The sequence below is a fragment of the Pongo abelii genome, chromosome 11 (assembly GCF_028885655.2).
Source record: "Pongo abelii isolate AG06213 chromosome 11, NHGRI_mPonAbe1-v2.0_pri, whole genome shotgun sequence".
NCBI classification, from domain to species: Eukaryota; Metazoa; Chordata; class Mammalia; order Primates; family Hominidae; genus Pongo; species Pongo abelii.
In genome coordinates, this window is record NC_071996.2 from 96,900,709 (window position 1) to 96,972,797 (window position 72,089).

Sequence of the window (72,089 nt, forward strand, 5' to 3'; positions counted from 1 at the left end):
TTCATGATTTACAAAAATTGATGCATATTTATTTTACTGTTCTGTTTAAATTAGCACACTGTAAGGTTTACAATGCTTCACTAATATATATTTGAAAGTAGTTGGACAGTTCTAGCCAGGTGAAATTGGTTATACAAGTGTAACAATGCAGAACACTGCTGATAACTGTGCTTTAAAAATCCGTAAGTGTTAGTTGGGTTTATTCAGTTATGAATCAAGCTTTCATTTTTATTTCATGAGAAAATATTTTCATAACTATTTGAGACATATGAACTTAATATGAAATGTATGTATAAGAAAGAAAAGAAAGATGAACTCTCATATTTGTCCTACCTCAGAGTTCAAAGTAATTATTCATCCACACAAAGATGCTTGTTTTTTGCATTTTAGCTTTCGGGTAGCACATTCTATTAGAAGGAGAATAGCATTAATTGGGTTGTAATAGCTGCAACTAATTAAATATATAAATGTCTTTAAGGAGAAGGCTTTTTTGTTTCACTTCTGTCTCACGTGAAAATTAACAAACATAAGGATAATTTTTCCCTCATGACTATTATAATTGGAAATCATTTTGGCTAACAAAATTTACTTTGCTACTTATTAATCATATTAAAATTATTAAATATCTTAAAGAGGGCTACAGACAGAGTGGAAATTATAGAATTATATCTTTCTACTGTTTTTAAACTCTGAATTAATAAATTAAAATTTTGAAATCTCCCGCTGTAGCAAAATTTGTTAGAGGAAAGATTTGATAGAATCTATTGATTTAAATAGCATTTGATGCATATTTTCTCTACAGATATAAATATCCACTTGGGAATTCTAAGACTTTAGGGATTATAGATGAGTGATGAATTAACACTTTTAATGTTTTTCAAAATGTCTAATACTGTATATCAATATGTTAACCTCCATCGTGAATTGAGAGAGAGATTCTAAACTACATATAAATATCAAATTTTCAAGTTCATATTTTAATGAGAATATATTTCACCAGATTTTGGTTATTTTTAAGGACACATGTTGTATGCTAAAGCCCCAAAAAATGTATCAGAATACTTTTAGATGATTCAATATAATCGATCAATTCCATTCTATTCTAATTGTTATATTTATAGTCATTTGATTTTCAAAAAGAATGTTAAGACAATTCAATAGAAAAAGAATAGTATTTTCAACAAATGATGCTTGGACAAGTTGAATTTCACATATATATAATAATGCTGTTGAACTCCATCCGCACACCACACATGAATATTAACTCAGAATTGATCATCATCTAAATGAAAATATGAAACTCCTAGAAGAAAATTTAGGTGTAAATGTCATGACCTTTAGTCAGGCAAGGTATGACATCAAAACCCAATGAACAAAATAAGGAGAGAAAAAGATAAATTGTACTTTATGAAAATGAAAAACAGTTGTGCTTTGAAGGACATTTATCAAGACATAAAAATGTTAACTCACAGAAATGGGGGAAATACTTAGAAATCATATATCTGATAGGACACTGGTATTCAGAAATCACAAAGATTACTTGCAACTCAGTAACAATAAAAAGACAAATAGCTAAATTAAAACAGGTCATATAATTTGAATGTATATTTCTCCAAAGAAGATATACAAATGGCAAACAAGCACTTGGAAAGATTCTCAGCCTTATCAGCCACTGAGGAAATACAAATGCAAATGACAATGAGATCCTACTTCATATCCACCAGGGAGGTTATAATCAAAAAGGCAGACCATTACAAGTGAAGAAATTAGAATCCTACTACATTTATTTGTAAATGTAAATGGTGGAAGCAATTTGGAAAATAATTTGGAAGTTCCTCAAAAAGTTAAACATAGAGTTACAAAGTGCCCAGCAAATTTTCTTCTAAGTACATATCCAAGAGAAATGAAAAAATGTATATATATATGTTATATATATAATGCTGCTATGAACATTCATGTACACGTTTTTGTATGTACATATAATTTTTCATTTCTCTTGGGTATGTACTATATATACACATATATATATCCAAAAACGTGTGCATGAATGTGCATAGCAACATTATTCATAATAGCCAAAAACTAGTGATAACCCTAATGTCCGTCAACTAATGTATAATAAAGAAAATAAAGTATATACATACAATGGGATATAATTTGATGTTAAAGATAAGGTAGTACTAATAATTGCTCAACCTGGAGAAATCTTGAAAACATTATGTGAAATAAAAGAAGCCAGCCATAATAAACCATACATTGTATAATTCCAAACATACAAAAACATATAAAATGCCTGGAATAGAAAAATCTATATATACAGAAAATAAAATAGTAACTAAGCAGTGTGGGAAATGGAGATAATGGAGAATGATTCCTAATGAGTGTAGCAGTCTTGGTGGTGGGGGGTAATGAATATATTTTAAAATTAGAATGTGCTAGTAGATGCACAATTATGTAATATATAAAAATTAATAGTTTATTTTAAATAGGTATTTTTTCATATGAGAATTATATCTCAATAAAGTCATTGAACTATAAGCAAATATAAACACAGATACAGGTAATTGAAATTTGAGGATTTAATTTCACATACAAACCTATATTGCACAGTGTTTATTTAAATCATAAAAAAATTAGTGAAGTAGAAAGTAGACATATAATAGAAAATATTAACAAAGCCCAAAGCTACATGCTTGAAATAATAATTAAATTTTAAAAGAGTAAGACTAGCCAAGAAAAAAAAAAAGCCGAGGAACACTACTCTAGTAAATGTCATGGCATGCACCTACTTGTTATCTAAAATCTGCAGATGTCATAGTGATCCTCTCTCATTCTCTATATCCAATGAATTACAAGAGCTATTAATAGAGTATCAAAACATAAGACTCAGAGTTTGGTATTGAATGAGATCAGGATATGGCATTCCAAACACTTTGTCATAAGAATTATTTTTAGCAAAAGGCATGTAAATTCCTAAAATTCCTTATTTTATAAAAGCAGAGTCTCCCAAAAGAACTCAATTGTCATGAACACCCTCCCCAGGAGTGACTCTCATCTTCTCAGAGGAGTCTGCATCACACTCTCACATAGTCACTGGACTCCCATATTTCCCATCTATTCTCCTAGGAAAATATTTATTTTATCAAAAAGTCATTTGTTTTTGCATAAGTGCCCTTTCTCTTCCCTCCTTTTCTCAGCAAAGTGTCTGGCCTGAGAACTTTGGATGCTAGAGAGAAAAAGCTTTTCCTTCCTTAAAGTACTAAGAAATTAAAACTTTGTGTATAATTCTGAATATATATCACAGCAAAACTCACAATTTTCAAAAATATTCTACATATATTATCTCATCCTCAAAGCTATGGAAAAAGTAGAGAATAATATTAATGATATTATAAATATTATAGTACACTATGCAAAGCTATTTGACCTATCATTTGTGATTTTTTCAACATTATAAAGAAGATACAATTTGACAAGAATACTTAACATTTTAATAAAAATATTTCTTTGACAATAACCAGTCTTTTAATATACTGATGTTATCTCATTGATTTTGAATGCATTAATTGAATTTCTTTCTAAATAACTTCTTGATAAAATAAGCCATATTTTCTTCTTTTTGTTACAAGTCTGATGTTTTCTTTATAAATAGTTGTCCAAATGAATTTAAGAGAGTTGCCTATGCTCTTGAATGTTCAGTTTCCTTTTTCAAATGAAAGCATAAAGAAGAAAAATATATTATTATTTGTATTTTCATATATTTCATTGTAATTTATTTTGGCAACTATAGGAAGTAACTGGCATATGAATAAAAGAGTAATATATATGCATATAAAGAGAGAGGGAGAAGGAAAGAGACCCCACTGTAGTATCCTTATTATCTCAATATTCCTTATGGCACTTGTTTTTGAACATACCTCTTGTAAATAAAATATAACATTTTAATTAATAGATTAGACTTTCATGGATTAAAAGACTTGACATATAATTTTCCTTTTATCTGCTTGGAACAGGCTTGACAAATGATGAATAGTGCTCAGTCTCTATAATTAACTGTCTCTACAGCTATCCATATGGACAAGGAATTCTTAAGTTACCCTTCTTGGTTAAATAAATAAAATGTTAGGAATACTAAAAAATGACATTGATTTGTCATGATTTATTCTCGATTATGAATAACTTTACCTTTCTGGTTCTTTTCATGGTAGAGCATGAATTTCATTAATATTGGGTTTCAAGGAAAGTAAAAATTAGAGTTGTATTCTGTCTTTTTATTGGGAAGGCTTTTAATCTAGTGCCTCTCTCTTTCTCTCCCTGTCTTCCTCTCCTTCTCTCTCCTTCACTTCAAGATACTCAACATCTTTATTTTGCACCCTTATATCATATTCTCATAAACTTTTTGCAAAGTTTCAAAATGTATGATTTTTCTATTCAAGATTTAGTTGGCTATGACTTCTATTTCTCTCATCATCAGCATACACATTTTTATTTTGATTGATAGTGATTGCTAGTCAGTCCTCCAGGAGGACTGTACCTCCCAAAGGTAAATCTGTCAGCTCACATTTCTCTTTGATAATGTCTGATTAGGCTGACAGTTTTGCCCAGTTTTTTTTCTTTCTATTTGATTTCTCATCTTTTTGTTTCAAATTTCTATCTTACTGGCTATTAGAGGCATGCTAAAAGGCATGCCGCTAAGGCCTGTAGTAACATATGCTACTGAATGGCAAAGCAGAGGACAGAGATTTGTGGTTTTCTTTTATTTTCTGCCAACAGCTCACATGTTTGATGGGGGAAATGCTTATGGTTTTATTTTGCCATTATTCTGAATCTGCTGTGAAATGAATTCTGCTGTGAATATATTCAAGGCAATAACACATTCCTGCTACGTTTACACATACATAGATTGAGCTTGGATAAAAATGTATACAGATTTTGTTTTATTTAAATTACTTTTTAACCTATACAATATCCATTTTGTCAGAACAAATAATAATACATACTGCATATTGGCCATACCTGTTAACTCAATGAATGGAACACTAATAGTTGATTTTCCTTTTCTGTGAATAATATGCTTATAGTTTTACGCAATTTTTCAACAAGTATTTAACATTTCTACTACACTCAATTAAAAACAGAAGATACATGCCCACATAGACATTTTATTAGTTGAAAGTAATAATGAGCAACACAAAATAAAGTTGAGAAGGAAATTGTGCAACATATTAGATACCGATTATAATAATAAAAAGAATGATAATATAGTTAACATCTGTCGCTTACTACTTGCCTGGTACTGTACTAGGCATTTTTATATGTCTTTTAATGTTCGTGATAACATTATGGAGAAAGTGTTATTGCTTCTGTTTTATAATGAATAAATTGGTATGCAAAGAGTTACATGAATTCTTCCAAGTTACATGCCAGAAGTGGCAACACTGCAGTTTGAATTTGTCTCCAGCAATGGACTCCAGAGTTTAAGTGCCTAAGAATGAAGGAGAACATTACATCAAACCACAACAATATACAAATAATTTATGTATGATACAAGTATGAAATGTAACTGTGTGTGTGTTGGGTGGGAAAAGGGAGGTCAGAGGCAACAATCATTTATTGATCTCCTGTTATGATACAAATATTATATTCACATTTTAAGGCATAATTAGCTCACATTATTCCTGGATTTTTATGGATTTGAATCAACAAAATGTACATGAAAGTTTTCCTGGCAAACAAACTAGCCCAATTAAAAATAATCACTTTTTAGAGGAAAGTAATGACATTAATTTTTTAAATGTATACAGTAGTAGTGTATATAAGTACAAAAACTTACGCTGAATATAATTTCAAACGCTGTAAAATTTTTTTTGTTGTTACTTATGCAACGGCGTCTAAATGTGTGCCATAGTTGCATTGTTTTCATGTTGTTCATGACTTTACACTCCATAGGTGAATACATTGGGATTTTCTTAAATTTTCCTCTTTTAAAATGTTTATTGTGGTATCATGACTTGTTGACTTTAGCCTTGTTTTCAACTCCCTGTCAAAAGAAAAAAAATCTGATTTAATCTCAAAGTAAATATTATACTACACAGGTTAATTTGAAAGCTCATTCAAATGTGATGTCTTCTAAGTCCACTAAAAATATAAAATTATTTTTCTATTTTTATAAAGGTAATAATGAATTTATTTTCAGTGCTTTGAAACTATTCTTGAGACTTGTCTAAAAAGAATGTTAGACTCTTATGCTTCATAGAATTTGTAATGAATTTAGGTATATTTCACAATTGTTAAACAGCTAATTATTGTTTGAAGACTATTACATGCACTCAAATTTAAAAGAATAAAGGAATATTATATTTTGTGTTTCATAAAAATTAAACCATTGGTAATTGTTGGTTCAATTTTGAAATGTTAATCCAAGAGTCATACTAGGCTCTGATATGTTGATAGTTTGAGTTCTAGGCACAATAGAAAGCATATGACATGTATTTCCCTTTTAATAGTTTTTGTCTCCACAAGCTATTTCCCCCATTAAAACATACTTTTTTATAAATCATCTAATTGTAGAAGACATAACATAGCTAACCTATACATGAAGCTATGATGATATATTAACGAAATAAGAGACCTGCTTATCCTATGATGATATATTAATGAAATAAGAGATCTGCTACAGATCTTCTCAGGCTGTATCTTATTATTTATTTTAAAACACCATATTTTCTTCATTATGAAAGTGATGCATGTTCATAATAAAATACTTATGAAGCACAGAATAACTATAAGAAAAATGTAAATGATGTATAATTCAACCAAGATTTAGTTGGCTATGACTTCTATTTCTCTCATCATCAGCATACACATTTTTATTTATTTGTTATGATAACCTCAGTTGGAGTTAACAATTGAATAATTTTTATATACCTATATAAGGCATATTTTATTCAGAATATCTCCATAGCATGGTATATACTCCTATAAGGCATTGTTTGGATTGGCATGTTTCCGTTTAATATTATTCAATGTTATAATTTTACCATTTGCATGATATTAAATTATATGTCTATTAAAAATTTTACACAGCTAGTAACATGAGGTCACTTCCGTTTTAATGTGGCTAATGTTGAATTTAATATAATCAATTACAGTGATGTTTGTAAATTTCTCAGGAATTAGTGCCTTATGAATTAGCATATATGTTGAATTTCCCAAGAAGTAGAATTTCAAGACTGAATAATCTATATATTTATTTTTATATAAAATTCTACAGTGTATTCTGATATTTACGATTGAGAACATCACATAAGCTCAGCCTCCTGAGTAGCTGGGTTTACAGGTGCCTGCCACCACGCCCAGCTAATATTTTGTATTTTTAGTAGAGTCGGGGTTTCACCATGTTGACCACGCTGGTCTTGCACTCCTGACCTCAGGTGATCAGCCAGCCTCAGCTTCCCAAAGTGCTGGGATTAAAGGCCTGAGCCACCGTGCTTGACCTTCTTGTTTTATTTTCATTGGTTACTTTATTCTGTGAATTCCCTATGCATTTTTGTTGCCTATTTTTTCAATTAAGTGTTGTTATTACTTATTGACCTTGAAAACTTTTATTTTATGTATTAAGATCATGTACATTTCAAATTTCTTCCAAATCCGTCTCTTAGTTCTGTATATGTATTAAACATATCATCGCTACTTTTGAAAAATAATGTATAAAGGAGAGTCAAAAGCATGCCTGATTACAAAACAGTAAACTAGTTGCAGACAAAAATAATACCTGTGTTTTTAGCTATAAATACACCTGAAATGTCTGATTGTTTATCTAGTTATTTATCTACCTATTTATTACCTAAGAAAAGTGATACTGGAAAGCATGGCTACCTAGAGCCAAATAAATGGAAGACAAAAAGTTCTGTTTTCTGTACAGAACCATAATAATAAGAATTCATAATACTTCCTCAGAAAGTTTATAACAATATTAAATCATTTAAAATAAAACTTTTTATTTTATTTTATTTAAAATAAAATAAAAAAGATAATAAAAATCATTTAAAATCAAATCAAATCAAATCAAAAATCATTTATTTAGTGACCTAAATAAATATTTTTAATTGGTCATTAGTCACTTTTACTCTTTGTTTTAATGAAGTAATTTTCATTTTATCAGGTAAATCAATTCATATGGTATATCTCATTGCTTTTTTACCTCAATTGAAATCTTCACTGCATAAAAACTGAAAGAAAATTATTTGCACCCAATTTATTTTAAAAAGAAATCAAATCCTTACCAGAAATGTGTTTGAAAATATGATTTTAATGTTTTCCCTTCTTTTTCACAAAGTAACATTGACTTTTTACCTTTGTTTTGACATTTTTATAAACTAAATTTTTATTTATTTTGGTTACTTGTAATCTGTCACATCCACATATAAAACATAGAAAAATGCATTCACATATTGATTAACTTTGCAAATAAACCATGATATACAATTGCTATATTTAGAAAAAGATTCTCTGGAAAACTACATATTTTATATATAATTTCATTCTTTGAAAAATATGTATATAACTGATGTATATTAATTTTTCTGTTTAATGATCTAGCAGCCTACAATGCCTATTACAATTATTAAGTGTATTATTTGAGAAATATTTACTCCTGAGGTTTTGTTGTGATTTTTTTTTAATTGATAACATTTCTTAGCAAATAGCTCCCAGAATTTTCTTGTCTGGCATCACATTTCAAATTTTAAAAATCAGTTCATGCCACATCTACATTGCTTTTTTAACGTAAAACCTTGCTAAGATCATTACTAATTCACTTACACAATTTTTTAGTTTACCATGGAAATAAGATGTTTGAAGTAAGTTACATTTAAACCAATATGCTTCATAGTAACTTAAATAACAAAACTTAAAATTATTTTATTATAGAACCTGGATGTCAATATTGATATTAAGACAGTGTGTGCCTAACTGTGTGTGTGTATGTGTGTTCTCTGATAAATTATCCTCTGAAATACTCTGCCTTGAGAAATGAAATGATATATTTTAAATGGTACTGTGAAAGTACCAAGCTTGGTGAAAGCATCTATTTATTTGAACATAAAATATGAAATTTCAACAAAGTTGTTCTAGAAGTAATAAAATGTGAATCATATGTTTAGAAATGTCCACATGATATTAAGCCATTGGGTTTATCCAAGAAAATATATTTTTTAAAAATAGCACACTTGTTTGGTCAACATGGAGCAGTAATGGCTTCAATTTCTTCAAATAGTTATCTGTTCAAGGAAGAAAAAAAATCATTAAGCCTTTTTATTTCTCTACAACCTACCACCTAGAACCTCCCAGAATTTAATCTTATAAAGATTAAATTGGAAAAATGTATGTAAAATATTTGGCATACTTCCTGGTATTTGTGATTAATCGGTGTTGTGTTTCAACTTATTATTTGCCTTAGTTTGTGAAATGATGAATTGTCAGCCAAAATCTATGTAGATTTCAACTCCTAAAAATAGTAACAAAATGCTAACTACTACAATATATGGAATTTTAAAGTGAGTTACTATTTAAATTTTGATTTTACTTTTTGGACTTGTCTAATAATAATAATAAATATATCGATGTTGACTTTTTGTTGCCCTTGGGCTGATGACACTTGGGTTATCAGAGATGGATTTGAGTGTACAGGAATACTTACACTTACACTCACATGTATTCTTAGAGTTTTTGTACATACTCAGTATATTATTCATTCATTTGATAAATATTTAATGAGTATTTAAAATCATCAGTTAACTTGTGCACTTCTAGGAATATTGGAGAACAAGGATGAGTTTTTCTACTAATGGAATTTATCTGCCAAAACTGATAGCTATTAGATAATCATGCTAACTAATTTATAGTTGTCATCTGAGATAACTGCTCTGAAGAAAAGAGAGATGATCTTTGTGAGCACACAACAAAGCAGCCTTACTCAAACAGTAGAGTTGCTTTGTATGGGACACAAAGGATGCTGAGCGTTCAGTACCAGCTACTCATATGTGAGCATTATGTTATATTTGTCTTTCTGTCTCCAGTGACAAGCACAGTAACTAGCAAGTAATCAAACTATTTATTCAACTGATTTTATGTGACAAAACTTTTTAAATGACCTTATGTTGTCATCACTGTAAGAAGAATAGATATTATTATTAAAATTAATGAATAAAAGCATGTGATCAGAAGATATGTAAATAATTTTGGAAATATATCTTAGGTTTCATGAAGACAATATTTTTAAATAAAATGTATTGTTTATAAAATATCAAGAAAACACTTGCTCTCATCTAAACCTATACAAGTATTAAATATATGCTTTTAGAAGCATGACCAGAAAGAAATCCTATTTACCATTTGTTTTACACAAACTTAAGTAGCAAAATTAATTGTGCTCACTAGAACACCAATCACCACATATAAAGATTAGAGTCCTGGTCACATGTTATTGGTATATTTAAATGGTTATAGGATAGATTAGTGAATATCAATGAATACCATAAAATATAATAGATAATGGCACTTCATCGCACTCTTTGTTAATATATAATCTTTGGGTCATTATATTGCATTCTGTAAACACTGAGAAAATTGATTATAGCAGAAGATTGTTGTGGACTGAGTTGTTTCTTTTCAAAAATGTTTAATAGATAAGTAGTAAAAACTAAATATTATAGATTAGATAACTAGGAGGTTATGGTAATATCCTACTCCCTCACATCACTTTGCTATTATCACCAGTTATTTAGGGAAATATAGGTACAGCCATAGGAAGTTAGGATCCACTTAGCTTTAATGGAAAGGATACTCCCTTTGGGGAAAGGAGTTATGTGGAGTGGGAGGGAGTGGGCTGGCTCTAAGAGAAGAAAGGTTTCTTTCATGCCTTTAAATTAATGAATATCACCTGCAGATCTCAGCTCTCGGATCAAAAGCTAATGGATTAAAAGTGGGAGTAATTGGTTCAAATGTTAATGAACCTAAAAGATTGTCAGGAACATTCAAGGATAATTTTGTGGTATTTCATGTTGGCCTTTTAAATAATTTAAAAACAACTGTTAGTCGTTGAAATATATACTATCTATACACTTTTAAGGGTTTTACAATTGTTAATATCCCATCAATACATGTTATGACTATTGGAGTGTGTTTGTTCATAGGGCATATTTAAATAATGTTAACAGTTTAATCATCATGGCTTCTTATTTCAAATACTGCTAATAGGGTGTTAATCTACATTGCACAAACTGTATTTAGTGAAGTAAATAAAGCTATTTTAAAATTTAATTGAAAAAAATTCATATAGAACAAAAAGCAATCATAAATTTAAGCAGTGTTTAAATTTTATACTGAGTTTTGAGCCACTGTTGACAATTTTTAATTTTGATTTTTAATTTAGGGTTGCTTTATTTGATATAGAAAATATTAATAATGTGGTAAATATGTAAGTTGTATTAAATAAAAAAATTTTAAATGTCAACAGCTATTTGTACATTTCTATGTAAATGATACAATTTTCTAGTTTGTAAAGATAGCTTTTGGTGGCCCTTTAAATTAAAGACAGTCTTTATTTAAATATATTTATGTTAACTACTAGATTAAGTTTGATAGTAAGTCTCTAAAGGAGGCATTTTATATGCTTTTTGGATATAAACCTGTGAAAAATATTTCTGGAGTTCTAGAAATCAATATTGAAAAGTTCAAGTATCTGAAAGTATATGACAATGTAAATAGAAAAAACTATATAGCTTCAAAAATAGAAACAAACATATAAATATTTATTACAAACGATGTACTACACACATACATCTTTGGTTAATTAAATACACAAATATATATTTTTAGTTAATTAAACCTTCGTGCTGCCGATATGAATTTTCAACATTATTGCTGCTGCATAGGTCACAATAGTCTTTTTTTAACTTATTATTTTTTCAAAACCCCTGTAATAATTTTCATTTACTCCTTTTTGTTGATATGTTTTGTCTTCTTAGTACTTTTACTTAACCTGTTTCTAAATATATGTCAATTTTATTATTTAAAAAAAAAGATTTAGTTTTTTAGATTTCTACTGTATTTTTTCTTGTCTATTTCATTGCTTTCTTCATTTATTTTTGTTTTTTTCTTCCACTTTCTTAATTTTTTTTTTTTTTTTTTAGTTTCTTGAGTTGAAGACAGATGGAAATTCAGATTACAGATAATCAGCCTGTCATTATATATCTGGAGAGAGAAATATTTGAGGATTTTCTTTTTTTATTTAATTTCCAACTTTAAAGTTCAGGGGTACACGTGCAGGATGTAAGATGTGCAGTTTTGTTGCATAGGTAAACGTGTACCATGCTTGTTTGCTGCACAGATCATCCCATCACCCAGGTATTAAGCCCAGCATCCATTAAATATTCTTCCTGATGACCTTCCGCCTCCCATCCCCAACCATCTGACAGGTCCCAGTGTGTGTTGTTTCCCCATGTGTCCATGTGTTCTCATCATTCAGCTCCCACTTGTAAGAACATGCAGTATTTGTCTTTCTGTTCCTGTGTTAGTTTGTAAACCATGATGGCCTCCAGCTACATCCATGTCCCTGCAAAGGACATGATCTCGTTCCTTTTTATGGAGATATAGTATTCCATGGTGTATATGTACCACATTTTCTTTATCCAGCCTATCACTGATGGGCATTTAGGTTGATTCCATGTCTTTGCTATTGTGAATAATGCTACAACGAACATACATGTGAATGTATCTTTATAATAGAACAGTTTATATTCCTTTAGGTATATGCCCAGTAATGGGATTGCTGGTATGATTCTGCTGTGGTCAGAAACATATTTTCTGTATATAATTTTACTAATTTAAATTTTTTCAGACTAAACTTAAGGCCCAGGATATAGTCCATTTTGGTAAGTATTCTTTCTGTACTTGTAAACAATGTGTGTTTTGCAGTTGCTGGATACAAATTACATGTATTTCAATATCTTTACACTTTTTGGTGATTTTATTCAGTTCCTAAAAGTAGGGTGTGTTAAAATATTTAAGTGTGTTGTAGATGTGTCTGTTTCTCATATTAGCTCTGTATCTGCTTTTGAATTATTTGTTATTGATGTTACATTCACATAATATAAAATTAAATCTTTTAAAGTGTACATTTCTATGAGCTTTAATAATATTGTATAGCTACTACCTATGTGAATTCCAAAATATTTTAATCACCCCAAGATAAAGTTATTTCTAACATTTAACTTTTATTTCTGATTCAGTAATTGCTGGATTGCTATAAAAGTTTAATTTTTGAATATAATTTCAACTTTTATTTTACATCTAAGGGAAAGAGGTGCAGGTTTGTTACACAGTTACATTGCATGAAGCTGGGGTTGGGATATGAATGATCTTGTCACCCAGGTAGTGAATATAGTACCCAATAGTTAGTTTTTCCGTCCGTGCCCTACTCCCTGCCGTCTTTATGCCCACGAGTACCAATGTTTAGCTACTACTTGACAACAGCAAAACTAGCAGAATAAGCAGCTCCAGGGGCCTGTTCTTCCACAGTAACACCACTCGCTATTTCTAATAAAATATTCTTCAGTTTTTGTTTTAAAATATTTAAAATTTTATATACTTTCTGAAGAAATATACACTAGTATTATTATTGCCCTGGACAGACAAGAGAGTCTTTTGTCTTCCAATGTATATGGCTTTAGGTAGCCATTCTTTCCAAATATTACCTTTCAAGTTAGATATGTTAGATGATAGATAGATACATAGAGAGAGAGAGAGAAAGAGAGAAATAGATAGGGGTAAGGCATTTTTAGTTATATTTATAGCTATAAAGGCAGATCTTGTTTTTGTCTGGTACTACTTGACTGTTTTGTAACCATGCCTGCCTATGAATTTTCTTTATACTTCGTTTTTCAAAAGCAGTGATGCTATGTTTAATACACATACGAAATTAAGAGACTTTTTAAATTTGGAACACATTTAAAACATGGGTTATCTTGACAAAGTTGATTCTGACAGATTGTGCTAAATTTATTAGTGTTTCTGTGGGGGGATGGGCCCTTAGAATTCCCTGTTCTTCCATTTCTGCTGATGTGTTACTACATGCTTTTGTATTTTCAAGCTGTATTATGAGTTGTATATACATTGAGAGTTGAAATATATTTTTGCCTAATTTAATCTTTTATCATTTAGGAATATCTATCCTCATCACTAGTCGTATTTTATAGCCTAAAATCTAATATGTTTGATATGATATATTAACTCTGTGTATTAAATATCTATCAGTTTTTCCTCGAGCTTAACTTTTTTAGTATATCTTTCCCTTCTTTTACTCTCAAACAGTCATGCTCTTAATCTTTGTATGTCTCTTGTATGCCTCATATTATTTGTAGTGTATCTTATTCAGTCTAAAAATATTTGCTTTGAAAAGAAAGTAGAGGAGACCTATATAAATAGTAGAATTTATTATATTAGTGGTTTGGAAGGCCCAAAATTGTAGTTGTTATATTTTCCCAAATTGATTTACATATTCATTGCTTTTTCAATACAAATTTGAGTATTGGAAAGAAAGGGTACTCACAAGCTGATTTTAAAAATGTAGACTTTTTCCTTGCTGCTTTGGAGTTTTGCTAAGCATTTGTCTAAATGTGATTTCCTTTCTACTTATCTATTTATTCTGCTTGGAGTTCATAGAATGTGATGAATCTTTGGCATTTTGTCCATCAATTTTTCAGTGTATCTTCAACTGTTGCCATTGACACATTCATTCTACTGCCTCTTCTGGTGCTCCCGTAATGTATATGTCAGGCCTTGTCACTGATTCCCATGTGTCTGGTAGAATATTTTTCTGTATTTTATCTTTTTTTTTTCCCTGTATGATTCAGAAAAAATATATTTTCTGTCAACCTGTATTTTAGCTTAAACATCTTTTTTTCCTTTTAATCTACTGTTGAAATACAATACTTTTAACTTCAGTCGATCTTTATAACGTTTAGTATTTCTATTTTATTTCATTTTCCATTTATCGATTGAGAATTTTGATTTAATTTCTTTCCTTAACATGTAAATTATACTTCTTTTTGCCACTTTTTATTTTTATTTATTTATTTAATTTATTTTTTTTGAGACGGAGTCTCGCTCTGTCGCCCAGGCTGGAGTGCATTGGCGCGATCTCGGCTCACTGCAAGCTCTGCCTCCCGGGTTCATGCCATTCTCCTGCCTCAGCCTACCGGTAGCTGGGACTACAGGCGCCCGCCACCATGCCCAGCTAATTTTTTGTATTTTTAGTAGAGACAGGGTTTCACCGTGTTAGCCAGGATAGTCTCGATATCCTGACCTCGTGATCTGCCCATCTCAGCCTCCCAAAGTGCTGGGATTACAGGCGTGAGCCACCACGCCCGGCCCTTTTTGCCACTTTTTAAAATGTTTGTCCTAGAGTTTGCAATATACATTTACAACTACTCCAAGTCTATTTTTAAATAGCAATGTACAACTTCATGGATAACACAAGTACCCTATAATACAGGTAACAATATATTTCCAGTTCCTTCTTCTATACTTTATATTATTCCTGTCATTCATTTCACTTATCCATAAGCTATAAAGCTATAATCACAGAATACATTGTTTTATTATTTTGAACCAAACATTATTTGGTAGATCAATTACTAATAAAAATAATAGTTTTTCGGCCGGGCACGGTGGCTCACGCCTGTAATCCCAGCACTTTGGGAGGCCGAGACGGGTGGATCACGAGGTCAGGAGATCGAGACCATCCTGGCTAACACGGTGAAACACCGTCTCTATTAAAAATACAAAAAAATAGCCGGGCACGGTAGTGGGCGCCTGTAGTCCCAGCTACTCGGGAGGCTGAGGCAGGAGAATGGCGTGAACCCGGAAGGCGGAGCTTGCAGGGAGCGGAGCTCGGGCCACTGCACTCCAGCCTGGGCGACAGCCTGCACTCCCAGCTGGGCGACTCCAGCTGGGAGACAGTTGTCTGTCTCTCTGACACCTTCTAGTCAACCTGCCCATAGACAAATTTTCATAAGTTGAAAGCTAAAATGATACATAATTCCGCTGTGTATATATATTATTTTTTGATAATTTTGTCTTCAAAATATTGAAAACTGATTTACTTCCCTCTACTAAGTTACCTGTAAGAAAGTGAACATAATTCTTCATTGTAATAGTCTTTTTAAATACAGAATATGGCCACTGTACAGGAAAGGGTTTGGCCAGATTCTGTTTTGATTACTTTCAGGGTCTGTAATATCAATATAATGAATTTCATATTTTCTTTGTGTCTAAGTTCAAATAGAGGCACTTACTGACAAGCTCTGCATATTTCAGTAATTACAATGCCTCTCTAAAACTATTTTCTACTCTATAAAAAGAATAATAATATTATATAACTCACTCGCTTTTTGTTAGTATTTAACTTATACCATATACTGTATTTAGTTACTGCTTGACTGTACTTAGCATACTTCTTGACAAGTATTACTCAATAACTAGCCAATTTATGAATATTACTATAATTATATTCATTGCTAATTGCAGAAAATTTTTAGGATCTTTTAAATTGCATGGCATCATTAGTGTTGATGAGCCAATTTTACTAACTTAAAATAAGAGCTGCCACCTATTTATTAAATTATTGCTAAAATTACTCTGAGATAGTTCTGCATCTGACATCAGGGATTTTACTATTATAACTTGTGTTTGTGTCACCTTGGACTATTATAAATAGGAGGTGACAAATATATAAACTATATATTATGTTTTATGCTTGTTCTTTTCAGTTTCTTTAACATTTCATACAGTGCCAGACTGGATTAGCTATTTCTGTCTAATTGACAAATGCAACAATGTATTGGGCTAAGTGCTTAGAGAGTTGCAACAAGAGAGATTTTTTTACTTCAGTGTCAAGATCCTGTCACTGCTGCAGGCTATTTACCTTGTTTCAATAGCAAGGTCACCATCAGAGTCACCTGCCTTTTTGGATATGAAAAACTTGTTGACAGAAAAGACGTTTGGAATTCTTACAGCTGGTCGAGAGGGACAGAAGATTTCAATGTGCTGCATATAACAAAAAATAGATTTTGCGTTTTTTTTTCCCCTACATAACTGACTTTGTTTTAGCTAGTGTTGTTACCTTTGCCTCTGCCAATATTTACACGTTGGATAATGACAGAAGAGGCCCATGTCTCAGCGTTTCAGCCATTTTTAGCCAGGGCACATATGCAATATGATTTCATCAACGTGTTTTGCCTTATATTGGCTAATGATGTTTATTTTCCTTATATTGGCTCACAAGTTTCTTTTTGTTTCATTTTTACTCATCTGTACAAGTCATCTTTTTTTTTGCAAAATTTAACTTTGTTACATAATTTTACTCTAACCAAATATATGTGTAATCTTTCTCCAAAATCCATCTCCTCACTTAAAAAATTATGACTCCCTTCTCTATTATATATTTTATGAATGTTTCCCATATGAGTTTTTTTTACTTTTTGATTATGTTTTTACAAATCAATTGTATTATTATTTATCAACAGTAAGCATTATTATTAATCAACAATAGTTAATGCACTAAACTAGACAGCATAAAGAATCAAAGAAGTATGATTTTTCAGTTTTCACTTTCCTCATATTTGTACATATAAAAGAACTAATATCCTTCACACCAAGGCTTCATCAGGGGTCTGATTTATGACAAACACCAGGAGGCACAAAATTGAAAAAAGGCATCAGCCTCTGTAGCCTATAAAGATTGGGATACATTTTTGTTGGCTGTAGACTCCATATTTTGTGGGTCACCTTTAAACTCCATTGCAGATCCTTAGCCTTTGGTTTCTAATCTCCCTGTTTACCCTATTGGGTAGGTTGACTCAGGTTATCACCTTGTGTTTTTGCCTTGTTTTGCTGTTCGTTTTGATGATAAGTTCTCTCTAAAATTGTAACTTTCCTATGAATATCAGCACAAACAAAAAATAAAATATTTCTCTCTGGCACACTGCAGTTTAGATTTTTCTATGCTTGAATGCCTTCAGTTCTGAGAGAGCTTCTCCTAAATTGAGGAAGAACAAGTTTGGGTGTCTGTCTCATGATGTGACATGAGAGGACACTGAAAATCAGGTATACATAAGCTGAAAAATGTTTCAAAAAAGAAGATTGAGTATAACCAAGAATGTCAAAGGAAAATGTTCACACTGGTTGTGTGCTCACTAAATCCCTAGTCCTTTCCGCTTGTGAACTTTCACACCTTTATAATTAAATAGGCACCATTCTTATCCCCATTTTATAAGTGAGTAAATCAAGTCATAGAGAGGATAAGTAACTTAAGGTCTTGCAGTCAACAAGTGGTCACAGCAAAATTTGAACCCTAGCAGTTTGCCTGCCCCACAGCACACGCTGTTATTGTTATATTATATCATTATACTAGAAGTGCTACCGAGTATCAGGTGTGATAGCAAAAGTAAGTGCAAAAGAGATACCTGTATGTGCCTAACATTGATAAGGCTGAAAAATTACTTGAGTTGGTAACTGTGATAGTTAAGACAATAACCTCTTATGAATAATGAGGTTGACAATATAATTTATCATCCAGACCTGAACACTTTTGAGGCTGAAAAGGGACTATTAATAATTATTCTGAGACAACAGGCTTAATTCAGGGCCATCTTTAGTAATCTGGACATTAGATCAGTTAATGTATGAGTGGCGTCCCCAATAGTTCAGGTGCAGCAAATAGGGCCAACACAGAAGATTGTTACACTGATCTAGCCAGTGGGAGTAAGCCAGGAAATAACTGTTTTGTACCAATTTTTATGTAAACATTTCTTGCCATGGGCAGGTTACTTACTACATTTATTATAGGTTTTCAGAATGTAATATTACACCTTGCAGAATATCCTTTACAGAATTTCATTTTAAAATGCTGCTCACTTGATTTCTATTTCAGAATATGACAAAAAATAACCATATGAAATCCCTTGCTGCACCTGTTTCAAGATGGGTTTGTGACAAGTGTACATTATATCGTCCAGTATCCTTTCTAAAAATGTGACACATGAAATATTTCATTTAGAAATCAATGTTAGAAAAATGTTTTCTCTAAAATAGATAGGTTTACTTTTCTTTAATTATGAAAATTAGTTCATTCTGTTTTAATTTGGCCTGCAAAATATGTTGTCTCTTCTAATCTGCATACTTGTCTTCTCAAGTACTTGGTCTTCAGTATCTATGTATATTTATATTTTTTCTTGTCTGGATTTTCTATTTCAATTTTCTGTTTTTAAAATATTATAAGTACTTTTTTGTACAAAGCTTTAAATCCTTCATAAATTGGATTCAACAAAGTATTGTAGATACATTTATGTTGTAGCAAACCAGTACAATCTAAATATAGCTTTAACAGTGATCCTTCTGTAGACAACTATCGACAATGTTTTTTGTTTAATTTCTTTACAGGAAAATACCGAAACTAATGTCCACTGACTGCATCATCAGTGTTTGTGAATAGCTAATTTATGTATACTTTATCCTCTAAACCAAAATAAAGGCAGCTCTGTTCAGAAATGATTCAATTCTTGCCACTAGCTCCCCTAAGTGGGGAAGGCTGGCATAACACTGATTAAATACTTAGGTGTCAAACCTGCTGCACAAAAGCCAGCGAGAGTCGTACCTACACCAAATATCTCTTATTACATTTCTTAAAATGCTGTCAAGATGAAAATATGGCAGGCTATATAAGAAAACAGGTCCTGGTATATTTAATATAAAAATTCATAGCAAAGGAATTTTGTAAGGGTTGAAATTTGGAAGAGCATAGACCTGTGCCTGATTAGATGTGTTATATATTAAACCTAGTGAACAAAGAGTTGTCGCATTATCCCTGATTCTAGAACAACCACAACTTGAAAGGAGCTTGCCCCATTGTGTTCCTCCTCAATATACTGAATTACTTTTAGACACAGAAATTTACTTGGTAGAAGTCATTAATATCTGTACTATAACTAAATGTGAATATAAAGACCATAATTTAAACCATACTAGATAAAAAAGGATTGGAGAATAGAGAAGAGACTAAGAAACTCCTCAAAAACTGGATAAAGGAAACATAGGGCCTATATTGACTTGCCATCAGTCAAAGGAACATAAGTAAATTTTAAGTGCTCTCATCACAAGTAACTGATAAGTATGTGAAGTTTGTGACATGTTAAGGAGCTTGACTTATTCCACAATGTATACATATCTCAAAAGATAAAGGTGCACACTATAAATGCATAAAGTTTTATTGTCAATGTTAAAAAGGCAAGTATAGATTCTATAAATAAATTTGAAACTACTGGAAAAAGAATAGTGTCTCCCAAGATCTAGAGGAAATGTAAAATTTAAAAATATTTTCTGTGGTAAACATAAAGTAATATGGCAGTAGTTTTTTCTCTAAAGATTCTGAGGCACACACCTATTTCTTTCTAATTATAATATTAAGCAGATTTGGTAAACATGATAGACAGATGCATAGATTGATTAAATTGCGTTTCCCAAAATGATACCTCAAGTCCTAACCTCTGATGACTGTGAATGTAACCTTATGGTGAAATGAGGTCCCTTCAGGTGTAATCAAGTTAGGATGAGGTCAGACTGGATTAACATCTACCCTAATCCAATGATTGGTGCCATTATAGGAGACATAAAGAGAGGAGAATGCCATGTGCAGATACACAGACATGAACACAGGCGAGAAGGCCATGAAAAGACAGAGGCAGAGATTTGAAGTGGCAACCACCAAAAGCTAAGAAGAGGCAATAAAGTATTTTTATCTTCTGTCTTTAGAAAGAACATGGCCCTGCTGCCACCATAATTTTGAACTTACAGCCCCCCAAACTGTGAGATAATAAATTTGTTCTTTTAAGCCAACCAGTTTGTTTTATTTTGTAAAAGCTGACCCAACAAACCAATACCGACAATTAGACAATAAACTAGAAAGATAAGTTACTATACATACAGGAGGCGTGTAACCTTGCCCTGAGTTTAATACCTGGATAAAATAAAGTCCTGTCCCTTTCAGTATTATTTAATGAGGCTATATTTGCTTTGTTCCCTTTGGGACTCTTTCTGGGGAGCCATGAATTCTTTGCAATATTTGATAGATAGTGGAGGCATGGTTCTTAAGCAAAAATTACTATTGCTCTTACCCTAATTAATATGGTTTGGCTGTGTCCTCACCCAAATCTTATCTTCTTGAATTGTAATCCCCATAATCCCCACATGTCACAGAAGGGACTACATGGGAGGTAATTGAATTACGGGGGCTGTTTTCCCCATGCTGTTCTTGTGATAGTGAGTGAATTTTCACAAGACCTGATGGCTTTGTAAGCATCTGGCATTTCCCCTGCTGGCACTCATTCTTTTTCCTGCTGCCCTGTAAAGAGGTGTCTTTTGCCATGATTGTAAGTTTCCTGAGGCCTCCTCAGCCATGCTGAACTGTGGGTCAATTAAACCTCTTTTTTTTTATTAATTCACTGTCTTGATTATATCTTTATTAGCAGCGTAACAACGGACTAATACACACCAGTCTATGATGTAACTGAGAGTATAAAAACATGACCACAGACACATCATTCAAACAGTCAACCTTCACCTTAATTCAGAAAATGCATTAGGCAGGGAAATGCCTTTATTAAAGGAGACCTTTTGGACACCATTTTTTTAAACTTTTATTTTAGGTTCGGGTGTACACGTGAAGGTTGCTACATAGGTAAACTAGTGTCATGGGGGTTTGTTGCACAGGTTATTTCATAACCCAAGTATTAAACCCAGCACCCAATAGTTATATTTTCTGCTCCTCTCTCTCCTCCTACCCTCCACCTTCTAGTCGACCCCAGTGGTCTGTTCTTTCCTTCTTTGAGACATCAAAATTTAAATGTCTTTTTTCTTTGCATCTATTTACATTCTAGATGGGTGAGAAATATTTTTATGTATATATGTGAATAGGTACATATATATGTATGTATGTGTTTATGTGTAGGTAGGCATGCATATATGCACTTATATATATGTATGCATGTAGAACTCTATGTATGCATTTAAAAATACAGAGTAGGCAGTCTCTTTAGGGAAAAGAAGACATAGAAGTTGTATATCTGGAAACATTCTCTTCAAATGATCTGTGCCTGCATATTTCCTTGGAAATGATTCGGGTACAGCAGAGGTAACATTATTTAACCTAATTTGAAAATTAATGCCCCTAGTTATATGTAGGAGTCCCCATTTATTCACAGAGGATACTTTCCAAGATCCCCAGTGGATGCCTGAAACCATGGATAGAACTGAATCCTATATATGTAAAAATTTCTTTTTTCTTCTTCACAATTTTAAGGATAGAAGATTCATTCTAACCATAGATCTTAGCAGCCTCAGCATACATTTATTTATCTATTTTTTTACTAAGTCAAAAATTTCACCTTGTCCTCTCTAGGAAGCACTTTATGGCTAACTCTTTGGCATATCTAAATTGTCAGCATCACTATTCTTGCTCTGTGGGGTCATTACTAAGTAAAATAAAGGTTACTTGAACAAAAGCACTAAAAAAATACAGTTGATCTGGTAACTGAGCTGGCTACTCAGTGGCTAACCTGTGGGGAGTGTTTACAGCATGGATACACTAGACAAAGGGCGGACTCACATGCTGAGCCAGACAGAGCAGGACTGCCTAAGATTTCATCATACTACTCAGAATGGCCTGTAATTTAAAACTTATTAATTGTTTATTTCAGAAATTTTCCATTAATTTTTTCAGATCTCAGTTGATTACATGTAACTGATACCATGGAAAGCAAAATTGCTAATAAGAAAGGACTACTGTAATTTGAAATTTTTAGCATCATATTAAAAAAGGTGTCCTTAATCTGATAAAGAATAGCTAAAAATTTCTGTAGCAAATGTCTTAATTAATCATGAACTATTGATGTTCTCCTATTTGAAGTAAGGCATGGAAGAAGTTGTTCATTATTATTTTTATTCAACATGACATTGGAATTTTCACACAATTTGAAAACAAGAACTGACAAAATCATTTGAAAAGGAAGAAATATAGCTGAGATTATTTGCAGAAACCTTGATGTGTAGATAGAAAGCCCAAGGAATCAAATATTAGAATTAATAAACAAATTCAGCAAGAATTCTGAATCCAAGTAAAAATTTAAAATATTTATTAGAACAGAAATTATAAAATAAAATTAAAGGATATCCTTTTTGGTACTATACAAATCAGCTTCAGATTTAGAAATAAATCTGACAATGATATGAAAATCTATAAAACTTTACTGAATATAGTAAGTCTTAAGTGAATGGATTGCATTACTGAGAGATGTTCATTAGAATATTCTCTCAAAATTGATCTGCATTTCCAACATAATTTCACTCAAAATCTCATCAGTGTATTACCAATCCTAGTATATTATATAATGTACATATTAAAAAATCAAGAAAACCCCCAGGTAATCTTGAATTTAAAAAACCAGATTGGAGAATTTACATTATAAAATATGTTGACCTACTAAAACTATAGTAATTAAGGCATTACTTAGTTACTAAAAGTATTTGTGAAGAGATAGAAAATTGTACATAAAAGTACAGAAACTAACACATTATTTATACCTAAGAAGAAACTGTAGAGTAGTGGAGAAATTATGCACTTTTGATAAATGTAACTAGATCAAGTCAGTTGGGGGAATAATATTTGCTATATGTATGTACATTTGTATGAAACTGAAAACATGTATATGTGTGTGTGTGTGTGTATACACATGAATGTATATAAAGATTTCCTATATATAAATAGCAGGTAGTATCTCAATAAAATAAATTCACTTATGAATTTGTTTGTAAATTATGAGTTCACAATTTAACTTTTATAATTGGATTCAGCACTATATATTTTTAGTTAACTTCTTTACCAATACGTTCATTTATATGTTTCCCTAGTCATTAATTAAAATTCTCAAGAACATTGGTGGTGGTGCCAGGCATTGCATTTGAAAAAAAAAAAAAAAACATAAAAATATATTAAGTCTCACCACGGTGTCATCAGGAGGATTTTGACAAGGCTACTTGTAATTTTAGACGTTCTGTGTACTACCATTTTCATTTTATTATCTTTCCCTTAGAAGACAGAAGACTTCTATATATAAAGGTAGGCCAGAACTCACTCTCCATTTCTGGAAACTATTCATTAATAAGTCGTACCCTTAGTAAAATGATCTAGTAGTGGTCACAATTTCCACTTTTTTTTTTTTTTAGCACAAGTCAAATCAAGTGACATGTTTTTTAGTGCGGATTTATATCTGTCATATAATCATGTGTAGATTGACACTCGTTAGCAATCTATCACATACCAAAAATGATTTTCAATAAAAAATACATTTATATTTGTTGTCCTCATCTAAGTGCATCTTTTCTTATGTAAACATGGCACACAAACATATGCTAACCAAACGATAAGCTTATTCCACTCTGGTATGCTTTCCATCTATACAGAGAATAAGAAGGTGATTGTGCTCTCTGTCTTATCTGCTGCTGGTATGTGAAGAACTGATTCATATAATGAAAATCAGTGAGACTAGCCCCCCATAAAGTGAAACAAATGCTAGCATGAACAGTTGATAGTAGTTCTTCTAACATTTAAGTCCTTTATATATGTTACATCTAACATGCAAAGATTAAAAACCATTGATTTCCCAAGACTCTTGCCATGCTTTTTGTCCTTTTATCTTTTTTCTCTTTTTTTTTGCTATTAGAATTATTTGTAATGACGATGTTATCTTTTTGTTTTAATGAATACTAAAAAATTATCAAATATTCTCAACTTTATACTGAATGTAATTGTGCGATTAAAAAAAAAAAAAAAAAAAAAAACTTGCCAAAATGTTGTTCCTGGCCCCTCTAATCTTCACCTTCCTCTTATCGCCTTTCAGAATTTCTCTTTGGTTATCTCTTGCATTATTTTCAAGGCTTATAGTTGAATGTAGTAGGGAGGAACCTAAGAAGACAAGTCTATCCCATCTGGTCTATACAGAAAATGTATGGCTGCTTTTAATTTTATCTCTATCTCTGTTTTTAAGCAATTCAATGATGATGTGCTTTGTATTTTTTTCATGTTTCTTGTGTTGGGGTTTATTGAACTTCTTAGGTCTTTAAGTTTATAGCTATTGTCGAACTTGGAATGCATTCAACTATTGTGGCTTCAAATATTTTTTCTACAATCCCTCCCCCAACTCCACTTACAAGGACTGCAATCACCACTTGCAGTATTAGGCTACTTGAAGATATAGCACAGCTCACTGATGCTATTTTCATTTTTAAAAATCCTTTTATCTCATTGTGCTTATTTTTGAGATTTTTGTTTTACTGTATCTTCAAGTTTAATAATCTTTTATTCTGCAATGTTTAATTGGTCATTACTCTAGTGTGTTTTCATCTCAAACATTAAAGTTCTCTCTAGAAGTTGTATTTGAGTGTTTCTAAAAAACTTCTTTATATATACTTTTCTATATAAGGTAGTGATAACAAATCTGTGTAATGGAAGTAATTCCAAAGAAATATGGAATTATTTACTCAGAATTGTGATCCCTTATGTATTGAGTTTAATTTTGTAGCCATCAAGTTTAAAGTGCTAAAACCGTAACGCATTATTTGCAGAGTTGCACTGGCTAATTGAGCAATGAAACTATCAAATGTAAGCAGTGTTTAACATATAAAACAAGATATAATTTCTAAACCCAAAATAACACCTCAACATATTTGCTTAAATCTGTATCAAAGCAAGCGTAATAATAAAAAAGGTTTATCTTTTCCCTAGTTTAGAATACTTATGAATTTGAAAGACTATGTATCAATAGTCTTATTCCATTTTGTGTTTATAGTAAAGGAATGCCTAAGGCCAGTTAATTTATGATGAAAAAAGGCTGATTTGGCTCACAATTCTAATGGCTGGAAAGTTTAAGATTGAGCAGCTGGTGAGGGCCGCAGGTGGGTTCCACTCATAGCAGAAGGTGAAGGGGAGCCATTGTGTGCAGAGATCAGAGGATGAGAGAGGAAAAGAGAGTATGGAGTGGGAGGGGAGGTGCCATCCTCTTTTTAACAACCAGGTCTCCAGGGAACTAATAAAATGAGAAGTTATTTATTCTGCAAGGGGAGCTATTCCACAAATAGAATTAATCTATTCGTGAGGGATCCACCACTATGACTTAAGCAACTCCCATTAGGCCTTACCTCCAACATTGGGGATTTAATTTCAGCATGAGGTTTAGAAAGAACAAACATCTAAATCAGGGGTGTCCAATCTTTTGGCTTCCCTGGGCCACAGTGGAAGAAAAAGAAATGTCTTGGGCCACACCTAAAATGCACTAACATTAACCATAGATAATGAGCTAAAAAAATCGCAAAAATTATCTTAATATGTTTTAAGAAAATTTATGAATTTGTGTTGGGCTGCATTCAAAGCTGTCCTGGGACACAGGTGGCCCACAGGCTGCCTGCTTGGACAAACTTGATCTAAACCATAGCAATTATGTTACAATGGTGCAGTACAATGATAGGAAAGCATAATTGTTACTCAAATTAAGAAGGATGTACCAAAATAAAAATCAACACATTATTTCCTTCACTGAGAATTTCTTGGTAAGAAAAAATATCAGTTGAACTATATAATGTGGCAAATGGCAAAGTAAAAACAGTTATTCATACAAAACCCAATGTGTTACATTTGAGATGATCTCTTTATTCCATGTTAATATGAAAGCCTATTATAAAGCTCAGTCCAGAAAAGTTATTTAAAATGTTTTAATTATATGAAGAACTCTTATTGAGTAGGTATATTAGTCCATATTCACACTGCCGATAAAGACACGCCTGAGACTGGGTAACATATTAGAAAAGAGGTTTTTCAGGGGAATTTCCCATTCTAAAACCATCAGATCTCATGAGGCTTATTCACTATCACAGGAACAGCAGGAGAAAGACCCATCCCCATGATTCAATTACCCACCACTGGGTCCCTCCAACGACACATGGGAATTTTGGGAGCTACAATTCAAGGTGAGATTTGGGTGAGGACAGGGGCAAATCATATCAGTAGGCAAAACAAACAAACAAAAAAAACCAGTTTGGTCACATGTATTTAATAATGTAAATTGGGCTTCCATAACTATTATTTTATTTTATATTTTGTCTGAAAATAATCTTAATATTTTTATAAAAGACAGAAGTAAAATGTATTTTCAAAGGGCCAAAAGAGAAGTGATTCTTGAGAGAATAAGGTTACTATAATTCATAATGATAAGCTCAATAATTTAACAATTATAAATAAAGTTATGAGTGATGCTTGTTCTGTATATAATTATTACCAATTGCTTTAAATTTGGAGTATAATATTTCTCTTTTTTTCATCAAAAGATTATGCATAAAAAATTCATGGATCCAGAGTAATTTCTATTAAAAAATCAATTTTAATTACAAATTTACAGGATACATCACTAAAACCGTCTTTTAAAGAAGAACTTATGATTAAATTTTAAAAACTTAAATAGACAATTATTTGCATCATGTTAGATAACACAAAAATTACTAACCTAAGCATTGTCAAGTTATGTTTAAAATTGCTTTTTTCTCATCAATTCATGTTATTTCACTTCTTATTTTATTTCTGTGACATATGTTTCTCTACTATGAATATAATAAAAGAAAACATAATAACCATCTAGACAAATATTACCTCTTGAGAATTTCATAATCACCAGTCTAATCTATATAAATATATTTTAGAAGCAAAATACAAGCTGAATGTTTACATATATAGGCATTAAATACAGCAAATCACTACTTCACTCATAACTTTCATTTCTTTATAAGTGCAAAACAAGCTACAGACATAAATTTGATTCTATATGATACTATCTTCACATATCTTCAATAAAAATCTATCCTTTTTTAGTAATGGTTTCTTTCCTCCTGTGTTATATTTATTCTATTTACTAAATATTGTTTTATGTCTATGGATTCTCATATCAATAATCTGGGTTTGCATTTGATCTCTTTAACATTTTTATTTTTTGTAAGTCATTTTATTGCATTTTGCAGAATATTTTTAAACATATTAGAAATTGAAAGATAAAATGTATCCTTCACATATAGATTGAGGACTGTCCTAGTGACCTCTTTAAATTTACATTTACTAACAATCATTATACTTTCTGCACAGGCAGTTTGTTAAATCTGCAGCTTGACAATTGGCCCAGTTGTGCATTTGTATTAAAAATAAAATTGGAACCATTCAAAAGCATTTTGGTTGGATTTGTTATTTTTCATTTGTGATACATAGTTTATCTCAAGGAATTTTTCAGAGAAATGATACAAGAATGTGGAACATTGAGATACAACTCCAACCATGGGGAAAATTTTAAACCTTGTCCAACTGGACTACTTTGTGCTTAAATACTGTCTGCTTTATGCTGTAGTGAAAAGAATATTAGGCTGATAGCATCACTACACATATTTTTATAAAAGATTATCTTACCAAAGGAGCAACTTCGGACTCTGTTTTTAAAACTTTCTAAACTATTACTTAGGATAACTCTGAACAGCAATGGTGTTATTATCAAAAATAATCAGTAAATAAATTGTGCTAGTTTGTTTTGTATTGTTGTAGCAGAATACCTGAGGCTGGGTAATTCATAAAGAAAATAAATTTATTTAACTCACAGTTCTGCAGACTGAGAAGTACCAAAAGCATTGCACTGGCATCTGTTCAGCATCTGGTGAGAGAAAGAGCCACATTTTAGGTCAAAACATAGTGAGAAGTTCAAAGGGGAAGCCGACACAGAACCTCATGAAAAGAGAAGCTCCTGGCTTTATAATAACTCACTCTCAAGAGGGAACGAATCCACTCCCACAAGAACTAATCTGGTCTTGCCAGAGTGATAACTTGCTTACCACCATAAGAACGGCACCAAACCAATTATTAGTAATCCACTCCCATGAACCAACACCTCCCACCAGGCCCCCTCTCGCAAGATCACCAAATTGGGATCAAATTTCAACGTGAGTTTTGGTGGGGACAAACAAACCATATCCAAACCATAACAGGAATCATACTTAAGAAATGGCCAACCGTAGCATAGTCAGTGGTAGCCAACCAGATATTATATGCATTTGAGGTCATGCAATATTGATTACACAAGCTAATGAGAAGATGCTGGGTATAGATTTTTAAAAATGTGATATGTGAGGCTGCGTTACAAGTTAAAATTTAAAGCCTAGCATAGTTTGATTTTGCAAATACTGGGTGTACATTCTATTAGGGGAAGCACATTAAGAAAATCAGCTGAGGCACATTATAGCAAATATATGGTGTGCCGAGTTCTGATAAGTAAAAATTAAAAATGTGAAATCTTTGTGTCATCGGAACCATGTGTATTCATACAGTTTTGTAGACCCTGCTCCAGTTCTTTTTTAGTATATGTAGATCTAGCCAAAATACTCACACTAGAGCTCAAAAACAAGTGTAAGCTGATACAATTCAAGTTATATGATGTGAAATTATTGAGGAGTGACATGGTGTGGCTCTGTGTCCCTACCCAATTCTCATTTTGTAGCTTACATTATTTCCACAAGTTGTGGGAGGGACCCGGTGGGAGATGACTGAATCATGTGGGAGGTTCTTTCTGATGCTGTTCTCGTGACAGTGAGTAAGTCTCACCAGATCTGATGGCTTTAAAAACGGGAATTTGCCTATACAAGCTCTCTTTGCCTGCTGCCACTTACCCAGGGTGTGACTTGCTCCTCCTTACCTTCTGCCATTACTGTGAGGCCTCCCCAGCCATGTGGAACTGAAGTCCAATAAGCCTCTTTCTTTTGTAAATTGTCCAGTTTTGGGTATGTCTTTATCAGCAGCATGAAAACGAACTAATATGAGGAGATTATCTAAAAATAATCAGTAATTTTTGTTGAAATTTTCAAACTTTATTTCTTATTGGATAACAACATTTATGATTAACCCCTAAAAAGCTTTACATGCTTAAAATAATACTTGTAAGGCACTCTTCCCAAAACAGTGACTGAGAGCTCCATGTATCATATACTGCTCACAAATATTATAGTAATTAACAATAAAAATATGTATTAAGCTCTTAATATATGTCATAATTTCCATAGCAATCTTATGAATTATATACTATTATTATCCACTTTTGTACATAAAAAAACCCTACACATAGGTTCATTAGTAAGTACCATGCCTAAGGTCACGCAGTAAGTGGCAGAGCTAGAATCCAAATACAGGGATTTTGGCTCATATTTCTATTCATATTATTAGAAAAATAAAACCATTAAACAGTAAGTACCAAATGCAGACAATTTCTGAGGCAAATAGGATAATTGGTGAATAAATCAGTATATTAGATTTAAAAAATGATGTTTTGACATAACTGGTTTGTTACATATTATTGTTAATTTATAAAATAGAAATATATATATAGTGTGCCATATTAAAGTGATTTTTCTTGTTAAAGTGAGTATGCATATTCTTGTTAATGTGAGCATGAATGTTCTGTTGTGTTAATGCCAATGGTATTTTTTCATCCTGATTTTTTTTTAATATATAGGAAAAAATGAATTTTTCAAAGGAACTCTGACTTCCTATTTTACAGGCACAGGTAGTGTCATTGTTTGCTTTGAGATGATGGGCTATCTCACAGTCAACTTCTGAGCATAATGCAATGTTTGCCTCTTTTTAGTTATACATTGCATCTTTGGTCTTTTGAAAATACTTATATGCCTATAAAAATGATAAGAAGAAAAACAATATTATCCCATGTACTTTGTTTGGTAAGGCTACTCCAAACCTTTCCATGATCTTATAATGTTCTAATTTTGCATTGAAATTTTATGATATGTAAAAATGATAATTAAAGACACTGACAATTCAATGCTTATGTATACCATTTTAATTTTGCTTAGTTTTTTCACATATTAATTTTACAATCCAATGTAAACCAATTTTTTTATTGATTACCAGTAACTGACAATGTTATCAAATCACACTGAATCACAGAAGTGTTGTAGCCAAGCTGAAAGCAGTTGTAATTATTTGAAATAATCTATGTGTTCACTGGTGTATGTAAAACATTTGTAAGGAAATAAATGCTGTGAACTTATGATTATTACTAAGGCAGGGGTGTTGTATAAATTAATAAAATTCTACACTGAAGAAAAAAATTAGCTGGAAAAATACAGGCAAACCTGAATATAAAATCACACAGTCGCTTTGTTAACAACATATTTTGTTAGAAAACATTCCCCCAAAGAAACATTATTTGAAATTTACAAATACTTCATTTTGATTTAATGAAATCCATAAAAATAAATTAACAAATAAATTAATAACATTGGTCTTGGATACATAAAAATATAATACTATACAATTTCTTTCAGTGAGAATCTTTTGCAGGAGCACATTTTTGACAATTTATGGTAAGAAGAACTTCAAAGACAAATATTGTGAAAATCTTTTAGTTTTGTGAAGTCTATGACATATAGTTTTGCAAACATGGCTTGCTATTCTTGATGAACTTTTGACTAATTTTCTAACCATACCTCTTTGCATTTTGGTTGAGAACAGCATGGCAAAAATTATATAAATAGGATGTCCTATATCATAAATAGCATCTTTAAAAAAATAAAAGTTTGCTTAAACAAAGCAGGTCATTTTCATATCTGCACTGTTTCAAGCTTTAAGAAAACTTCATCTTTCCTTCAGTTGTAGTCTTGTAATAAAAAAAGTTAAAGTGGGGGTGGAGCCAAGATGGCTGAACAGGAACAGCTCCGGTCTACAGCTCCCAGCCTGAGAGACGCAGAAGATGGGTGATTTCTGCATTTCCATCTAAGGTACTGGGTTCATCTCACTAGGGAGTGCCAGACAGTGGGTGCAGGACAGTGGGTGCAGCGCACTGTGTGTGAGCCAAAGCAGGGCGAGGCATTGCCTCACTTGGGAAGCACAAGGGGTCAGGGAGTTCCCTCTCCTAGTCAAAGAAAGGGGTGACAGACGGCACCTGGAAAATCAGATCACTCCCACCCTAATACTGCGCTTTTCCAACGGGCTTAACAAACGGCACTCCAGGAGATTATATCCCGCACCTGGCTTGGAGAGTCCTACGCCCACAGAGTCTCACTGATTGCTAGCACAGCAGTCTGAGATCAAACTGCAAGGTGGCAGTGAGGCTGGGGGAGGGGCGCCTGCCATTGCCCAGGCTTGATTAGGTGAACAAAGCAGCTGGGAAGCTCGAACTGGGTGGAGCCCACCACAGCTCACTGAGGCCTGCCTGCCTCTGTAGGCTCCACCTCTGGGGGCAGGGCACAGACAAACAAAAAGACAGCAGTAACCTCTGCAGACTTAAATGTCCCTGTCTGACAGCTTTGAAGAGAGTAGTGATTCTCCCAGCACGCAGCTGGAGATCTGAGAACGGGCAGACTGCCTCCACAAGTGGGTCCTTGACCCCCAAGCAGCCTAACTGGGAGACACCCCCCAGTAGGGGCAGACTGACACCTCACACGGCCGGGTACTTCTCTGAGACAAAACTTCCAGAGGAAGGATCAGGCAGCAGCATTTGCGGTTCACCAAGATCCGCTGTTCTACAGCCACTGCTGCTGACATCCAGGCAAACAGGGTCTGGAGTGGACCTCTAGCAAACTCCAACAGACCTGCAGCTGAGGGTCCTGTCTGTTGGAAGGAAAACTAACAGAAAGGACATCCACACCAAAAACCGTTCTGTAGGACACCATCATCAAAGATCAAAAGTAGATAAAACCACAAAGATGGGAAAAAAACAGAGCAGAAAAACTGGAAACTCTAAAAATCAGAGTGCCTCTCCTCCTCCAAAGGAACGCAGCTCCTCACCAGCAATGGAACAAAGCTGGACGGAAAATGATTTTGACGAGCTGAGAGAAGAAGGCTTCAGACGATCAAACTACTCCAAGCTACATGAGGAAATTCAAACAAATGGCAAAGAAGTTAAAAACTTTGAAAAAAAATTAGACGAATGTGTAACTAGAATCACCAATGCAGAGAAGTCCTTAAAGGAGCTGATGGATCTGAAAGCCAAGGCTCGAGACCTACATGAAGAATGCAGAAGCCTCAGGAGCCGATGAGATCAACTGGAAGAAATGGTATCAGTGATGGAAGATGAAATGAATGAAATGAAGCGAGAAGGGAAGTTTAGAGAAAAAAGAATAAAAAGAAATGAACGAAGACTCCAAGAAATATGGGACTATGTGAAAAGACCAAATCTACATCTGATTGATGTACCTGAAAGTGACGGGGAGAATGGAACCAAGTTGGAGAATACTCTGCAGGATATTATTATCCAGGAGAACTTCCCCAATCTAGCAAGGCAGGCCAACATTCAGATTCAGGAAATACAGAGAATGCCACAAAGATACTCCTCGAGAAGAGCAACTCCGAGACACATAATTGTCAGATTCACCAAAGTTGAAATGAAGGAAAAAATGTTAAGGGCAGTCAGAGAGAAAGGGCGGGTTACCCACAAAGGGAAGCCCATCAGACTAACAGCGGATCTCTCAGCAGAAACTCTACAAGCCAGAAGAGAGTGGGGGCCAATATTCAACATTCTTAAAGAAAAGAATTTTCAATCCAGAATTTCATATCCAGCCAAACTAAGCTTCATAAGTGAAGGAGAAATAAAATACTTTACAGACAAGCAAATGCTGAGAGATTTTGTCACCACATGGCCTGCCCTAAAAGAGCTCCTGAAGGAAGCACTAAACATGGAAAGGAACAACCAGTACCAGCCACTGCAAAAACATGCCAAAATGTAAAGACCATCAAGGCTAGGAAGAAACTGCATCAACTAACGAGCAAAATAACCAGCTAACATCATAATGACAGGACTAAATACACACATAACAATATTAACTTTAAATGTAAATGGGCTAAAGGCTCCAATTAAAAGACACAGACTGGCAAATTGGATAAAGAGTCAAGACCCATCAGTGTGCTGTATTCAGGAAACCCATCTCACGTGCAGAGACACACATAGGCTCAAAATAAAAGGATGGAGGAAGATCTACCAAGCAAATGGAAAACAAAAAAGGCAGGGGTTGCAATCCTAGTCTCTGATAAAACAGACTTTAAACCAACAAAGATCAAAAGAGACAAAGAAGGCCATTACATAATGGTAAAGGGATCAATTCAACAAGAAGAGCTAAGTATCCTAAATATATATGCACCCAATACAGGAGCACCCAGAGTCATAAAGCAACTCCTTAGTGACTTACAAAGAGACTTAGACTCCCACAAAATAATAATGGGAGACTTTAACACCCCACTGTCAACATTAGACAGATCAATGAGACAGAAAGTTAACAAGGATACCCAGGAATTGAACTCAGCTCTGCACCAAGCGGACCTAATAGACATCTACAGAACTCTCCACCCCAAATCAACAGAATATACATTTTTTTCAGCACCACACCACACCTATTCCAAAATTGACCACATAGTTGGAAGTAAAGCACTCCTCAGCAAATGTAAAAGAACAGAAATTATAACAAACTGTCTCTCAGAACACAGTGCAATCAAACTAGAACTCAGGACTAAGAAACACTCAAAACTGTTCAACTTCATGGAAACTGAACAACCTGCTCCTGAATGACTACTGGGGACATAACGAAATGAAGGCAGAAATAAAGATGTTCTTTGAAACCAACAAGAACAAAGACATAACATACCAGAATCTCTGGGACACATTCAAAGCAGTGAGTAAAGAGAAATTTATAGCACTAAATGCCCACAAGAGAAAGCAGGAAAGATCCAAAATTGACACCCTAACGTCACAATTAAAAGAACTAGAAAAGCAAAAGCAAACACATTCAAAAGCTAGCAGAAGCCAAGAAATAACTAAAATCAGAGCAGAACTGAAGGAAATAGAGACACAATAAACCCTTCAAGAAATTAATGAATCCATGAGCTGGTTTTTTGAAAGGATCAACAAAATCGATAGACCGCTAGCAAGACTAATAAAGAAGAAAAGAGAGAAGGATCAAATAGATGCAATAAAAAATGATAAAGGGGATATCACCACCAATCCCAGAGAAATACAAACTACCATCAGAGAATACTACAAACACCTCTACAAAAATAAACTAGAAAATATAGAAGAAACGGATAAATTCCTCGACATATACACCCTCCCAAGACTAAACCAGGAAGAAGTTGAATCTCTGAATAGACCAATAACAGGATCTGAAATTGTGGAAATAATCAATAATCAATAATCAACCAAAAAAAAGTCCAGGATCAGATGGATTCACAGCCGAATGCTACCAGAGGTACAAGGAGGAGCTGGTAACGTTCCTTCTGAAACTATTCCAATAAATAGAAAAAGAGGGAATCCTCTCTAACTCATTTTATGAGGCCAGCATCATCCTGATACCAAAGCTGGGCAGAGACACAACCAAAAAAGAGAATTTTAGACCAATATCCTTGATGAACATTTCATGCAAAAATCCTCAATAAAATACTGGCAAGCCAAATCCAGCAGCACACCAAAAAGCTTATCCATCATGATCAAGTGGGCTTCATCCCTGGGATGCAAGCCTGGTTCAACATATGCAAATCAATAAATGTAATCCAGCATATAAAGAGAACCAAAGACAAAAACCACATGATTATCTCAACAGATGCAGAAAAGGCCTTTGACAAAATTCAACAACCCTTCATGCTAAAAACTCTCAATAAATTAGGTATTGATGGGACATGTATCAAAATAATAGAAGCTATCTATGACAAACCCACAGCCAATATCATATTGAATTGGCAAAAACTGGAAGCATTCCCTTTGAAAACTGGCACAAGACAGGGATGTCCTCTCTCACCACTCCTATTCAACATAGGAGAAGGAAATAAAGGACATTCAATTAGGAAAAGAGGAAGTCAAATTGTCCCTGTTTGCAGATGACATGATTGTATATCTAAAAAACCCCATTGTCTCAGCCCAAAATCTCCTTAAGCTGATAAGCAACTTCAGCAAAATCTCAGGATACAAAATCAATGTGCAAAAATCAGAAGCATTCTTATACACCAATAACAGACAAACAGCCAAATCATGAGTGAACTCCCATTCACAATTGCTTCAAAGAGAATAAAATACCTAGGGATCCAACTTACAAGGGACGTGAAGGACCTCTTCAAGAACTACAAACCACTGCTCAATGAAATGAAAGAGGATACAAAAAAATTGAAGAACATTCCATGCTCATGGAGAGGAAGAATCAATATCGTGAAAATGGCCATACTGCCCAAGGTAATTTATAGATTCAATGCCACCTCCATCAAGCTACCAATGACTTTCTTCACAGAATTGGAAAAAACTACTTTAAAGTTCATATGGAACCAGAAAAGAGCCTGCATCACCAAGTCAATCCTAAGCCAAAAGGACAAAGCTGGAGGCATCATGCTACCTGACTTCAAACTATACTACAAGGCTACAGTAACCAAATCAGCATGGTACTGGTACCAAAACAGAGATGTAGATCAATGGAACAGAACAGAGACCTCAGAAATAATGCCGCATATCTACAACCATCTGATCTTTGACAAACCTGACAAAAAGAAGAAATGGGGAAAGGATTCCCTATTTAACAAATGGTGCTGGGAAAACTGGCTAGCCATATGTAGAAAGCTGAAACTGGATCCCTTCCTTACACCTTATACAAAAATTAATTCAAGATGGATTAAAGACTTACATGTTAGACCTAAAACCATAAAAACCCTAGAAGAAAACCTAGGCAATACCATTCAGGACATAGGCATGTGCAAGGACTTCATGTCTAAAACACCAAAAGCAACGGCAACAAAAGCCAAAATTGACAAATGGGATCTAACTAAACTAAAGAGCTTCTGCACAGTAAAAAAAACTACCATGAGAGTGAACAGGCAACCTACAAAATGGGAGAAAATTTTCGTAACCTACTCATCTGACAAAGGGCTAATATCCAGAATCTACAATGAACTCAAACAAATTTTCAAGAAAAAAACAAATAACCCCATCAAAAAGTGGGCGAAGGATATGAACAGACACTTTTCAAAAGAAGACATTTATGCAGCCAAAAAACATGCTCATCGTCACTGGCCATCAGAGAAATGCAAATCAAAACCACAATGAGATACCATCTCACACCAGTTAGAATGGCGATCATTAAAAAGTCAGGAAACAACAGGTGCTGGAGAGGATGCGGAGAAATAGGAACACTTTTACACTGTTGGTGGGACTGTAAACTAGTTCAACCATTGTGGAAGACAGTGTGGCAATTCCTCAGGGATCTAGAACTAGAAATACCATTTGACCCAGCCATCCCATTACTGGGTATATACCCAAAGGATTATAAATCATGCTGCTATAAAGACACATGCACACGTATGTTTATTGTGGCACTAATCACAATAGCAAAGACTTGGAACCAACCCAAATGTCCAACAATGATAGACTGGATTAAGAAAATGTGGCACATATACACCATGGAATACTATGCAGCCATAAAAAATGATGAGTTCATGTCCTTTGTAGGGACATGGATGAAACTGGAAACCATCATTCTCAGCAAACTATCACAAGGACAAAAAACCAAACACCACATGTTCTCACTCATAGGTGGGAACTGAACAATGAGTACACATGGACACAGGAAGGGGAACATCACACTCCGGGAACTGTTGTTGAGTGGGGGAAAGGGGGAGGGATAGCATTAGGAGATATACCTAATGCTAAATGATGAGTTAATGGGTGCAGCACACCAACATGGCACATGTATACATATGTAACCAACCTGCACATTGTGCACATGTACCCTAAATCTTAAAGTATAATAATAATAAAAATTAAAAATTAAAAAATTAAAAAAATAAAAAAACTTAAAGTGTCTTAATTAAAAGTATTTTACAAACCTCTTTCATTTGCTATAAGTCAGTTTGTGGAATATATTTATGACTTAAACTAAAAGCCGCAGATTTGTAGTGCACTCTCATCATTGAGCAGAATAGGTATTTTTCTTTGCTTATTCAAGTTGTATTTTGCTGTACTCTACAATAATGGTAAATCATTACAGTCTTTGCAATTTAGACTTCATTTCAAAAAGGACAACTATTTCAAAATTATTCCTTCATCCAGGTTGCATAGTAAGAAATATAAGAAATTAACTATCAATTCTTAACATTAAATGTCATCATGCTAATTGAAAATGTAAGCACAATTTTCATTGAGTTACCAAACCAAAGGCAATTCACACTTAAAATTAGATGTTTACTACTCAATTAAAAAACACCAGAAGAAGGTAATTGATGAAAGCAATGTGATAATAAAGTATATCTGGTATTTTTGTGGAAAATCCTCTATCTTTTTCAAATTGAAAAGTAAAGTGTCTGTGTTAGACTTACTAATAGCAAGCTCTTCAACTCCTTGTTGATTATATCATTATATTTTTTGTGTAAAGTTGAATAAACCCAATCAATGGACAGAGGAAAGTTTCATATCAACTCAACTAGCTCATAATTTCTTTAAAAATATATGCTTATTTGTGGTTTGGACAATACTAGATAGAGTATTTAGCACAATTACAAACTCTGAAAATAACACAAAAACAATCAAATGAGAAATCTGAAAGGTAGTAAGGCAGGCCACTGTAGGACTGAAGAAAGATTACTGTCAGAAGGTTTTTACATGCCCTTGCAAACCCGAAGAAAGAAACCCTGACATGGCACTTCTTGTCCCCAACTTAGCAACAAAAGGCAGCAATATAGGCTGATTCCTCCCCTGATTCCACCATGACACCCTCTGCAACACCAGGTGAAACAGAGGATTGAAAGACTCTGCTAAACATTAACACCAGGGAAGCTCTCAGGTAGAGATATCTAGCTAGCCTGGAAAAGCTTATCCACCACGATCAAGTTGGCTTCATACTTGGGATGCAAGGCTGGTTCAACATACACAAATCAATAAACATAATCCACTACATAAACAAAACCAATGGCAAAAACCACACGATTATCTCAATAGGTGCTGAAAAGGCCTTTGACAAAATTCAACAGCCCTTCATGCTAAAAACGCTCAATATACTAGGTGTTGATGGAACGTATCTCAAAATAATAAGAGCTGTTTATGACAAACCCACAGCCAATATCATACTGAATGGGCAAAAACTGGAAGTATTCCTTTTGAAAACCAGCACAAGACAGTGATACACTCTCTCACCACTCCTATTGAACATAGTATTGAAATTTCTGGCCAGGGAAAACAGGCAAGAGAAAGAAATAAAGGGTATTCAAATAGGAAGAGAGGAAGTCAGACTGTCTCTGTTTAGAGATGACATGATTGTATATTTAGAAAACGCCATCGTCTCAGCCCAAAATCTCCTCAAGCTAATACGCAACTTCAGCAAAGTCTCAGGATACAAAATCAATGTGCAAAAATCACAATCATTCCTATACACCAATAACAGACAAACAGAGAGCCAAATTATGAGTGAACTCCGATTCACTATTGGTATAAAGAGAATAAAATACCTAGGAATCCAACTTACAAGGGATGTGAAGGACTTCTTCAAGGAGAACTACAAACCACTACTCAAAGAAATAAGAGAGGACACAAACAAATGGAAAAACATTCCATGCTCATAGATAGGAAAAATTAATATCATGAAAATGGCCATACTGTCCAAAATAATTTATAGATTCGTTGCTATCCCCATCAAGCTACCAATGACTTTCTTCACAGAATTGGAAAAACCTACTTTAAACTTTATATGGAACCAAATAAGAGTCCACATAGCCAAGACAATCCTAAGCCAAAAGAACAAAGCTGGAGGCATCACGCTACAAGACTTCAAACTATACTACAAGGCTACCATAACCAAAATAGCATGGTACTGGTACCAAAACAGATATATAGATTAATGGAACAGAACAGAGGTCTCAGAAATGACACCACACATCTACAACCATCTGATCTTTGACAAACCTGACACAAACAAGCAATGGGGAAAAGATTCCCTATTTAATAAATGGTGCTGGGAAAACTGGCTAGCCATATGAAGAAAACTGAAACTGAACTCTTTCCTTACACCTTATACAAAAATCAACTCAAGATGGATTAAAGACTTAAACATAAGACCTAAAACCATAAAAATTCTATAAGAAAACCTGGGCAATACCATTCAGGACAAAGGGATGGGCAAAGACTTCATGTCTAAAACACTAAAAGCAATGGAAACAAAAAGCCAAAATTGGCAAATGGGATATAAGTAAACTAAAGAGCTTCTGCACAGCAAAAGAAACTATCATCAGAGTGAACAAGCAACCTACAGAATGGGAGAAAATTTTTGTAATCTACCCATGTGACAAGAGGCTAATATCCAGAATCTACAAAGAACTTAAATTTGCAAGAAAAAAAAAAAAAAACATCAAAAAGTGGGCAAGTATATGAAGAGACACTTCTCAAAAGAAGACATTTATGCAGCCAACAAACATATGAAAAAATGCTCATCATCACTGGTCATTAGAGAAATGCAAATCAAAATCACAATGAAATACCATCTCATGCCAGTTAGAATGGCAATCATTAAAAAATCAGGAAACAACAGATGCTGGAGAGGATGTGGAGAAATAGGAACGGTATTACACTGTTGGTGGGAGTGTAAATTAGTTCAATCGTTGTAGAAGACAGTGTGGCAATTCCTCAAGAATCTAGAACTAGAACCAGTTGACCCAGCAATCTCATTATTGGGTATATACCCAAAAGATTATAAATCATTCTACTGTAAAGACACATGCACACATATGTTTAGTGCAGCACTATTCACAATAGCAAAGACTTGGAACCAACCCAAATGCCCAACAATCATAGACTGGATGAAGAAAATGTGGCACATAAACACCATGGAATACTATGCAGCCATGAAAAAGAATGAGTCCATGTCCTTTGCAGGAACAAGGATGAAGCTGGAAACCATCATTCTCAGCAAACTATCACAAGAACAGAAAACCAAACACCGAAGGTTCTCATTCATAAGTGGGAGTTGAACAAGGAGAACACATGGACGCGGGGAGGGGAACATCACACACCGTGGCCTGTTGTGGGGTGGGGGGCTAGGGGAGGATAGCATTAGGAGAAATATCTAATGTAGGTGAGGGGTTGATGAGTGCAGGAAACCACCATGACACGTGTATACCTATGTAACAAACCTGCACATTCTGCACATGTACCTCAGAACTTCAAGTATAATAAACAAAATAAATTTTAAAAAAATAAAAAAAAACCAAAAAAGACAAAAAGAGAAAACCGTACTCCTGCAACCAAAAAGTGAGTCATGTAGCCTTCAGAATACAATATATGAGATCAACACATAAATATGCATATATTTCTGTATTTTAGCTATTAAGAAGTACAGTAATATCCCCAATTGCTTGAAAAAAAAAATATTTCAGTTGACACAACAAAATATCTACAGTATCTGTAGGCTGAAAATTACAAAGTGTTGATCAAAGGAATCAAAAACCTAAACACATGTAGAGACATATCATGTTCAAGTGTTTTTTCTTTAAGAGCATCTCAGTTGTTTTGACCTTTTGTATTTACATGTAAATTTTAGAATCAGCTTGTTCAAGTTCCATTAAAAAAAATCTGTTGGGAAAAAAAAAAGAATTGGAAGACTCAACAGAGTAAACATGTTACTTTTTTTCAAACTGATCTTTTTCCGATTTTAATACAATTTCTATTAAAAGCCAAGCAAGGATTGTATAGACGTAAAAAAGCTTATATAATTTTTATGGCAATGCATATACCCTCCAATAGCCAAAACAATTTTGACAAAGAAAAAACTATGGGGTGAATTATCTTAAAATTATGTTAAGTCTTACTATGTAGCTACATTAATCAAGATAGTGTGGTATTGATGGAAGGATAAACTTAATCTAAGAAACGGAATCAACAACTCTAAAATAGACCTACACAAATATGATTAACAAATTTTGATAGATGGACAAAAATAATTCAGTAGAGGAAGAAGCTATTCAAGTAAATAAATAGGTATCAGAAGAAAGACTATTACCTGGAATAAGCATGATAATTTTTCAAGGACAAAAGGATTATTTATCAAAAGGACATAAAAATCTTAAATATGTGTGCCTTCAGTAAGAGAATTTGAAATAACTTAAAGGAAAAGATGATGGAACTGCTAGAAGAAATAGAGAAATTAATAATTATATCCAAAGATTTAAATAGACCTGTTTCAATAATTGGTAGAACAAACAGACAGAAAATCAACAGGAACATAGTTGAATATGAAACCTACCCAGATGTCCCATAGACCTTTTGTTGCAAATGTAGAAATTGACCCTTCTGGTCTTAAAGTTTGAAATTTATATTTGTTTTATCTGAGTTCTTTTCTCAGAAAAGAACCAACCTTCATACCTCTCAAAAAAAGTAGCAAAGAACTAAAACTCACCAGATCACCACTTCCAGACAATTAGATGCCAGACCCTCATTCATTATGATTGCTTCCTTAGGCCTCCGGGGTTCCTGTTTTCTCACACATTGTTACATTTCTTCCCTGCTGATTAAAACCCCTAGTTTTAGTGGGTCAGGGAGATGAATTTGAGACTGATCCCCCATCTCCTTGGCTACAGCACCCAATTAAATCCTTCTTGGCAATACTCATTGTCTCAGTGACTGGCTTTCTCTGCAGTAAGCAGCAGGACCTAGATAGAACCTCTGGTGTTTCCATAACAATTAGAATATTACTATTGACCAATTTAATCAAGCTGACATTCATTGAACATTCCACCTAACAACAACAGAATATATATTGTTATCAATTGCAGGTGGAACAATCATCAAGCTAGAAAATATTCTGGGTTATAGAACAAATCTCAATAAATTTGAAATGATTCAGTTCTTACAAATATTTTATCTGACTCCAACTAAATTCATTAGAAACCAATAACAAAGGTGTCTTTGGAAAAACCACAAATATTTGGAAATCAAATAATGAACTTTAATTAGGTACCCATGAGTAAAAGGAAAAACCTGAAGTATTTTGAACTGAATAGAAATACTACATATCAGAAGTTTTGAAATGGCATTGAAACATTACTTAGGGGGATATTATAGTATGAGATGCCTACAAAAAAATTTAAAAAATAGTCTCAAATCAATAATATCAGCTTCTGTGTTTTTAAAAAAGAGAAAGAAGTAGAAAACAACAGGAACAGAAAATAATTGGAAGAAATAATGTAATAAACCAAGCAGAATACAGCAAAATATAAAACAAAAATGTGTATAAAACCTGACTCTTTGAGAAAAAAATCAGTAAAAATGATACAATTTCAACCAGACTAACTATGAAAATGGAAGAGCAAAAGTGGCCAAGACCAGTTAAGAGCTAGGAGGTGACATTACTAAAAACTCTACATAAATTAAAAGAATAATAAGATAAAATTATGAACAACTGTATGCCTAAAAGTTGGACAACTTAGGTTAAATAGATAAATGCTGTACTTTGAAAGATACAACCTATTAAAATTTACATAAGATGATATAAATAACCTGAGTGGTCATATAGTAAATTTATTTAAAACCTTCCGACAAAGGTATCTTCTGCCCCAGATTGCTTCAGTGGTAAAATCTACCAAATTTTTCAAGAAGCAATAATAGTAGTTATACCAAAAAAAGATTGAGAAAATTGAAAATGAATTAATTCTACCCCACTCCTTCTAAGAAGCAGGTTTTACCCTAATAGTAAAACCAGAAAATTTATTATAATAAAAGAATATTTCACATCATAAACATCGTGTAAAATTTATTTAAAAATTAACATTTTTGAGTTTAATAATATATAAAAAGGATAAAATATTTTGATGAAGGCTTTCTAGGGATAAAGGGATCATTTAGCATATGAAAATCAATCAATGGAATTTACCATATTAATATTTTTAATTATGTTGTCATCTACATATATTCAGAAAAAGCATCAACAGAATCATACATTGATTCCACATAAACATCTTCACAAAATAGAAATTGATTTATTTAACCTCATACAGACATCTTCAGAAATTATCAGGCTTAATAATGAAAGAATAAATGTGTTCCTCCTAAGATTAAAAACAAGGGAAGAATTCTTTCCTCATCACCTCTATTCAACATTCCCATGGAAGTTATGGCATCCCTGTGGGCTTTGCTCCTATATATTTTTTTCACATTTCAGAAGAGTATGGCCAGATAAACTTCAAAAGGACATTTCTTTTGCTCAACAGGTTGTATTCATTATATGTCCAGTACCAAAATTTTTTCTGACATCTAGAAAGTAGCAAATAAATATCAGTCAAATGGCTGAATAAATAGACATATGAACGAATGAATGAATGAATGAATGAACCAATCGATAGGGATCATGCTTCTGTGGTTAAGTCACTAGTCTTGCCATGAACCTTATACCTTTGATGAATATCATAATGTCTTTTGTCTATAGGAAAGGAAAATAAAATTATGGGTAGATATTTTCCTTTCTTTCAAATACTTATGTGATATTTATATTATTTATGGTAAATGATTGCTTGCTTAATTTATTTTTAAAAAAAACAAAAATTTAAATGAATTGTGTATAACATTTACACTAAAATGTAAATTACTTTAAATATATTGTGTCAGCTAATATTATTCTTTGATAAAATTAAGTCTATTTTTAGACTAAAATATTAAATTATTATGAAATCACTTCACTAGAGCTCAAAGTGTCATGCAAAGTAAAATGAAAAATCTGCCTTACTTCTGTTATCCAAGTTTAATGCCTAGAAGGAAACAGGCATGGCAGATGGCAATGCAGGGCCCTGGTGATGTTTGGTTGCCACTGAGACTGTGCAAATTCAAAGTCAGAGAGAGACACACTCCTGCCAATCTTCAGCTTAGTTGATCCTCACATATTAACTGTCTTTCTCTTTCCCTGGAACAAAAATACAACAAAATATTTTAATAATAATTAAAAAATCTAGGTAAATGAATGCTGAATATAATGTTTGTAATACTTACTGACTTAGTTATGCCTTACCTGTTGTTGTTGACGTTTGAGAAGAAAATCATTCTTGTTAGTCTAGACTATTTAAAAGTGACGTTTTATTTTCCAAAATAAATGATCTGCCTTCTCGTGATTATATTCAAAATGCCTTATTCTCTGGATTAGAAGCTTTTCATTGCAAAATAGGGAGTCTAATAGTGAAAACAGGTCAATTAAATTGTAGTGAAGTTGTACTCTCAGACATATTTTCACAGCTTCTGATTATTTTAAGTAAAGAAGCTTCTATGTGCTACTTGTAGGACCCAAAAGTTTAGCTTATTTTCAATCATTTTTCAGTTGTCATAGAAGCAAATGGTACAGAAGCAAAGTCAAAATAACGAGTTTAACAACTCTCACTTGTTGTATCTAAGCTGTTCTATTTAGTTATGGAAAACATAAGCTGTTTAAAAAATACAAAGAAATCTTTGCTAGCTTTCAGAATATAGACTTTTGATTATATTTTTAGAGTCTAAAATGTGTTTTTGTTGCATGTAGGTAATGCATATTCCAATTGAATACTACTTTTTAAAATTAGTTATTATCATTGCCTTTTAACTAATGAATACAAAGCTTTGGAGGTCAAATTCTTTTAGAACTTATTTATTCATTTATAAAAACAGGCTTTTATCCATTTTAGGTTATTACCCCCAAATGTTAGGGTATTTTCCTCAAATGGTTCTGTGAGAATTTAGAAACTACATTAATGATTATTGTCTACCTATACTCTTTCTAGTAAAAGAGATTCAGCAACGATATCCAAAATATCTCTTTTTATTTGAATTAAATGTTCTTTAAATAAGTTTTATTTTAAATCACAAGAGTGTAGTAAGTAAAAGTGAAGGAAAAGCATCTATTTCTAACACGAAATTACACCTAACTATGGAGTTAAGGAGTCATATTTCAAGAGGACAGAAAGCATTGTTTTATATAATCTAAAATTTTGGTATTAATTTTTAAAAAGCTTTTCCTTTTCATATTGAAAATTCTATTATCAAGTAACTATAAAAATACTCCTGAAGAATATCAACCCCATTCATGAGATTATGTTTGGTACAAATGATTTCTCATGCAGTATGTGGAAATAGAACTCCACATGTATTGGAACCACAAATTACAAATGTGGAAATATAGAAGTTCCCACAGTTTAACTGCCGTGAGCCTGACATCTGGCAGCTACACTGCTGAGATTCTCCACTTGAGGGCAATTCGCTGCTCATTTTTGGGTTATTGTAACATTTTCCCTGTGCAGCAACTTGCTGTGTCCATAATATAAATTGTCCTGAGGTAGAAAAGAAAAGCCAATCATGAACCGATGGCCAGGTGAAGTAGCTCACAAATAAAGCCATTCCTCTTTATTCTTTCCCTTTCCAAGAGGAGCATATGTCAAATGTAACATAGCACTTTTAGATGGCATGGAGTGTGGAAGACTGCCAAGTTTTTCTCACTGTAGATTATAATTTGGTTCTAGAATTTAGCATTCTCCTAATATTGATTCATCCTATATTTTATAGCTTTGATTATAATTATTTTCAATAATTTCAGAAAATTTTAAATGAATAAGTCAACACTCAAAGATTCTAGTTGCAGAAGATGTTGCATGAATTAGTTGCCCCAAGGTCCAATAACCTTGGAATACACTGTTATTTTATAGCCCCTTTGGAAATTCACAATGATTAGATGATTAGTAGCCTAATACCATGTATGAGAAATCTGAGGTTAAAATTATGGTTTATTTTTTAACCAGGATTTCTTAAATTCAGTGGTTCTTCTGACATCTATAAGCAATATATGGAAGAGTTGGGAAATGCTTAATATACATATTTTAACATGATAGACTAAATTGCTGGTGAAATTTCATACAAATTTTAATAAGGATAGCAAAAATATCAAATGACTTCAGGCCATCTGCTTTGCGTGACATATCCATGGGAAATGCTGGAAGCCAGGCTGATATTTTCACTTCCTAGAATGTTCTCTACAGGTATTGTCATTACAGTTCTTATTAAACCAGATGGAGTCATAAAGACAAATAATAGTACCTTTTAAAAATATGTTTAATACAATGCTTTTGTGTGGGCATAGATTCTTAAAAATAATCAACAACATAGAATTAAGTGATGTGTTATACTCAAGATCCAGAGGCAAAAATCTTCACTTGCTCATCTAATAGTAGGATTGGAGTGCAAACATGCAATTTTAAATTGTAAGAATGCCTTTTAGTGATTGTGTATTCCATCTGTCACAGTCTCCACATTTCATCATTGACAACATTTGTGATGCGATCCAAGAAATTGTTCCCAGCAGGTTCTATCGTATCGAATAATGTTTTTTTTATATGGGAAGGTTGTTAAATCAGCAGCATTCTCAATTTCAGACTGGAAATGAAAACCAACACCAAACACAGCAAATAAGTGAAACTAATGTATACTTATAGATAATTTTATGTGTTAATTTATAAATGTAGTTAATACAATGTAGACCATATGAAAGTATAATAAAATGAAATAATAAAATAAAAGGGATTCTTCAGGCTCTCTACAAAATATGACTCAATTATAGAAAGAAAAAATGTGACCCCTCTCCTACGCATTTAACTTAATTTGATAATTAAACCAATATGTGTTTCTTTGTTGGTTCAGACCCACTTGAACCTCTAAAGAAAATGTCTGCTGTAAACTATTGGAATACAAGAAGTGTGGTAGTATCTGCTTTGTTTTGGTTATCTTCTGCTTCTTAATCAACAACCCAAAAATGTGATGGATTAAAATAATAATGATTTCATTACATCTAGTATTGTTGTAGGTGAGTAATTCAGACAAGTCTCACCAGGTCTATTTTCCTGTATATGGTAGCTATGGGGTCACCCAGTAGATTTCAGCCATCAGTTGGATATAGAGTCTAAGATAGCATCACTCATGTTTGATGCATGCTGGGAATTCTGGAAGGCTAGGCTCAGCTAAGCTCCTTTCCATCTCCTGGTAGTATCATTGCCTCTCCAAATGTGCTTTCCAGCAGGATAGTCTGAATTATATGGTGGCTCAGAACTCTAAAGTAAAAAGAAAGAGTTTGTAGTCCTCTAAAGGACTAGATCTGGAATATATTTATTCAAAGTAGTAATAAAAGAAGGGAAAATAGAACTTAATTTTTTATGAAGGAAGTATCAAATAATTTGTGGACATTTTTAATCTACCACAGTCCAATATCTAGTCACAAAACATTTACAGTTTTCCACATATAAAATATACTCACCCCCTTTGCTATGGACTGAATTGCGTCTCTCCCCAATTCATAGGTTGAAGCCTCAACCTCCAGTGTGGTTGTATTTGGAAAAGAGGTCCTTGGGAAATAGATGTGGTCATGAGGGTGAGTTTTTCATGATGGAATAATTATTATTCTTATTAGAAGATGAAACACAAGAGCTTGCTGGCTCCACCGTACAAGAACACAGTGAGAAGCCTGTCATCTGCAATCCAGGAAGAGGTCCCTCACCATAAACATACCATGCTGGCTGCCTAAGCTGATACTTCTAGCAGTACTATGAGATATACATTTTTGTTGTTTCATCCACCCCATTTTATATTGTTATGGCAACCCAAGCTGACTAAGACACTCTTCAAAGACTCCTGAAGTTCATGTTTTTAGGAGGTTGACTCAAATTCCAGATTCTCACCTTCTAAATCAGGTCTAGGTGCAGATGAATCTTCCTGACTGGGGTTCATCAAGTACAACATCTGTCCTTTAGAAAACTTATGATGTAAAGAGACAAGATATTTGCCACTGACATACACAGCACACAATGAATGAACTTGGAGAGGCACTACTGTCATGAACAGGGGGATATGGGAAAAGAGAACAATAATTGATCCATATCAATTCTGAAATTCACCAGAGTACAAAATGCTGGTTCCTTGATTAGGGGCTTATTCTACTTTACGGATGTAGTTCGTCATTGCTTTCAACTTCATATTATGGGGTCTTGGCTACAGTCCCTGAATTATCTTTTCTTTTCCATAAAGACGGTCTGTGTTTGCAGATGGTCTGAGTATTTTCTCAGCCTATTTCCTGTGTATTAAAATTTTCAAGGTTGAGGAATTGAGGGTGATTTTCATTAATCAGTCTTTCAAACCAAATAATGTTTCTGCAGACATATATATATATATATCTGCTTTGTCATACTATGGAACAATGACAATAAGAATCTTTACAGTTCTAATGGGCATTTCCTTAATATTTATCTGAGATGTCTCTGAGATGTCAACAAAGTACCTTGGAACTGTATCCTTGAAATATTTATCTAGCTGCCATACTATATAAAATGTGTCCTGGATTTTGTGTTTGCCTTGAGTGTATTTCTTATTTTACAGGTTTTTTGCCATCTAGAGGGACTGGGTCTTAGAAACAGTTTTATTTTAATCTAGAAAATTCTGGCTCTTTTATATTTCCTGTAAGCTCTGCTAAAAACTGACAATTCTTCCCTTAGCAAATATCTTGTTTCTCATATTTTAACATAGGAAGTTAGAATAAGCATTTAAACTTTGTATATTCTGCTTGGGAATCTTTCCAGTAAAATTCATGAGTTTTTGTCATCAGCAAGCAAGGAAGAGTGTACTCACAAGGACCCAGCCATATTAGCACCTTGATCTAAGACTTCCAGCCTCCAAAGCTGGGGGAGAGAAAATAAATTTCTGTTATTTTAAGCTACCCACTTTATGGAATTTTGTTATGGTAGCCTGAGCAGACTAAGACAGATTTTAGTACCAAGAAGTGGGGTGCTGTTGTAACAAATACTTAAATGTGGTAGCAGTTTTGGAATTGAATGATGGGTAAAGGCTGGAAGAATTTTTGAACTGCATTTCTAGAAATATGGACTTTAAAGGACATTCTTATGAGGGTTCAGAAAGAAAAGACAAGGGCTGGAGAGACAGCTTCTTAAAGAATGTGTAAATAATCATGACTTGAATATGAGTGACCTATACATTAAGGGACATTCTCGTCAGGTTTCAGACAGAAATGAGAAACATGTTATTGGAAACAAGTAAAAGCAATATTTGTAACAAAGGGGCAAAGGAGTTGACTGACTTGTTCTTTAATGTTTTGTGGAAGGTAGAACTTGTTAGAGATGAAATTGGATATATAGCTGAGGAGATCTCTAAACAAATTAGTGAGGGGGTGGCTTTGTTTCTTCTGACAGCTTGCAGTAAAATGCAAGAAGAGGGCAATTGATTGGAAAATTAATTATTAAGCAAAAAGAAACTGGGACTTGGAGATATGAAAAATTCTCAGCATACCTACCTTGCAAAAAAAATGAGAAAGCTTGTTCTAAAGAGAACACTAAGGACGTGGCTGAGCAACCATTTTATAAAGAGATCATGAGAGTGACTCAGGAACATAAACAGCATGTCACTGAAAGCCAGGAATAGAGATAGGATTATATCAGCACAGACACTGCCAGTTTGAAGTAAAGGAGAAAGAGAAAGTGAGCTGGAATGAAGGAAGACTGGCAGACTTCTTGGCTTCTACAAGACAGGACCATAGAGTGACCTGGCTGCAAACATGTGCTATTTTTTGATAAGTGAACTATGACCCCAAAGGTGATTCTGAGATCATCAGAACTGTCTCCTTGATTTCAATGAGTGGGGCTACCACCTCAGTGTCAACAGGCCAAATGGTATTCACCTAAAGCCTTGAGGCAGAATTCCCCTGCAGAACTGTGAGGAGTAGGACTACCCAGCAGAGCCTCAGGGTCTCAGCCGTCACCCTGCAGAGCTATGGGGCCAGGATCACTATGACAATGGGTCCAGAAGGTGGGACTGCTACATTAGTGGGCCTGGAGGGTCAGACATTGAGACAAAGATGGCTATCCTCCTCGAAACTTAAGATCTAATAAAATTTGCCTTGCTAGGTTTTGAACTTGATTGAAACCCATACTCTCTTATTTCTTTTCTATTTCTGCCTTTTGAAATAGGAATGTTTATCCTATGCCTGTCCCATCATTGTATTCTGGAAATCCATAACTTGTCTTTTTTCACATATTCATATCTGGAGAGGAATTGAATTGTGCCTTAGGATGAATCATACCCTGAATGTCACCCATATCTGATTTAGATCATACAAATTTAGATGAGACTTTAGACTTGGACTTTAGAGTGGGTGCTGGAATGGGTTAAGACTGTGGGGCTGTTGGGATAGAATGAATGTATTTTGCATGTGAGAAGAACATACATTTTAAGAGGCTGAAACAAAGTGCTATTAATTAACTTGTGTTTCCTTAAAATTCATATGTTGAAGTACTGACAACCTATCTGGTATTAGAGATAAGGCCTTTAAGGATGTGATTACAGATAACTGAGTTCATAAGCATGGAGCCCTGAACAAATAAAACTGGTGCCCTTATAAGAAGTGAAAAAGGGTATCAGAGCTCTCGCTGTCCACCATATGAAGACACAGAGAGAAGGCAGCAGTCTGCAATCTAGATATGGATGGAATGGATCCCTCACAGAACATGATCATGCTGGCACTCTAATCTTGGACTTCTAGCCTCCCGAATTGTGAGAAAAAAATGTCTTGTTTACGTCACCCAGTCTACGGTATTTTGTTATGGTGGGCCAAGTGAATACAAGAAGCTTTGCTTTATTGCATGGGTAATTAAACATTAAGTTGTAGTGTGCAGTAATTCCAAGATATAGCAATGTAATTTTGTGACTAATGTTTGCTTAAAAATATCAGAGGCAAATTTTTAAATTTATTTGGGGAGGAGTATTCAGGAGAAAAAATATGAAAGATTTGGAGAAAAAAGGACTAATGTGACTAATCTAAATATTTGCTATGCTTTGCATTACTTGTTTAAATAATGATATTCACAGAAACAACGTTCTTATATTTTGTCTTACATCAGGGTGCAATTTCTTGCCTGAAAATTAACTATTAAACCGAAAGGTGGAAAAGGAAAATAAGGGTATTGTGATGTTGAAGATTGACAGAAGTTTCCATTAACATGAAAGAAGAAATTGAGCCTAAGTTTCCTCTGAGGTAAAAGACAAATTCTCGGAACAATAAATTAATGGAATAAATATTGAATATTCACAAATATTTTTATATCATCTTTCTAAATTGCTATATAACCCACAGAGAACTATTCAACATGGTATTTTAGGGTCATTAGCAGGATATTACATAATATATAATACGTAATATATTTAAAATGTCCAATTCTGCATTGGTTAAGGTAGGTTCATAAATATAATTCAGAATGATCACGCTGTGTTTTTATAGTACTTAGGTAAATGGTATAGGAGCCCATGTGGTTTACTACAGATACCTGGGTTTTCAAGATCTTTATTGAACTGAACAGCCAGAACATAAAACATGATGGCATATGGGTAGTATGTGATTTAGTTCATGTTAGGAGAGGAAAACCTGTGATGTTCTGTTGGCAGAAGACTGCATGATAGTGAATGAATATTCCTGTATATCATGTCATGTGTGGGATCTGCTTTTACTTTTATTTTTCAATAATCCTAATTTATAGGAATTCTATTTCTGTTTTTCCTATACTGATTATGTGATAGGATCATGGCTCTCACAAGGCAAAGATGCAAAATCTTCAGTCACAGCATGTGAGCAGGTACCATATCCTTCAACTCCAGCAGAAAATTTGGTTTGGTTTTTAGAAGGAAGCATAAATTTTATTTTCGGGGCCAAATATTTAGAGCATTTAGATATCATTATATAAAAAGATGTTAAAATATGTTATTGGCTACATTTGAAAGGGGTTTGAATTGTACAAGTGTCTATTAGTTTGGTGCAAACGTCATTGCGGTTTTTGCCATTACTTTCAATGGCAAACTAATTTTCACCAAACTAATAGCGATATGTGCAGATGATGGAGGCTCTGTAGCTCTTTCTAGCAACTAGAATAACTAAACTCTAAAGAAGTAACTTTTCAGGAGAATTTGAACATAATTGTCACTAACAATAATTATTTTACACAATAGATGGAGTTTGTTATTTGCAACTTCTACATGATGTTTTAAGAAAATTCTTTCTTTTCATTTAGCACATCATTGTTGGTTTAAATAAATGCAAAATAACCGTTCATTTCCAGAAAGTTGACAATAATGAAAAGAGAAGTAATTCTGAATGTTAAGCAATAATATCCATATTCGAAATCTATATAAAACACTATCCTTGTTTTCCAATTAACTAAACAAAATAACAGGATATGCAAACCTCACTGAATGTATTTTACTTTAGATAAAATTCTACTAAAGGTAATTATATAATATATTATCTACTAAAGGTAATTATATAATATATTATTTAGAGTTGTGGTAAATAAACTGTAGAAGCACAGAAAAGTAAAGATTGTAAAAGTACACGTTATCAGAGCCTATCAAGGAATTCTCCAGGAATATAAAAATATGGCAAAACAATCTACAAGGACATATCTCTTGAAGATGTTGATGTATTTATAGTCACAAAGATATATTACTATATATTTTTTCTTTCTATGTTTTAATCTTCTAATTATAACTTGACTTCCCAGGAATGTCTACTTAGAGAAAGAATAAGTGAAGCTGACTTTATTATTCCTCTTAATAGGTGGCAATATATCTTATTGAAAAATAAGAAGTTGGCTTTCTGGTTTACATTTCAACCTCTGGGATGTTGTTTAATGTAATTCTGCCATGGAATAATGGATTTAGTTTTGTTTTGCTTAACAGTTAAATTGTGAAGCTTCCTTATTAGTGGATTCATGTCAGCAATGCTACCCTGTAAGGTCCACGATGAATGCCCAGCAGCTATCTTTTCCTGAAGAGTCTCAGATAAGTTCTTACATTCCTTTTCATTAAGCTATTCTATTATCATTAATTTTCACTACTTAGTGAGAAAAGTCAAATGTCAATTTTGGAACCTTTGATGTATGCTTATTCTGTAGAAAGAAAGACACAAAAATAGTTCAACAGAGAAAATGAGCACAGGCAATAACAGACATATTTTTCTATACTTTTGTAAACATCATTTTATAGAAAACAAGTGTTTTATTGTTTTTACTGCAGGAGTATAACAGTAATTCAAGTTCATGTATTAATATTTTAGAGCAAGTATGATAAGGAAAACACAAGGTAATAATCACAAATAATTGTAATTTCAGAGATAAATTGTGAGCTACACATTTCAATATATTGTGCATAATGTTGATAAATATGGTTGCATTATATTCCAGAAAGAAAGTGAAACATATTAATTATGAAATCCTCTCATTTATTTTATTTATTCTTTTAGGTATTATTCTCTGTAAGTTTATAAATCTGCTTCTGTTATCTAATGCTAAGTTAATATAAATAACATTTTAAAGGTTATTATACATACAGTTGAAAGCCTTCTAAGTGACTTTTAACTAACTTGACAGGTTACTGCTTTCAATTATCTTGAAGTAAGTACAGACTAATGCTCAAACTGAATATTTGCAGCTAATGAGCTACCCTTTCATCTGCATGTGTACTTACATTTCTAGGTATGGAGTTAATCACATTTGTGTCCAAACCAGTTATTTCATTTGTACATGTTTTTATAACTACACAATTTAATTAAAACTAACCAAGCTAATGAAATAAGTGTGAAAGATATATCTTTGATAATATTGTTGAATAATTCAAAAACATGGTAAATTCAAATAATCAATAGAAACTTATTTAATTATTGGTAGGCATATCATCTATAAAGAATCATAGGAATTTGAAAAGCATCCCTGAGATTTTTTGAAAGCTGCTTTAGCACACTTTTAAGGCTTTGGTATTAGAATTTGCAGCCTACATATAGAAGTATCATTTTCATGTGAAGAAGAAAAGAGAGAAGAAACAAATCAGCAAGAGTAGGCTCCAATCTGTTCTATATATTCAAGGAACCCTTACATGAAGAAACAGTGTTGTTCCTACATCTGAGCTGACTTATAAGCATAGCTTGTGCTTTTGCTTAAAATAAAACTGTTAAAATAGGAAAGTCAAATACTTGCTCAATTAACCTACTGATTAGTGATCGACATCATGTCAGGCAAGAGAGTATTTAGTCATGCCAAACTGTCCTCCAGAAAGTTTGAACAGATGCACACTCCCTGCAGCAGTACACAAAATTGTCTGTTTTCCATGCCACTGCCAACTCCCAGCATTGGCATAGTTGAACATTTGTGGATTGCATGAATGAAATAAATTTACATGTATAAATATGCATTTTATTTACAATAAAATTTTACATTAAAATATCTGTACTAGTCAATCATACTCCATTGAATTGCCTATTTATTTCCTTTACTAATGTTTTAATAAGTATTTTGATATTTCCTAACATATATATATTCCTTTTATATTAAAATTTTACAATAAACTATTTCAGAAATGAATAGTTTATTCTTTATTTTGGAATTTACTGTTTTAAATGTTGATGTTTTAGTCATAAAGGGATGTTTATGTTATAAAGTAAATGCACCATTGTTTTCTGATTTGTTGTCTTGCTTTGAAAGACCTTTGCTACAACAAGCTTATATAAATATTAATTCTTACATATTTCTGTTTATTTATATTTAAATATCTGATATATCTGTAATTTATTTTAACAAGGTTAACTAATTTTGGAAGTTACTATTTGAATTCCTATCTTTCTATTACAATAACATTACAAACAAAATATACATAAACACTTACATGCACACACACATGCACTTATTTGTTGTGATTGCTCCACTGAGTATAATTTTCTTTCCAGGCTTTATAATGCTTTTTAATACTGTGAGGTGGGTGGCTTCACATTGCTTTTTATTTTTAATTCATTTCTCGCTATCTTCTTTCAGTTGTTATTCAAATATTTTTAGCACTTAGGGAGGCTGAGGCGGGTGGATCACCTGAGGTCAGGAGTTTGAGACTAGCCTGGCTAACATGGTGAAACCCTGTCTCTACTAAAAATATGAAACTTAGCTGGGCATGGTGGCATGTGCCTGTGATCTCAGCTACTCGGGAGGCTGAGGCAGGAGAATCACTTGAACCCGGGAAATGGAGGTTGCAGTGAGCTGAGGTCGTGCCACTGCACCCCAGCCTGGGTGACAGAGCAAGACTCCGTTTCAAAAAACAAAAACTAAAACAAAAAAACAAATATTATGTCAACTTTGTCAAGATCAGTTTGGGTAAATTGACCACTCTATAATATGAACCAACATTCGAAGGGATGTTACTCTTCTATATACATTCTCTTCTCTTTCTTTAACATCTTATTTATGTCTTTTACATTAAATATAATGTTGATCTTCCTATATATCCTTTTCATTTTATTTTGATTAAATTTATTCTTGGTTACATGAATTGTACTTGCTAAAGAATTACTTTATAATTTTTATATTTTCTATGTTAGTTTTGTATTTATTGTTCCAAATTTTAACATATATTTCATTCATTTAGATTTTTCAGACATATAATTGTATCACATGCACACAATAAATGAAAACGTTAGTTTTCTTTCTATTATTTATTAGCCATACATTTTTCTTGACAATCTGCATTAGTTAAACCCTACAAAACCCCCAAAAACTAATGAAATAAATACAGGCATACCTTTATTGTGCTTCACTTTATTGCACTTTGCAAACACTGTTTTTTTTTTCCTTTTATGAATTGAAGCCTTGTGGCAACTCTGCAGCCAGCAAGAGTATCGACAGTATTTTTTTTAAACGAGATATGCAAGATGTGCTCATTTTTTGTCTCTGTATCACATTTTGGGAATTCTCACATTTCAGACTTTATCATTACTATTTTATCTGTTATGGTGATCTCTGATTAGTAATCTTTGAAATTACTATTGTAAATTCTTTGGAAGCACCACAGACCATGCCATATAAGACGGCAAACTTAATTAATAGATGTGCCTGTTCTGACTACTCCACTGATCAGGTGTTCCCCTGTTTCTCTCCCTCTCTTTAGACCTCCCTATGCCCAAAGACACAACAATATTGAAATCAGGCCAATTAATAACCCTAGAATGGCCTCTCTAGGTGAAAAAAAGAGTGAAAAAAAGTGGAAAAAGAGTCATAGACCTCTTATTATGAATCAAAAGCTAGAAATGATTAAGTTTAGTCAGGAAGGCATGCCAAAAGCCTAGATAAGCTGAAAGCTAAACCTCGTGTGACAAACAGCCCAGTGTGAATGCAGAGGAACAGTTCTTGAAGAAAATTTAAAATGCTACTCCAGTCAATACACAAATGATAAGAATTTTTTTAAGAAAGACCTGTTGCTGATATGGAGAACGTTTTAGTGGTCTAAATATAAGATCAAAACAGCCACATTCCCTTAAGTCAAAGCCCAGTCCAGGGCAAGGCTCTGACTTCAATTCTATGAAGGCTTAGGTGAGGAAACTACAGAAGAAAAGTTTGAAACTAGCACAGCTTGGTTCATGACGTTGAAGGAAGAAAGCCATCTCCATAATAAAAAATACTGCGGGATGAAGTAGCAGTGATGTAGAAGCTGCAGCAAACAATCCAAAAGATGTAACTAAGGTCATTGAAGATGGTAACTACACAAAACAGCTGCTTTTCAATGTAGATAAAACATTCTAATGGAAAAAGATGCCATCTAGGACTTCCATAGCTAGAGAGAAAAAGTCAATTCCTTGCTTTAAAGCTTCAAAGACAGGCTGTTTCTTGTGTTAGGGGCTAATGCAGCTGATGACTTTAATTTAAAGCCAATGTTCATTTACCATTCAAAAAAATACTGAGGGCCTTTAAGAATTATGCTAAATATACTCTGTCTGTGTTATATAAATGGAATAACAAAGTCTGGATGACAACTCATCTGTTTACAGTATGGTTTAGTGAGTATTTTAAGCCCACTTTTGAAACCCACTGCTCAGGATAAAAGATGTTTTCAATATATTGCTGTTCATTGACAATTCACTTTTTCATTCAAAACCTCTGATGAAGATGTACAAAAAGATTAAATTTTTTTGCCTGCTAACAAAACTTTCATTCTCCAGCCTATGAATCAAAAAGTACTTTCTACTTCCAAGTCTTATTTAACAAGTACATTTTTAAAGCTATTGTTGCCATAAATAGTGATTCCTCTGATGGATCTGAGTGAAGTAAACTGAAAACCTTCTCGAAAGGATTAACCATTCTTGATGCCGTTGAAAATATTCATGATTCGAATGGAATTTCTAGTTCTAGATCCCTGAGGAATCGCCACACTGACTTCCACAAGGGTTGAACTAGTTTACAGTCCCACCAACAGTGTAAAAGTGTTCCTATTTCTCCACATCCTCTCCAGCACCTGTTGTTTCCTGACTTTTTAATGATTGCCGTTCTAACTGGTGTGAGATGGTATCTCATTGTGGTTTTGATTTGCATTTCTCTGATGGCCAGTGATGGTGAGCATTTTTTCATGTGTTTTTTGGCTGCATCAATGTCTTCTTTTGAGAAGTGTCTGTTCATGTCCTTTGCCCACTTTTTGAAACACCGCATATTCTCACTCATAGGTGGGAATTGAACAATGAGAACACATGGACACAGGAAGGGGAACATCACACTCTGGGGACTGTTGTGGGGTGGGGGGAGGGGGGAGGGATAGCATTGGGAGATATACCTAATGCTAGATGACGAGTTGGTGGGTGCAGCGCACCAGCATGGCACATGTATACATATGTAACTTACCTGCACATTGTGCACATGTACCATAAAACCTAAAGTATAATAATAATAATAATAAAAGAAAAAAAATAAATAAAAAAAAAAAAAAAAGAAAATATTCATGATTCATGGGAAAAGGTTATATTAGCAACATGAACAGGAGTTTGGAAGAAGTTGATTCCAACCCCCATAGATGACTTTGAGGGACTCAAGACTTCAGCGGAGGAAGTAACTGCAGATGTGGTGAAAATAGCAAGAGAACTAGAATTAGAAGTGACACCTGAGGAAGTGATTGAATTTTTGCAATCTCATGTTAAAATTTGAACGGATGAGGAATTGCTTCCTGTGGATGAGCAAAGAAAGTAACTTATTGAAATGGAATCTACTCCTGGTAATGTTGTGAACATTGTTGAAAGGACTGAAAATATTAAGAATATTTCAAAAACTTACTTGATAAAACAGTGGCAAGTTTTAAGAGGAAAGACTTCAATTTTGAAAGAAGTTCTTGTGTGCATAAGATGCTATCAAACAACATCACATGCTACAGAGAAATCTTTTATGAAAGGAAGAGTCACTCAATGAAACAAACTCATTGTTGTCAATTTTAAGAAATTGGAACAGCCACCCCAGCCTTCAGCAACCACCATCCTGATCAGTCAGCAGCTATTGGTAACAAGGTAAGATCTTCCACCAGCTAAACAATTACCAACTTGCCAAAGGCTCAAATGTTCATTAGCATTTTTAGCAATTAATTATTTTTAATTAAAGTATGTGGATTGCTATTTAGACATAATGCTTTGCACACTTATTGGACTACCACAGTGCATAAACGTAACTTTTATATGCACTGGGAAATCAAAATGATAGTGTTCCTTTATTTATTGCAATTTTTGCCTCATTGTGGTAGTTGGAAATAGAACCTGCAAATGTCTTTTAGTTATGACTGTATAGTCAACCCTTTGCATGAGTTGGTTACACATCCATGGATTCAATCAACCATAGATCAAAGATATTGAAGAAAAAAAAAGGAAGATTGTGTATGTACCAAGCATACACAAACTTATATTCATGTCATTATTCTCTAAGAAATATGGTACATAGTATCCCATGGTGTATATGTGCCACATTTTCTTAATCCAGTTGTGCACATGTACCCTGAAACTTAAAGTATAATAATAAAAAAAAGAATCAAATACCAGAGGGGGAAAAAAAAGAAAAATTAAGTATCTCTTTAAGATGTCGAGAAATAAACAATCTGATCAAGAAAAAAAGAAACATGGTACGAAAACCATTTATATAGTATTTACATAGGATTGGTGTTATAAGTAATCTGAAGATGAGTTAAAATGCATGGAAAGATGTGTATATGTTCTATGTACATACTCCACTATTTTATATGCTTGAGCATCTGTGGATTTTTCTATTTGTGGGAGTACTGGAATCAATGCCCTATAGATTCCTAGAGATGACTAGGTATTTCATAGTATATATATTCAATGTATATAATTCATAATATACGTATTATAAAACACAGTAGTAGTGTAGACAGAGTGAAGTCTTCTTTTTCTTTTCTTCCAATCTTAACATGGTCTTTGTAAGAGACTTCCAAAACAGTGAATATGTATAAATCCTTTAAGCCAAGGTGTATGTATGTATGTATGTGCATATACAAGTGTGTGTACATTCTTGAGCAATATACAATACTATTTTCTGTGTTTTTGTCAATTCTTACAAAATTAGCAAGTGTGTGTTTGTGTGTTTTAGCTATTGGCTTTTTTATTAAGTGTTTTCAAATTTCTATGTTGTAAAATATAGAACTACTTTTTTATGTTATTACTGTATATTATTTATTTAATTAAATGTTACACAATTTAATTTTACTATACTATGTTGACAGATATACTGTTTATTTCCAAATATTTACTATTACAAAATGCTTTAATTAACATCATTTGACATGATTACTGGTGCATGTCTAATATCTTGATAGCTTACAAACCCAAAGAATAAAGTACCTCAAGAATACATTCACTCTAAAAGAAAAATGGTACATTAGATTACAGGTCTCACAGGAACAGAAGTTTTAGAATAGACACATTAATAATTATAAGAAAAAGTGTGCAATTTATAAAAAATAAAAAGGTGAATTATTAGATGTAAGCGTACAGTAGTTGAAATTGTGTATATTAAAGACACATTTAAGAGCAAAGTGATCACAAATAGAAATAAATTAAGAAATGGAAAGAGACTTAAAATTTCCCAAAGATTAAGTGAAACAAATAGAAAATATAAAAACAAAAGTTATGACAATTGAGAAATAGAATTAGAAGTGCTATTTTCCATTTCTAAAGAGTTTTAGAAAGTGGAAAAAATTTAAATGGACATAGAAAACTTTTCATAAAATATTTTGAATAATAAATGGATGTCAATTTTCCATAATTAAAAAACTGGTGAAATAATTCATACTGAAAGATACTTGAGTAGCAAAGAGAGGGATCCAAAAAAGAAACAACATATCTAGACATAATAGTGAAACTTTAATGAATCAATGACAAGGCGAATCCTAAATTATATCGAGGATAAAACGGATCAGCTCAAAAGGGATAAAGGTCAAATCAACATCATTTTTTCCACAAAAACAATGATTACAGGACAATATTGGGATCATATTGGAAGAAGAGAAACAACTTAGAATTTTTTATTCAGCCAGCTGCCATTCAGAAAAAAAGTATATGATAAAAACATTCTCAGGCATATAGGCAGAAGGAAGCTTGCCAAAGAAAATAAAGAACATTGAAAATTGTTGGACATGAGTAGAAATAGGAAGAGAGAAGTCCTTTAGATACTATAAAAAATATTTATAAAAATGTCTCATAATTTGATATTTGTTATCTTTTACCTTTTTTTCTTGAACATTTAAAAAATGTTGAGATAAGTGTAGATTTGCATGCAGTTGTAAAGAAGTAATAGAGAGAGATTCTATGTATCCTATACCCAGTTTTCCCCTGTGATTAAACAACTACATAATTTAAAAAAAAATTTTAAATACAAGAGGACAATTATTTGCATGGCATTTAAATTATCTTAGATATTATAAGTAATTCAAGATGTTTTAAAGTATAGGGAAGATGTGCATAGGTTAAATACGATATCATCTTATATAAGGGACTTCAGTATCCTGAGACTTTGATATCCATGGGGGTCCTGGAACCAATTCCCCACAAATACCAAGGTAGAAGGGACACATGTATATAACTTTTAGGCTCGGCACTTTACATTCAGTATGTTTCTTTGGCTATTCATCCAGGTTTTTGCATGTATCAATAGTAACTTCCTTTTGGGAGTTGAGTAATATTCTATGGTATGGAAGTCCCACTTGTTTATTTAACCATTCACTCATTAAATGACTTTTGGGTTGTTTCTAGTTTTGGGCCACTAATAATTTCTATAAACATTTATGTACAGGTTTTGGTGTGAAAATAAGTTTTTATTTCCCTGAGATAATTACGGGAAGTGCAATTTCTGGGTTTTGTGGTTGCTACATGTTTAGTTTTGTTTGTATATCTGTTTTTTTCAGAAACTGGCAAATTGTTTCATGGAGTAGCTGCAACATTTTACATTCTTGACAGCAATCTATAAGTGGCAGTTTCCTCACATCCTAGTCACGTTTGGTGTTTTTGGTCATTTTTATTTTAGCTATTTTCAGAAGTGTGTTGTAATATTTCATTATGATATTAATTTGAAATTTATGTAAAATATTTATGTGATTATTTGCCATCTATATATCTTTTTTGGCTAAATGTCTCTTCTTGCATTTTTTCCATGCTTACTTGTTTTTACAGCTGAGTTTTAAGAGTTCTTTACAGCTGAGTTTTAAGAGCTCTTTAAATTATAGTTATTAAATTTTTGGATATTTGGTTTAAAAATATTTTCCCCCTATCTATAAACAAGATTAATCTAAAATTCATCTGGAAAGGCAAAGGAACTAAAACAGCCAAAAAACTTTGAAAAAAAAGGAAGAATAAGTTCAGAGTTTCAATCAAGAATAAGTTCACAGTAATCAATGTGGTATGATATTAGTGAAGACACAATGATGAACAAAATAGGCAATTAATAAACAGACACACACAAACATGACCAACTGATATTTATTGAAAATGCAGGAGTAATTTAATGGGGAAAAATAGGCTTTCAGAAAAATAAAAATTAAAGAAAAAACACATCTTATACAAAATTTAAGACAAAATGCATTATGGATGTAAATGTAAAATCAAAATTATAAAAGTTTTAGAAACATAAGTCATATAAACATAGGAGACAGTCTTCAGGATCAAGTGATGGGCAAACAGTTCTTAGGCTTGCTATTAAAACCACAGTGAAAGAAAACATTGATAACTTAGACCTCATTAAAATTAAATATTTTTCCTCTAAAGAGAAATAACACGAGTCGGAAAAGACAAGCTACAGACTCTTATCTTAAAAAAAATGTGTAATCAGAAATTAAAAGAGAAATTGTCTCTGTAATCTAACATTTATGATAAAAATATAGATATCAATTCTAATATATGTTTAAAAAAGAATAAACAGATGAGGGTACATGCCTGTGTATATGCATAAAGTAAGGTTAGAGAAACAGTAAGAGAAAATTGCAAAGAGAGTAGATCTTAAATATTCTCACCACACACACAAAAAAGGAATAACTATGTATATCAGTACTACATTAGGTATAAATTGATTAAACAAGTAGAAGATAAAGTTTGACAAATTGAATATAAAATATAAATATGAGTTTCTTAAAATAATCATCTCTATAATATAAGTGCATACAAAATTTGAAAATTAAAGGAAGGAAAATATTCAGGTAAATACTTAAATGAAATATGGATTACTTGAATAAGCATTAGATAAAATAGACTGTAAGATTGGTTAGGGATGGTGAGGAGCATCATATAATCATACCAGTGTTCATGAGAAAAAGTATAACACTCTGATGAAAATTTTCAACCAACAAAATAGCTTCAAATTACAAGTATATGAGAAACTGATAAACCCATTAGCCTACTGAGAAATCATCAACCAATTGCACTTGATAATTAATAGGTTAAGGAAATGTTCAGTTAAATTATAGAAGATCTGAATACCAAAATCAATAGGTGTAGTATTGTGTCCAGAATTTGTGGGTTCTTGGTCTCAATGACTTCAAGAATGAAGCTGCGGACCCTCACAGTGAGTGTTACAGTTCTTAAAGATGGTGTGTCTGGAGTTTGTTCCTTCTGATGTTAGGACATGTTCAGAGTTTCTTCCTTCTGGTGGGGTCGTGGTCTTGCTGGCTTCAGGAGTGACGCTGCCCACCTTAGCGGTGAGTGTCACAGCTCTTAAGGCAGTGCATCTGGAGTTGTTTGTTCCTCCTGTCCAGAGTTGTTCATTCCTCCTGGTGGGTTCGTGGTCTCACTGGCCTCAGGAGTGAAGCTGCAAACCTTCATGGTGAGTGTTACAGCTCATAAAGGCAGTGTGGAACCAAAGAGTGAGCAGCAGCAAGATTTATTGCAAAGAGCGAAAGAACAAAGCTTCCACAGGTGGAAAGGGACCCTAGCGGGTTGCCACTGTTGGCTGGGGCAGCCTGCTTTTATTCCCTTATCTGGCCCCACCCACATCCTGCTGATTGGTTCATTTTACAGAGAGTTGATTGGTCTGTTTTACAGAGAGCTGATTGGTCTGTTTTGACAGGGTGCTGATTGGTGCATTTACAATCCCTGAGCTAGACACAAAAGTTCTCCAAGTCCCCACTAGATTAGCTAGACACAGAGCACTGATTGGTGCATTTACAATCCTTGAGCTAGACACAGAGTGCTGACTGGTGTATTTACAATCCCTTAGCTAGATATAAAATTTCTCCAAGTCCCCACTAGATTAGCTAGACACAGAGCACTGATTGGTGCATTTACAATCCTCGAGCTAGACACAGAGTGCTGACTGGTGTATTTACAATCCCTTAGCTAGATATAAAGGTTCTCCAAGTCGCCACTAGATTAGCTAGACACAGAGCACTGATTGGTGCATTTACAAACCTTGAGCTAGACACAGGGTGATGGTTGGTGTGTTTACAAACCTTGAGCTAGACACAGAGTGCTGGCTGGTGTATTTACAATCCCTTAGCTAGATATAAAGGTTCTCCTTGAGCTAGACACAGGGCGCTGATTGGTGTATTTACAATCCCTTAGCTAGACATAAAGTTTCTCCAAGTCCCCACCAGATTAGCTAGATACAGAGTGCTGATTGTTGCATTCACAAACCTTGAGCTAGACACAGGGTGCTGATTGGTGCATTTACAATCCTCCAGCTAGACATAAAAGTTCTCCAAGTCCCCACCAGATTAGCTAGATACAGAGTATTGATTGGTGCATTTATAAATCTTGAGCTAGACACACGGTGCTGATTGGTGTGTATACAATCCTCCAGCTAGACACAAAGGTTCTCCAAGTCCCCACTAGACTCAGTAGCCCAGCTGGCTTCACCTAGTGGATCCCGCACTGGGGCCGCAGGTGGAGCTGCCCGCCAGTCCCGCACTGCGCGCCTGCACTCCTCAGCCCTTGGGTGGTCAATGGGAGGGCTTGGGCTGCACAGGAGCCCATGGTGAGTGGGGGGAGGCTCGGGCATGACAGGCTACAGGTCCTGAGCCCTTCCCCACAGGGAGGCAGCTGAGGCCCGGTGAGAATTTGAGCGCAGCACCAGCGGGCCAAAACTGCTGGGGGAGCCGGCACACCCTCCCACAGCTAGCCCAGGTGCTAAGCCTTTCACTGCCTGGGGCTGGCGGTGCTGGCCGGCCGCTCTGAGTGCGGGGCCCGCCAAGCCCACGCCCACCCAGAACTAGCACTGGCCCACAAGTGCTGTGCGCAGCCCTGGTTCCCGCCGGCGCCTCTCCCTCCACACCTCCCCGCAAGCAGAGGGAGTCCGTTCCAGCCTCAGCAAGCCCAGAGAGGGGCCCCCACAGTGTAGCAGCAGGCCGAAGGGCTCCTTAAGTGCAGCCAGAGTGGGCACCAATGCTGAGGAGGTGCCAAGAGCGAGCAAGGGCTGTGAGGGCTGCCAGCACACTGTCACCTCTCAGTATTGTATACTTGAAAATTGCTAAGAGAATAGATCTTAAATGTCCTCACCACACACACAAAAAAGGATAAGTATATCAGATGATATGTAAATTAGCTTTATTGTAATCATTTCACAAACTATACATCTATCAAACATCATATTATACGGCATAGATATATACAATTTTTATTGTCAATTATATATTAGGGAGGTGGTATATTAGTCCATTTTCACACTGCTGATAAATACATATCTGAGACTGGGAGGAAAAAGAGGTTTACTTGGATTTACAGTTCCACATGCCTGGGAGGCCTCAGAATCATGGCAGGAGGCGAAAAGGACTTCTTACGTGGTGGTGGCAAGAGAAAATTAGAGAGATGCAAAAGTGGAATCCCCTGATAAAACCATCAGATCTCACGAGACTTATTCATTACAAAGAGAAAATTATGGGGGAACCACCCCTGTGATTCAAATTATCAATTTATCAAATAGATAAAATGTTTGGAAAAAAATTAAATTGCCAAGCTAACTAGGTAGTACTGCAATTCTTGAAATATAAAATAGAAATTAATATCACTAATATATTAAAGCTTAACATTTTATAAACTATTTGAGAAAAATAAAATATGCTCATAATAGGAAAGAAGTAATTCAATTGTCCCTGCTTAAACTAAAACAAAAACCACAAAAAATTGTACTTTTGCAAATTCAGCTGAGGCAAATATTTTTGTTGAGAGAATTTGTTATTCAGCCTTCTCAATGAAATGTTTTCCCTTACTCATCATCTGACAAAATTTTGACTCATGCATTTGCCAGGTCACCTTTAAGTTGTGCCAGTGAATATTAGTGGGGTGTCAGATAGTCACACACGTTCTATACACAACAACCGTATTGCATAAGAAAGCTAAGGCATATAAACATGAAACACTGACTACAACTTTGTAACATTATGTAGGCTCTGAAAAGGATATTAACAGCCTGAAGTGCAATCCATACACTCAGACTAAAAGATTCTCACTAAAGTAGAAATTAAACTGTAGTGAAGAACATTGAAAGGAATCAGTGTTGCTTAAACAAATGAGGGAAATTTCTTTTTCTGAGTGTTCTGGGGGAATCGGTGTGAGAAAGCTGTCTTCAGATAGCCCTTCCATGTATTCTCTAGAAAATCTCTGTGGCCCAGTAGTTAAAATGGATACAAACAGGGAAACCATCATTATAGCAATACAGGAAGAATAATTAAATTATAACAATAATTTTAAAGAAAAATACACTTACTTACCTATCACATTTTATTTTGTCTATAAAGTTTCTTACATTACCTTCAACATTGTCCAAGGATGGCATTTTCTACTTTGGGCTATGATGGATGAATTGCTGCCAATTGAGTATGTTACCATACTAACTTAATGACCACTTGGCAAATGTGTTTCTGAGAAAAATCTAATACTTAGCATAAGAAGAGTGGTGGGGCAACATATATTTTAGAAAATATTGCAAGATCTGTACTTCATAATGGTATATAGTTGAATAGGGATTTTTTGCATTATTTGCATAATTTTAAAGGTTTCCTCTTAACATATGACAGTTCTTTTGAAGAATGCTTCTAATTCTAGATTATCTAGAAATAATACGTGATGAGTCTTTGCACTTTCCATTCATATTGCATATAATGCTTCTAAAAAAGTGGGCAGCCGTATGTTATAATTTCTTCTTCTGTAAGGAAAAGGAATGCATATGACTCATAGCAGTTATAAAGGTTGAATTACTAATTCTGAAATTTCAAACCATAGTTAAATTAACATTTTTGATGTGAAAGTCAGATTGTGATGCAATTAATGTTAAATGAGGTTTTAAAGGGCTTAAACCTTAGAACTCAGGAGTCTGTACCAAAAAAAAGAAACTTCTGGTTTTTTTAATTTAAAAATTCAATAAAATTTTGTGGCAATTATTTTAAAATTGCTAACATAATTCTTAAATAGTAGAATCACTTATCATTGTGTTTTCCATTACTTTTTTTATGTAATGTCACGGTAACACAAAACTTTTCTTTGAGATTTTCATACATTATAATTTTAAGATTTTAAGATTTCTCAAAGACCAAAAATCTGATCTGTCACACTTTATTTTATCTGGAAAACTTTTAAATGCAATTTTTCTGTTTTTCAGGGATTAAATTAACTTTGAGTTGCATTTTTGGATTTATAATTTAGGTTATTCCAATTCAACAGTTTAATTAAATTAGATCATTTTTCCTTCTTTAGAAAAATGTCAAGATACTATAATTCACACACAGAAAGCATTACAAGTAGTTTAATATAAAAATAAAGATGTGATGTTGCTCACGTAGTGTTTTAAAAAATTCTCCTTCTGTTCCATTATTTTTCTCTAAATACTCATTACATGATTATAAAAGCTGCCATATTTTAGGGGAATATAACAAATTCTTACATTTCACTGGCTAATTTAGATTGGAAAATTTAGACTAGGCAACTATTTTGTGTACAAGCTTTGTAAATTCAAGTCTCAGCTTTCTTATATATGAAATATGAGATACAACAGTGCATTGTTTAAATGTTGTTCTAAGAAATAATTAAGAAAGCACATGTAAATGCTAGGCATTATATCATATGCTAACATTTTATTGAATATTCAATTAACTTACTAACTTCAAATTTACTTTACACTAATGAAATTGGCAAACGTGGGAAGATAGATAGTCTAAATTGCATATACTTAGGTGAGCAACAGGAGTTCTCTTGAGATAGTGGTGGGAGAAAAAGAGCTTGTATGCATTCTAAAGAGCAATCTGATAACATTCTGTGAAATTAAGTACCTGTGTCTCATTGCCCTGTTATTCTGATCATGTGAAACTTTCACCTGGGCTTCTAAAAAACCCTGCATTAGGAAGGTCACTGTGGCATATAGGGAATAAAGGAGTTTGAGGCTGCCTAGGTGTATATAACTGAAGAAACCAATACGAAATATTTATTGCATGAGAAGTATATAGTACAATGCAATAGTCTGAAAAAAAACAAACTAAATATTAATAATATTCAACATCATTTTGAGAATTTCAATGTCTGTATGAGGACACGTGAGCATTGTTTTGTAATATCTCTTATAATGCATTGTGTTGAAAAACAGCTAGCTGACATTCCATTGTAACTTTGAGGCACTTTATTTATTATGTTGCATGTAATATTCATTTAATCTTCACAACAACTCACATTTAACAGTATGTAAACTGAAATACAATAAAGGTGAAATAACTTACACAAGTCCTATACCTAATAAATAGTAAGGTCAAAATTGATATAATGATTTATTTGATTCAGGGTCAGGTGTGGTGTCTCATGTCTGTAATCCCAGCATTTTGGAAGGCTGAGGTGGGTGGACCACCTGAGGTCGGGAGTTCAAGAGCAGCCTGACCAACATGGTGAAACCCTGTCTCTGCTAAAACTACAAAATTAGCTGGGCATAGTGATGCATGCCTGTATCCCAGCTACCTGGGAGGCTGAAACAGGAGAATCACTTGAACCTGGGAGGAGGAGGTTGCAATGAGCTGAGACTGCACCATTGCATTCCAGCCTGAGCAACAAGAGTAAAACTCAATACCAAAAAAAAAAAGATCTATTTGATTCAAAAGTCCATGTTCTTAACAGCCAAAAATTCTTTTGGCCTATTAATTTCTGCAAACAACATTATACCGATCCTTTGTTTGGAACACAAGGCATATGTAGCACAAAATGTATCAGTCATTGTCTGATCCGCAGGGAATATCAGAGAGTCATTCAGGCCCAACTATGGCTAAAAATTTATTTGTTTCTGATTTCAGAAAATTAATAGTAAGAAATATAATTGCTAAAGGAAATAATGTATGTAATTCCAGATTTCCACATTGGCTTTTTGCACAAAAACCAATAAAATACATTTTAATAAGTGGGTTTCATGGTTAGCTTCTAGAAAATGAATAATTGACTCCATGTCTACAGTTGCTTTGAAAATTCAGAAATATTTACTACCAGTACCCCTAGAACTCCACAGGAAAGGTATACTTCCTTGTCCTATTGCTATTGAACTTAATATGTAACTTGCTTTGGCCAGTGGAATACTAGGGCTTGTGATATGACTGTTGAATTGAATATACTAGTTCAATTGGATTAGTAGTCTTGAATTCCTGCCTTTTCCCATAAGAATATGGCTTAGATATTCACTGGTGTTAGTATTTAAGGTACATGGAGCATACCTGATCCAAACTTATAGTCTGAGACAAGGTTAAGTCCAGATTATATCAACTAAATGCTAGCTAACACACAGATGTGTATGCAAAAAGAAAATGAACAATTAAATGATCATTGTTGTATGTTGCAGAATTTTTGAGTTGAATCCCTTACACAATATTTGTAAGACAATGCAAAATAATTCATAATTTCATGCAAGGTATGGGGTAAAATGTATGTGACATTGTCGTGATAACTGGCATCAGGAAACTGTTATAGGAGATCAGAAAAATGCTAATGGATGTCAAACAGTACTGAAACATTTGGTAAAAGTTGAAATAGTGGACACTTACTTAATGAACTTGTAGCGTTAGTAGTAATTCTTGGTCAAATATTAAAAGTGTAGCTGGTTTATGTAATAGCAAAACAGGAAACAGAGTCTAAAATGAATTTGCCAGTTTATAAGCAGAATTTAGAGGAAATATGGATAGACTAAAAATTCAGAGGTGGAAAATAAAACTATTTCTCAACAAGTCAAATTTCTGGCTATGAAGAGAAAGTTTCATATGAAAACAAAATCAACAGTATGGCTGTGACACCCTTTTCTAAGACATCTGAAGCTGTGTAGTGGATCTTTCTAGCTCCACAAAAGAGCTCATAAAAAGCTTGAGGACATTGTGCTATAGAATCTTGATATGACAAAATTCTGTATAATTAAGTCTAGAGGACAGATTATCGAGAGAGAGAGTGAGAGAAAGATCATAATACTTGATTGTAGCATAATAAGAAGAAAATATGTATTAAAGAGAGTAGAGCAGATAGTTTTAAGTATGCACATCATCCTTTCCCCAACTCCAGGCAGTGCAACATAGAGAGTGTATTAGTCCATTCTCATGCTGCTGATAAAGACATACCCAGGACTGGGCAATTTACAAAAGAAAAAGGTTTAATGGACTCACAGTTCCACATGGCTGGGGAGAACCTCATAATTATGATGGAAGGCAAAAGGCACCTCTCACATGGTGGCTGACAAGAGAAGAAAATGAAAGCCAAATGAAAGGGGTTTCCTCTTATAAAACCATCAGATCTCATGGGACTTATTCACTACCACAAGAACAGTATGAGGGAACCTGCCCCGTGATTCAATTATCTCTCACTGGGTCCCTCTCACAACACGAGCAAATTATGGAGCTACAATTCAAGATGAGATTGGGGTGGGGACACAGCCAAACAATATCAGAGAGAGACCCATTTGCTTGAGGGAAAGAGAAGGAAGTGAGCATAGGACTTTGCTTTGGTACCAAACACTGGGCCCACCACAGTAAAATTCAGTGCCAAGCAGACCCCTACAGTTCCAGAATCCAGACAGGTACCCATAAACAGAGTTTCCTGTGCTTCCCCACCATCAGGTGAGAACCCATAGTCCCTGCAAAATGGACTCAATCTCTGGCCCAAATCCTCACCAACTGACTGCAGTGGACTTGGGTTCCAGACAAAACTTAGCAACAGGCAAGCTTCAAAGATTTGCGTGCACCCCAGTGCTACATGAGCTTTCGGGGCCACAGGATTACAACCCTGGGCTACTCCAAATGCAGTGATCATGGGCTTGGTGCTCCCGCTAGCACTGCAACAGCTGCTGTGGTCACAAGCTTAGAGATCACACCAGACAACCTGCCCAGAATCTGTGCACAGGCTTACTGTTAACGATAATTCCCAGACAAAGCTAAACTGTAAAAATTGGAATAATTACCTACTTCTCCAAAGAACAGACATAGATGCACAATGACAAGAATCAAGAACAGTGAGGCAAACGTGAACATAAATGAACAAAATAAAGTGGCAGTGACTGACCCAAAATAAATGGAGATGTATAAACTTCTTGACAAATAATTCAAAATTGCGGTGTT

The 72,089-nt window shown here is 33.7% G+C and overlaps 1 long non-coding RNA gene across 1 annotated transcript; it reads right to left on the reverse strand.

Moving 5' to 3' along the window:
* Positions 1–5,142: 5,142 nt before the first annotated feature.
* On the reverse strand, positions 5,143–42,854 carry LOC129058077 (uncharacterized). Its single transcript, XR_008522923.1, has 5 exons — positions 42,607–42,854; positions 29,886–30,018; positions 28,798–28,850; positions 5,834–6,040; positions 5,143–5,485 (listed from the first exon to the last, which is right to left on the reverse strand). It is a non-coding gene; the product is annotated as an uncharacterized LOC129058077 (long non-coding RNA).
* Between the last annotated feature and the right edge of the window lie 29,235 nt (positions 42,855–72,089).